Source organism: Tamandua tetradactyla, chromosome 21 (genome assembly GCF_023851605.1).
Source record: "Tamandua tetradactyla isolate mTamTet1 chromosome 21, mTamTet1.pri, whole genome shotgun sequence".
NCBI lineage: Eukaryota > Metazoa > Chordata > Mammalia > Pilosa > Myrmecophagidae > Tamandua > Tamandua tetradactyla.
Genome location: NC_135347.1, coordinates 31,074,240 through 31,146,328, shown reverse-complemented (window position 1 = coordinate 31,146,328; position 72,089 = coordinate 31,074,240). Strand labels below are relative to the sequence as shown.

The window sequence follows — 72,089 nt, the reverse complement described above, 5'->3', positions numbered from 1 at the left end:
GTAATAGACTTCTTTTTCACTATAATTAATAAGTCAGGCAGACATAAGTAAAATATATTTTCATAATCAAGTTATCGGCATGCATTTTCTTTAAAGCTCATGTAGACTTTTACATGGATTTATCATTCATTGTCCTCCAAAGATGAAATATATTAATATTTCCCCATATAGATATTCTCCCCTAAGAATACAGACTCTCTGAGTGAGGGATATATGACTGCACTAAGCATCAGATAGAAATATTAGTATTTTTTTCAGGAATATAGTTTTTAGACAAATGTATAGCATTGTATTTTTTAAAACTCTATGATATTTTAAAATCATTGATGCAAATTTCCGCATTGGCTATCATTAAATACATCAACTAATTAAGCATTGGCTAATCAATTATTAATAAAGAAAAGATGTTATTATCAATACAATATCCTAAGTTGCTCATAGCAACAGTATATGAAATTAATAGAAATATCATTCTTCTTTTTCAAGAACACCTTTAAAACATTAAAATAAAAACATTTCAATAAGTGCACTTGAAGCCAACAAAAAAATAAACAAACAAATGAACTTTTGTACTGTTTTCCCCCTATCCCAACTATTAAAAATTTTTGCTTGCTGTTCTGTCATCCATCTCACTGTGGCTAAGCCACTTGTCTAAACACTGACCTTTGACCTAGTTGATAAACAGTTTTTAACTGTTGGGGCCTAGATTCTGCAGAGCTTATACCCACATCTGAGGCCACCACCCACATCCCTCAACCAGAACCAACAGCTGGCCCCAATGACAAGCTAATCATCCCTACCACCCTAGGGCCCCCAATCTCTTATCTTTTCCCCATGCATTTGCATTAAATTAATCAATCCTTTGACTTTCACAGGAAACCTACTAAGCTCCACTCCTGGACCACAATAACAGCACAAACCCATAGGCCACTCTTGCTCTACCTGTGTGCTCCCCACTCACCACAGCCAATTTTCTTTGCTGCCTGTCAACCCCTCTTGGCACCTCTCTCTGGGACTTGTGGTCTCTTTTCTTACTCTCGTGGTCTCAGTTTCCCAGTGTGTTGCCCATGAACTCCACCTGGACCAAAATTTAAAACCCAACTTAACTACGTTGAAACATATCCCATCCATAAATTTAAAAAAATAAAAATGAAAATCTTGCAAAGCAGAGTTCTTTGGGTCACACAAACCTCCATTTCCTCTCAGCATTCTTGTAATAATTTTGACCTTCATTTAAACTGTGCAACCTGAAGCCACATGTGAATCAACATTATATGAAAGATTTGGTTAAATGTCTTTTATTCTAGAGTGTAAGTTTATTTAAGTTCTCCAAGTGTCAGTTTTATCATCTGTAATATGGTGAGGATAGCATTACAGCATGAGTAGTTACAGGGATTATATGAGCTGAAGATCGAAAGCATTTTATAAGCTTTCACCAATTGAGAGGTATTATGGTTATTCTGTTCTTATTTTTATTCTTACTTATCATTAGCCTATATTCATCATTCTGGGTTTCTCAGGTTGTTTGATAGTGTGTTAAGAAATAAAAAGGTTTGAAACAAATGTAAGACTTCAATCTCAACTCTCATTCACATATTTAAAAATAAAATTTCCATCAGATGAAATGAAAAGGGGTAAAACAGTAGTCTTTAAAATGTATCTTTACTTTTAATGTAAATGTAAATGTAGTCTTTTAAAATGTATGTATTTTATATGTTTTATTTTTATTTTCAAGTGCAGGATTTTAATTGATAATTCTCAGTAGTTTGCTTCTTTTTACTTTTCAGATTGGTGCAAATAGATCTAAGGCATTGTTTAAAGTAATTCCATAACATTCTAGAGACTAGATGTATCAATATTTATTTCACAGGTCCTTATTAATGGATATCAGATTGTTTCTAGAATTTTTATTTTGCATTTGGATATTTTTGGCCCCAGAGTACCTAATACCAAATTAAAAGTGGCTTAAACGATAGGGATTCCTTTACCTCACCTTACCAGAAATCACAGGTGACTTTGGTTCAGTAGTAAAGTTAGGTTAGTATTTGTGGTAGGAGGGATTTGGCTCTCATGATCTTTTCCCCTGATTTTGCATCTTTGAGTATATTACGCACTCCATAGCAAAATGAACTTTGCAGGTGACATTGAGATTGCCAACCAGTTAACCTTAAAATAGAGCTTACCTTGATTACCATCCTGATTACCTGATGGGCCCAATATAATGACATGAGCCCTTAAAAACAGAAGAGAAAAAAACAGAAGAGAAGATCAGAAAAGTCAGTGAGAGAATAGCAGCAGGGGGTGGTGAGACATCTGAAAAACTCATCCACAGTTGCTGGGCTTTGAGAACAAAAGGGACTATAAATTAGGGAATGTGGTGGGCTGCCTCTAGAAGCTGAGAGCAATCTGCAGCCTATAGTCAGGGAGAGAAAATGTGAATTCTACAAAGAGCCCGAATGAGCAAGGAAGCAGATTGTCCCATTGAACTTTCACAAAGTAACAATGGCTCCTTATCTAGCACCTTGATTTCAGCTTTTTGAGACGCAGAACAGAGAAAACACCTGAGTTTACTAGACTTCTAACCTACAGAACTGTAAAATAAAGCATTGGTATTACTTTTAGCTGCCAAGTCTCTGGTGGCAGCAACAGAAATCTAGTACAATGCCCTAGGTCTGACTTCAGTGGTCTTTTTGATCTTCTCTTAGTAATTGCAGTAATCTACAAACAGAACATTTAATAAATTTGCTTCATCATTTCTGTTTTTGGAGTTGTTTACGAATGCTTTCATTTACCCAAAATAATCTCTTCAGTGTACTACTGATATTTTACAGTTTTTAAATTGCATACACTAGGACTTTACTATCTGGAATAACTGGGGTTCATATATGTGTGCATGGTTCTCTAATTTCATTTTTCTTGAGAGCCAATTATGACAATATCATTTGTTAAACAAAGCACTCATTCCATTATAAAAATGCCACCTATATGACAATAATTTCTCATATATTCTTACATCTCTCTTAGCCTTTTTATTGTCTCACTGAACTATCTGCCTATTCCTATTGCATATGATTTCTTTTGCATTAAAATGGCTTTGTTGTTTTTATAGTTTCCTCTAAAACTTTCTTAGAAATTTACTTTCATAAGGGACTTTAAAAACATTCTTATTTCCCAAAGTACCAAGTAGATTCTTCCTGGAATCATATTTTGTTTTATTAAACTTGAAAGGATTGAGATATTATAATATGAAGTCATTTCTTTTAGGACATTATATGTCCTTTCATTTATTTTGTTCTTGTTTCCTCTCCAATAAAATTATAGGATTTTCTTCATATAACACCTGCTCCCTTAGTATCATATTTACTTCTACAGAATGAATATTGTTGTCACTATGAGATGTTTTTCCTACTCCTGATTTTCACTGCTGATTACCAGGGAAAAAAAAGAAAACACTTATTTAAGCCTGCACATTAAAAGAAGTTTGTTTGTATTTTGGCAAGGAATAGAAATATTATTGCTGCAGGTTTTATGATCTCTGGGAAATGAAATGAAACTTTTCATGTATTTGTTAGAACAAATTGGGGGGTTCGGTCCAACACTCATAACCACGCAGTGAGCTGAGGTTGAAAGGGGTTTATTGTAGAAGAGGGAGGGGGAGGAGGAGGAGCGGTGGGGGAGAGGCAGGGGAGATGTGGGGAAGGGGAAAGGAACACCTTCAAGAGCCTGAAGGAAATGTCCACCCGCATTGTAATATGTTTCTCCTTTTATACTCTTCAGTTTGCCCTCCCTTATTGGTCCTGAACTCTGCATTGGGTGACTCATCTGATTGCCTTTGGCTAGTATGTTTGCTTCCTTCTTTTTGTGACTGTTCTGACCTGTTTGCTCCTTATCGATGGAGCCATACCGTTCTTTGATGTGGCTTCTTGCCCCGGGCAGCGTTTGGCAAGAGGCCTTGAGAGTTGTGGAAGGAGGAGAGGGAAGGAAAGGGTCACGAGTCAGTGAACCACAAGTTTCAGTCATTGTTGTGTGTGTGTGTGGTGGTGGTGGGGGGTGGTGGTGAGTTTCATCCCCTGCAACATTTCATCCCTGCCTTTTGAAGGATTTAGGAGAGGAGGCGGGGGCGTCGTTTATCATTCTTAACTCTTCCTGCTGGAAGCGTGTGGGGCATTGAGGGCTTTGGGGATGGAGGCAGGATCTACAATGTGATGGTAGTTAGGCGCAGCTTTTTCCGGTTTTTGCCTTGCAAGTCTTTGGTAACGTAGCGTATCGTTCCTGAAAGAGGTTAAGAGTAATATGTTATGAACTGTCTTTTAGGAGTTATTGAAGTGACTGTGCGATATAAGAATTAACAAGTTTACGGAACAAGGGTACTAGGGTAAGTAGGTTATTAACATAGACGCAGCATTTCCTCATTAAGGATAAGGCAAAGTCACCTCCTTTGGCCGTTAGCAGGTCTAGCCTGCTCGAGTTTTGCAGTATTACTGCTGCAGGCGAGCGAATTTTGGTTTTTGCACATTAATTAAAGAGGCAGGAAGTTTTTTTAAATACTATTTTGTAGTTCTTTTGAGAGCATCTATGATATTACTATACCACTGACTGCAGTGCCTATTGCTGTTAGGACACCTAGAGTAGCTAAGAGAGGCGAAAGGATGACATCACATTTTGGTCTTAGGTTAAGGTTAAGGGAAATGGGGAAGGACTGCTTAGTAGGAGCTGTTGAGATTTTGGGTGATAGATCAGAGTGCAGGTTCCTGCCCAGTAGGTAATTAGACAAGACTTTTATGACTTTTATTAAAATAGATAAATAAGCCCAGAAAACTTCGTTATTTTAACAGAGAGAAAACTAAATTTTAATTTTGTATTAATATATGATTTGACATTAAGGCTTTATCCATCAGATTTTCCCAACTTTGATTTTAATTTTCCTTTCCACTCACATTTTATGACTTACTATATCCATACAGATTTTGTCTAATTTTTCCTCATTCTGTAAGAGCCATTTATTTTATCTTAAGACAAAACTATCTTTTTTTTCCTTTTAATAGAATCACGCCCTTTATATCCTTTATAATTAAGTTTGTAAGCAAACATCTCATCACATACAATGACCATTAAACTTGTCAGAATAGTGTCACATATTTATAACACATTAGTGAATTATTTCTGAAACAGGAATTTTGCATTTTTTTATGAAGAATTTAAGATTGGGGTTGGGTAAAGATTGTGGCTGAGGATAAGTAACAGGACTGCAGGTGGCATGAGGCTTAGCTTTAAGTAAGGGAAGTATGAACACTGTGCTTAGTTTGGTGAGAATGTCTCATTTTAGGAGGGGGACTGTGTATATAGGCACTACCAAGAATGTGGGAAAAGGAAATGTTTTGAACAGTGTAGACTATCAGTGAGGTTTGTAGTGGGTGTGTGCCTTTTCCATTACTTTCAACTATAGACATGAGGGAAGGGGTTAGAGGTCCTGAAAACTCAGGTAAGATAAATGTGGCTCCTGCACTAACTACCAAAGAGATTGGCTTACCTGCCATGAGGATGCTCACCCTTGGCTCAGCCATGTAGATGGGAAGAGTTGGGGCTGAAGAGCCCAGGTCCAGTCAGTCTTCTGTGGTTGGGCCAGGGAGGTCTGAGGCATTAAATCCCATAGAAGGGCCACTTGCTAAGGATGGCTGTTTATTCTGACAGTGAGAAGCTGAAGGACAGTCAGCTTTCCGGTGTCCTGCCTTGTGGAAAAGAGGGCAAGGCCACGGGGTCACTTTGGAATTAGGGAGGATGTTACCCAGTGGCCCTCCTGGCCACAGAGAAAACAAAGGCCCTGCAGTAGCCAGTTTATTGGTTTTATTTCACTTTGCCAGGCCAGGGTGGATTTGATCCCCTCTTGCCAGGCCAGGGTGGATCCTTGCAGGGCATTGGCAAACAGTAGGTAGTGGATATTTTCTCACTCCTGTTTTCACTTTTCTTGAACTGAATTTTTTGTTTTCCTTTCCTCCTGTCTATAAAGCAACCTGGATAGGTTCATCTTGCAGGCTTTGGGGTCCTTACTCCATCTTTTGAAGTTTTTTACGAATGTCTGGAGCTGATTGTGTAATGAATGTGTGTGTGTGTAGGAAATGGCACCCTTCAGGTGAGGCTGGATCTAGAGCAGTGCATTTGAGAATTGAATCTGATAAAAGCTGCAGGATTTCCATTCAGTCCTTGGGAGAGTTCTAAAAGTTTATAATAATTGACTGCCTTAAATCCTGCTTTTTTCGTTCTTTCCAATAGACAAGTGAGGATGTGGCACAACTTGAGTAAGTCAGGGGAGTTGGGTTGGTAATTTTAATTAGAGGGAACTGCAGTGGAGCCCTTTGAGTAAGTTTCAGGGTCAGTGGCAAAAAAATTGGTCTGCATGAGCAGTAACCGCTGCCTAAATGCGGGGGGTTTTTGGAGTGGTAGAGGAAGTAAGGATTATAACCATATCTTGGTAGGTGAGATTACAGGTTTGAGTTAGACATTTAAATTCACATCCTGTTACTTCCCTAACAGTGAAAATACTGGCAGAGGGGTGGCAGTTGAGGATGAGGCAGTGGGGAATTTGTCAGCAAGGGGGTGAGGGGGAAGGAGAGGTAAGGCAGTGGGGTGACAGGGGTTAGGACAGGCCTGTGCGACTGGGTAGGGGGTAGGGAGAAGGGGAAGGGAGAGAAAGAAGGGTGGGGAGGAGCAGAGGGCTGGGGGGAAGGGTAAGGTGATGGAGGAGGGGTGGAGGGTTAAGGAAGTATCATAGGGAGGAGGGCGGTCAGCCAGGTTGAAGGAGTCAGTGGGAAAAGAGAGGAAGTAGGGAGGTTTGGCTTTTCCAAAGAGGGAGAAGGAGTGGGAGGTTTTGGTCTTCCATTGAGGACAAGGATTTGGTACGTAGTTAGAGAAGAACAGAGCAATGGCTTAGTACTCAGTGTCCAGAAAGCTTGGGCATAGAGTACTTCATTCCACATTGCAGATCACTGCAGGGAATTATTAATGTCAGTAAGAATTTTAAGATCAAAAGTACCATTTTTTAGGCCAACAGTTTTGGTTGTCAGAGGGTACTGGGGTCAAGCCATTGTACAGTAAAATAAAAGTTTCTTTGATTTGATGTTGCCTTGCAAATCTAGTTTTTTTAGGTGGCATAACAGGCAGCCCAAGGGAGTGTCTTTAGGGGGAATAGATTGTGATGCCCCCATGGCCAGGGAAGGGAGAGAGTGAGAAACTGGGAAAGAATAAGAACACTTGGTGGGGACACTCTTTGGGGTCACAGTTCAGGGGCATATACCATGTCTTTGAAGAACAGAGGTGGGTGTCCCTATGTCTGTGCAATAGAGAGAGTGTGTGTGTGTTTCTAAATAGAGTCTGTGCATCCCCAGAATCCACTGGGACTAGGACCAGGCATGAGGCAACAGCGTGTGGGAGGTTCCAACTAAGCACTTAGATTTGTGAGAGGAAAGCCTTGACTGCAGCATCCCAGATGGGGTGGAATGTTTCTGGAACACCAAACAATACTCTCCAGAGAGTGGGGTCCCCGGGACCCAAAATGGAACCTCTGTGCTGTGTACGCCTGAGCCCAAATTGCTGTGGACCCTGTCGAGATGTCCCATAAGATTACTCCAGCACAGCCTAATTCTTCAATCTTACCATATAGTAGGAGAGGACCGTTGTTGGGCACTGGATGTGGTGAAGTGAAAAGAAGGATACTCAAGCTACATTGGAGAGAGTGAGGGCATTCCTGGGTTTTGGCACCAGATGTTAGAACAAAATCGGGGGGTTTAGTCCAACACTCATAACCACGCAGCAAGCTGCAGTTGAAAGGGATTATTGCAAAAGAGGGAGGAGGAGGAGGAAGGGGAGAAGGTAGAGTTAGGAGGAAGGGTGAAGGAGGAAAGGGTAAAGGAACACCTTCTTTAAGAGCCTGAAGAAAATGTCCACTTGCATTATGATGTGTTTCTCCTTTTGTACTCTGAAGTTTGCTGTCCCTTATTGGTCCTGAATTCTGTGTTTGGTGACTTGTCTGATTGTCTTTGGCTAGTAATTTTGCTTCCTTCTTTGTGTGCCTCTTCTGACCTGTTTGCTCCTTACTGATGGAGCCATACCATCCTTTGATGTGGATTCTTGCCCTGGGCAGCATTTGGCAAGAGGCGCTATGAGTTGTAGCAAGGAGGAGGGGGAAGGGAAAGGGTCACGAGTCAGTGGGCCATGAGTTTCAGCCCTTGCTGCGGGGTCGGGGCCTGAGTTTCATCCCCTGCAAACTTTCAGTATTTACAGCTAAGGCAAAATATAAGAAAAAAATTAGTGAGAGTAAGACTCAAGTTTTAGAAGTTTTTACTTTCCTTGAAGCATCATAGTTCCAGAAAATATTTTGGGAATGACAGTTTTCCTTCTGTTTTACCATTTTGTTGGCAGTGCTATGTATTTGTGCTTCCTTAGAGTGGTTTACTCACTTAATATATCAGGGGGGGTGTAATTAACAGTTTTTAAGTCCAGGTGCAGAATGATCCAGCTAGATATCTTAGGATTCTATAAATCTGTTAGAAAATTTCCCTTAATCTAAGTGGCTCCTGCACAAATGCTCAAGTGTTTAGGATTGTTACCTTTGAAAGTAAGAGAAACTTATTGCAAAGGAACTTGAGATAAATCAATCAATATTTTAGTTATTTGTATATTTGAAATGATATGCTGGCAGTATGATATCAAAGACCAGATCTTTGGAACTGGAAAAGGAAACCAATGTCACCATTCTCATCTCTCTCCATTGTCTTATTTGATTTCATTCTATAGAACTTAGGAGGAGAACATTGCTCTAGATCACACATGTACGTCCTCAGCAGGAACATTTTCACTCTTCCACACCCAAATATAATTCCAGGAAAATATTCAGATCGATCTTACTTGAGTCTCAGTGTTAGATGATGGACCAGATTAATACGTACAGAGATGGGTCTGCAATGTTGTCTTGAGTTTTCCTGTTCATGACATTATTCTATTTCAAATATGTATTTTGGAGTTAAGTAAAGATGTTAACTGCTAAAACTCTATTCTCAGGGCAGCATCAAAAAATATACAATAACTTTCTTTAGTTTTCTGAAAATCAGTGAAATCGCCTACTTTTGAATTTACACCAGTTCCCACATGGTAGCAGTTTACAAGAAAAGCAAACTTGGAACTTAACAAATTAAATAAATAAATTGATGCATAGATAGCAGCATTCTATTTATTCATTTATTTTTGCATGGGCCAGCACCAGGAATCGAACCCAGGTCTCCAGCATGGCCAGCAAGAATTCTGCCACTGAGCCACAGTTGTACCACCCAGCATTTTATTTTATTTTATTTTATTTTTTATTATTGTTTATTTTTTACATGGACAGGCTCCGGGTATTGAACCTGGGTCTCAGGCATGGCAGGCGAGAACTCTGCCACTAAGCCACTGTTGCCAGCCAACATTTTATTTTTATTTGTAAAAGAATTGAGACCAATATACATTTACTCCAGTACTTTTCATGACATTATCATGAACCATACCTAGAATTCCTCATTTTTATATGGTAAAAGCTGAAAAAGTAAACTAAAGAGAGAGAGAAGAGGGAGGAAGTACAGAAATTGATAATAGAGCTATAATAAATGAAAATCTTTCATATGTTTTTACTTAGAGAGTTTTCACATTCTTCTAAGATTTAAAATGCAAAAAAAAAGAAATTATACATTTTTCATCCTAGATATCTTTGCTAGCCAGCAGAACCAAAATTTGAGATCAATTTATCTGTTTATTATTTCCAGATAGATTATAATTTGTGAAACTCATTTACATAAGTAAAGAATATGGTTTTGAACAGGCAAAATAAAATATTTTTGGCACAGGATTAGAATGTTGTTTGAAAATCTGTATTAACATCTTTTATGGCCAAAGCTTCTCTTTTTAATGCAAGCATCATGAAGAGGACATGAAAAAGTAAATCCTTTATATGAAAAATTGTAGCAATCTTTTGTTCCCTAAAAGTCTACTAAAGAATAGAATAGAAATTAATGAAAATAAAAATGTGTAAACAGATTTGTAATAAATGTAATTTACTTCCTATAAAGTCATAACTCAAAAACAATAAAAGTTAAAAGGTAGTCTGGAATAGCTGTAGTGGCACTGTTAATATGAATTTTAGGGGCTGGTAGAAACAAAAAACAATTTAAAATAATACCTCCTTGGAACTAGATTTAAAATAAAATTGTTTTTTTGCTATGCTTAAATCCATTTTTATTATTTCTTTAATCTTATAATTTTAGAATTATAAATAATTAACAAGAAAGGGATGGAAAAGGGCCAATATTATACATAGTTTATTTATATGTGTGCATATGTGTGTGTCTTATCAATTAATAGCTAACAATATAAACTGGAAACTACTTTAGAAGAATATTAATGGGGATTATGAATAACAAACTCTACTCTACACATATTATTAAAGTGTGTTATGTCATTCACAGATTCTCATGGAAGGCCAGATGGTAGAACAATGCCCAACCATATACTTGAGCCCTAATGACACCTGGTTCTGAGTGCCAGCATTTCATTGATTTCTTCTAAACCCAGATCCGTGTGCATACCTCTGATGTAAGAAATCTAGGTCATGAACTTGCAGTTCAGATACAAATGATGATGCAATTGTAGGTTTTCTGGCTTCTATAATGGAAAGACAAGGCACAAAATACAAGGAATTACCATAGAACTCAAAATGTTAGCCGTCCACAAATAACAAGCATATACTGTCTGATCACCTTAAAGTTCATGAACAAAAGCTGCCACTGATAAAAGATAATTGTGACTTAGCTTTAAGAATGTAGGTTTCCAAAATTGAATTCAATTTTTTGTGCAAATATGATGTATAGACTGGCCCTAATTATCAGAATGGGAATTAAGTGGTTGTACAAGGCTAGATTTCTTTTTCTTCTTAAACCATGAGTGCATCAGTTTCCTAGAGTAATTTCAACTTCCCAAAGGAGTCCCTAAAAGCTTGAGCATTTATTTTTTCATTTATTCCTTCACTTATTTATTCAATATATACTTATGGAGAACTGTTATGTTACAGGCTTTATCCAGGTCAACTGAAAATAAATTATAAATGAAAATTACATCTTCTCTCTAGAAGTTAAATAAATTATAAATGAAAATTACATCTTCTCTCTAGAAGTTAACAGTCTAGTAATGGATTTGATAAATAAAAAGATGTAGTAAAATATATATCATAATAAAACAAAGTGCACATTGATTTTAAAGTATATTGACTGAACTACCCAATAAGTAAGGTTAGAAATATTATAGGAGATGTGACCATTGAGTTTTAAAAGGTAGAGAATAAAAGTAAATACAGACCAGGCATAGTAAAAGAGGAAAAAAATGCTTATATAGATATTGTGGGCCTGTGTAAAGTGAATAAAAATGATAGACAGTGGCTTAAAAATAAATCCAAAAGAGTAGGTCAGTACTAGATCATAAAAGATTGAGCAGGGATAGACAATTAGTCTTTCGTTTTTTGGACTGTGTGAAGCCATTGACAGCTTGAGAAAGTGATATGATTTGAAATTGCCTGACTCTTAGAAAGTTAAATTTGGTAAGAGTGAAAGATAAATAATTTTTAGACTAAGTTTAAATATGTAGGCGCAAGAAAACAAAACAATAGACAGTACGATTCCATTCATATAAATTCTAGAAAATGCTATTTGCATTTTCAGTATTATCAGTAACTGAAAGATTAGTAGTTTCCTAGGCATTTGATGGGGTTTAGGGAGTGGGGGAGAGACAGGAAGAAGGAGTAACAAAGATTGAAACTTTAAGTGGTTATGGATATATTTAGTATCTCGATCTATGATTTTATAGATAGGATAATAAGTAAAACTCATCAAACTGTATGGTTTAAGCACATACAGTTTCTTGTGTGTCGACTATACCTTGATAAAGCTGGTAAAAATAGAAATAAGGTAAAAGCAAAAAAAGAAGATTTTTAAAAAAAGGAAAGAAGGAATTTGAGACATAACATACACAAATGAAGAGACAAAATGTTAGAAAACAAGCTAAAATAAGTAACAGAATTATTTTCTTTTCTAGAGTGGAGGACTATAATAATAAATATTTATAAAAAGACAGGGAAAACTTCGGAAGATTATTAATCAGAGTTTTATCCCCAAACCGCTTCTTCAGTAAAGCTACTAAAACCAGTGGGATTAGTTTGTTCATTTGATTAATTCCCAATTTCAAATGTTCGTGATCATGGTAAGTGCTTAACATGTGAGTTAAGTGAAAAAAGGTTTACTTAAGGTGAAAAGGAAAGACTGCACATTAACATAAACATGTTGATAAAGAAAATATCACCATTATGTGTTTTATAAATATGTTACAACCTAAAGAGAATGAAAAAACTAAGATGACAATCAAAATACTAGCAAGGACCAAGTTTAGAGATAAAATCCTTAAAGGCAGGGGCTTGATAAGATTTAGAGAATTAGATACAAGATGGTAGATACAGAAATGAGAAAATGTTGTTAGGAAATGAAGAAATAAACTGACTCTGCAGATGATGAGTCACATTGTATAACAAGAAAAATTGATATTAAAAATCAATTTGGGGGATGGTATAAACTAGATTATTACTCCACAAATCATTTCCTCCCCTGCTATGTCCATCAGAGAACCTCTTCTTACTCCATTGATGCTGAGTGTGAAGGTTAATTTTATGGATCAACCTGGCTAAGTTATAATGCCCAGTTATTTAATAAGCTTTAATGCTGCTGTGACGGTATTTTGTTAATACTGCTAACACCTACAATCAGTTGAAAGAGATTACCCTAAAAACATGAATGGGCCTCATCCAATTAAGTTGAAGGCCTTAAGGGCAAAAAATGAGATTTCCCAGAAAAAAATCAATACTGCCTGAATATTGTTGCATAAAACTCCTGCTTGAATTTCTAGCCTGCCCACCTGCCCTACAAATTTTAATCTTGCCAGTCTCCACTGGCAATTTCTTACAATAAATTTCTCTCTTTCTCTCTCTCTCTCTCTCCCTATTTCTCTCTCATACCTATAAGCTATCTCCATCCTATTGGTTCCGTTTCTCTAGAGAACTGAGTGAGTCATTGGGCTTGGCCAAGTGACTTCTTTATGGGTGAACTTGCAGTGGATCTGCTCAGAGCCTAAATTTAAAGAGATTTGAGGTGTCCTGCCTGTCCTCCATGAGCACCTTATTTTCACCTTTAGAGCAAAGTCCTGTAGTCACTGGCCCTCCAGCCTGTACCCCAAAATAAGATGTACCAAGCAGAGCCTCCTCAGCTGTTATCAAATGTATTCTATTCCCTGGTATGCTAGAACTAACTTCCACTGGCTTATGGGAGCAGTTTATGCACTTCTGTTCCTAACTCCACACTCACTCCTGTTAAATCAGTAGCCTGAATCCTGTGGTGGTGGAGATATTTACACAGCAAAAAATAACAAAAATTCTCAAATGCTACAAATCTGTGCCTCTCTTCTTTCCTTCTTCCTCCTTTCCCTGTTACTTCTTTCTTCTTTGCTTTCCTTCTCTTTCTTCCTTTTCTTCTTTGATCTGGTTGTTAAACACTTACCAGAAAAACACTGTTTCCATTCTTCAAGAGTAGGCATATTTTGCCTCATAGATAGAATATTGAAATTTCACAGATGGCAAAGATTTTTAAAAGTTAGATTGGGACATGTGTATACCATATATCAGTTATATCACTTCGTCTGGCAATGCAATTTACTGTCAGAGAGTTTGGCTGTGATTTTTGAAGCCCTGCCTAGCATTTGCCAACACCCTGTTGGATTTTTGATTGCAAATAAATTGAAATTGTACAAATAAGTTGTAGCTTATACAGCCAAAACCTTGACTTTTTTTAAAGGATCTAATGATCACTCTAGGAACAAGGCTGGCAAAACCTGACCATGGAGCAGCAGATATAGCTGACATGCTATACCCAACTGTAAATCCAAGTGAATTTGGAGAAATTATTGGAGCAGCTGTAGTAAATTCATTTCCAAGTTACATTCAAGAAGCAGAGCCTGGGAACATAGTTTACGTGAATCACCTTGAGGGAAAGTAATCTTCCTTTTATAAGAGCTCCTCCATGAAGGCAGAGCTATCAAGACATGTCTCCCTTGAAATGTGGTGAGAAGTTAATAGGGGGAAGGCAAGGCGGCAGTGTGTATTAGTTTTGTATTGTGAGGGAGGAAGTGATGGATGGCTTTCATCTAAGACACATGTGCCCCGGTGATTTTATCATAGTACCACAGTTCATTCAAGCTATGATTCTGATATTGAAAAGCTAGAAACTGAATTTCATTAAAGCAAGAATGGACTGTTTGTCAGAGGGATGGTATATAAACAAATTTGAAAATTAGCATATGAAAATAGTATGCCGATCTATCATTTACCATAGTACATGGACCAGACTATAGAGATAAGCAGACCCATGTGAAGGCTGAATCCTAATCAGAAGGTTGTTGATAAATATTGAATCAGCAAATGTACAATGGCACAGTTCTAAGAGAGCCTGATTTGTTCATCTCTACTTTAGAATTTATATAACCATTGAAACTATACGTATTTAAATCATTGACTGAGACAATTTGTACATGTCTGCATGATAAGAATGAGCTTAAGTTTGGGGACACTCAACCCAAAATCCATTGGTTCAGACTGCTGGTGTGACTCATCTGGGTTTGACGACTCTATGTCTTATTTTCAGATCTATGCATGCTTTGCAGTACTTTAAAAAATAATGCTATTTGAATTTATCCAGGTCAAAAAAAGAGTAATTTCTCCCCCTGAAGTCTAAATTCTTGGGGAGAAGTAGCAAGCCTGTTTACCTAGATGACTCTTTCTGATTATTTTTCTCTATACTATTCATGTCAAAATATAAGCAGGACACTGCTCTAAGAGTCTGTGACTAGGAGAAGGAAGATACTGTATTATACTTATTTATATTTGTTTCCCTCACCCTTACTTTCAAAAGCATTTGATGCAGTTAAAGATTGAAATACACAGGAAGGGAAGACTCAACAAGTAAAATAATCTGGCAACATTACTGCTCCTTTAGTGTAGACTCTCATCTGATTCTGAATGTAGAAATATAATGTGATTTTTTTAATTCAGAAATAATCTCAAAAGAACATATACAAGTGCCAGGAATTAACTCCACCAAATAACCACTACTCACTAATCAAGGAAAAAAAAAAGTAAGCTTGATTTCTGGCTGGTACTGAAGTAGAAGGAAAAAAGTTCTTTCACAGAAACTACTAGCTATTCACCACAATTTTATCTGGCTTTGTTCTGTACTCATCAGGTTTGCCTGTGATGTAGCAACCTATCTAGGGACCACACAGCACAGCTCTCATTGCAACTAGGAGTGTTCATGGGACTAATTTTCAGTTTTAAAATGTTAGTGAAAGTAAAACATGCCGCATCAGGCATTGTCAGAAGGTCTTAAAAGTGTTATGTCAACCTGACTGCTGGTTCCTTATCTTTTATGGTGTTTTTCATCTCTCTGCATTTAATAACACTAACTTATATTGGGGACAAAGGATTTGGCTTTTCCAAGAGAACATTGCTCAGCTTCCAACCTCAACTCAGCCAGTTTCAGATTTTGGATCCTTCACTTAAAACGTTTTATTTTCGGATGTCAAATCAAGATAGTTTAAACTCAAGTCAAACTAGTTTAACCAAGAAATGTGAATACTTGCCTCCCATGACTGGGAATTGGGAAGTCAGTAGCTGTAGGTACCTTCAGCCATGAAAGGACCCGTGGACTTAAATGATATTCTCTGAACTTTATCTCTCTCTCTATTTCTTGCCTCTGATAGTCTCTGCTTAGCTTGACTCTTAAAGGATGATCTCATTGCATATCGAGCAATCTGGCTGACTTCTCTCACTCAAATTATCAGTCTAGCCTCCCTTTCAAGAAAATATAATTCTTGATAGCTCAAGCAAAAATATTTGATTCTTATTTTCTCAGCTTGAGAATTCACATTAATCTCCAAATTAATCATGTGGCCAGGATGATGATGTTCTCTAGTGACTCTAGCTTGCATCACATGAATGCCTCACTTTTCAGGGTGTGGGTTTGCTTCATCTAAACTGTAGGGATTTGTCTCAGAAAAGAGAGTTAAGGTATGCTGAACAAATAAATCATCTGACGTCCATATAGCGTCCTTTTCAGAGGCATTTTCCATTTGTTTCACTAAATTCATGCTCTACTTTTTCCTACTCTTCTCTCTACACTGAAAAGTGGGCCTGGATGGACTGAATCAGTGAACACTCTTTCCTGTCTCCTAGTAGTACTCAGGAAACAGAATCCTTGGGCCAGGATATGAAGGAAGATGGAGAATGAGGTTGAGTACTCTACCAAACCTTCCTTGTTGGGTCACTTCAGACTGACTGCTTCCATCAGCTCATGGATATGGAATCTTTCAAGTCATACTTTTGTTCACCACGCTCCCTTTTCCCCTTCAATAATCCAAAATTTGTCAGGGCTGTTTTTACACCTTGGAAATCTCACTGATACTATATGTCCATCTCCTTGATTTTTACTGTTTTTATGATTTTCTATATTTCTAATTTTATTAATTTCAGCCATTCATATTTTTCCTCCTTTTTACTTTTACTTAATTGTATTGTTAAGTTTCTAGCTTGAATGGCTACTTTATATATATATGTATTTATCTTTCCATATGTCTGAATTCTGTTTTCTAACCTCAGATTTACAATTTATTACATACTTTTGATTAATGCATTTTCTGAGAAACAGTAGCAATTATCTTCAAATTCTCACCTTTTCCAATCATTCTGTTCTTTTATCTATGTAAATATAAGTGATATAGTTTTACAAAGCTAGTGACTAAATTATACAGTGATTAAAGACAGCAACTCATTCACTGGCTTTGGATAGAATCTGCTCTGATACACGGCCATACCTATATTTCCAAACCACACACAATCCTGTTTACAGAAACACCATATTCCCTTATTTTTCCAAAGTATTATTTATATTATTTTCTCAGTTTGTAATTGTTCTCCTTATCAATAACACCCATTTCTTAAGAAAATTCAAGCTTTTCTTGCTTTGGAAAATTTTTTCTCACTCCCTGATGCACATATTTCTCTTCATTATTAAAATGCTTACTGTCATAGCAATCATCTATCATTTGACATTTGCAGTACTATGCTGTGATGTTTATTTTTCTTTATTTATCATCATTAGTAAAAGAGTCACTTAATATATATGTTTCAAGACTCTTCTTTTCCCATCCATATTTTTATTCTCTCAGGAGCTTTATACGTGACCGGTAAATCTCTTTTCTCTTAAAGTATTTCATACTTCTATTTTAGGATGTTTATAATTATATAAGCTAATACAATGATTTACTTATAAGATCATCAGGATAATTTTCTCTGCAGTGTCTTTCATTTTCTCTCAACTATTTTATTTTGCTTTATCTTTCTAAATGGATTTCCAATAGATTGGATCATTGTTGCCAATTCCTTATGTCCTCCCTCTGTAGCAAATAGACAGCCATCGCTTTAGACATGTAGCTTTCTAGGTCTTCCCAACGAGGTGCATTGTCTCCGGCCTCATTGATGTTGGGCTTGGTCATGTAATATGCTTTGGCCAATGGACTGTAAGTGGGAATGACAGTGTGTCAGTTCTAGGGCAAAACATCAAGAGGCAACACCTGTTTCTGCTCTTCTTCTTATGCTCCAGTATGTGATATGGGAAGGACAACTGCTTGGGAAGTAATTCAGCTAAGGACAATGAGAGACATTTGCAGTAACTGCATTTATTTTTTGTTGTTGCCATAAAAGATGACCACAAATTTAGCATTTAAAAAAAATACGATATATTATCTTACAGTTCTATAATCAGAAGTCTAACATCGATCTCACTGGGATAAAGGCAAGATACCAGCAAGGCTGTATTCCTCTCAGGAGGCTCCATGGCAGGATCTGTTTCCTTGCATATTTGGGTTACTGACAGAATTTATTTCCTTGTGATTGTAGGTCTATGATCTCCCATTCTTTGCTGATTGTCAGTTAAGAACCTAGAAGAAAACATAGGGAAATATCTTTAGCACCTTGTGTTCCTTACACATTACATCAAAAGAACAAGCAACAAAAGAAAAATAATAATAATAATTGGGACTTATATCAAGATTAAAAACTTTTGTTATCAAAGGATTTTATCAAAAAAGTAAAACAAAGCCTCCAGAATGGGAGAAAATATTTGGAAATCAATATCTGATAAGGGTTTAATATCCAGAATATATAAAGAAATTATACAACCTGACAAATAAAAACAACATCCCAATTAAGAAATGTCAAAAGATGCGAATAGATATTTCTCCAAGGAAAATGTACAAATGACTAAAAGGCACATGAAAAGATTCTTGACATCATTAGCCATTATGGAAATGCAAATCAAAACCCAGTAAGCTATTGTTTCACACCACCAGAACGGCTACTGTTAAAAAAAAACACATGCAGAAAATATCAAGTATTGAGGAGGATGTGGAGAAATAGGTACACTCATTCATTGTTAGTGGTAATATAAAATGGTCTAGCCACCATGGACAACACTTTTGCCATTCCTCAGAAAGTTAAGGCATAGAATTAACATCTGACCAGGCAGTCCCTCTTCTAGGTATTTACTGGAAATAATTGAAAGCAGGGACTCAAAGAGATATTGGCACACTTATGTTCATAGTGACATTGTTAACAATTGCTAAATGATGGAAACAACCCAAGTATCTACCAACAGATAAATGGTTAAACAAAATGTGGTAGATACATACAATGGAATAGTACTCAGCCATAAAAAGTAAGGAAGTTGATACATTTTACAACCTGGATGATCCTTGAAGACATCATGCCATATGAAATAATCCAGACACAAAGGGGGAAACATTGTGTGATTCACTTATATGAATTAATTAGAATAAGCAAATTCACAGAGCTAGAAACTAGAAAGCATTTTACCATTAGCAAGGATTGGTTATGGAATGAGAAGTTAATGCTTAATTGGTACAGAGTCGTGGATGGTGGTGATGGTAGCACAATATTGTGATTGTAATTAATGCCACTGAATTGCATATTTGAAATTGGATAAAATGGGAAATTTTAGGTTGTATATACTTCACCCAAAAATAAACATTTAAGAAAATTGATGAAAAGAGTTTGGAGGAGGAAATAAATAAATGTTTTTTTTCAGTTTGGATTTTGTATTAAAAGTATAACCACAAGACAGAAAGCTCTCAACATTTAGGTATGCAAGATGACCAATTTTCTAAATGCCTCTCACTCTTTTCTCAGTAACCCCTTCTCTTCCTCCATGGTTCACTTATAAAGTGGCCATTGCAGCAGGAGTAGACTAGTTGTGGACTCTAAAATATGTGCTTCCTCTATCCAATATCTGATTTAGCAACAACCCACTTCTAACCACAGAGATAAGCAATGAGCTCATGACACCTCACTAGTTGGACAAACATGCCTTCTGATACCAGGCTGCCTATCTTGTATATCTTCCGAATCAAAGAAGCAGCATTTGTGTTCACTTAGGATAAATATTTATTTGGATATGAACTTGTCCTTTATTCATCATGGAATGCCTTATTCCTAATCACAGACCATCATTCACCATACAGCATTTTCATCCATCATCTGAAAGCTGTTTGATAGAAAATGGAATGTAGAATGACATTTGAAGGCAGCACCTACTATGTTTAATATATGTTTTTAAGTGATTTATTATAAAAATTGGCTCATACAACAGTGTGTTCTGTTCTCTTAGGATCCCTGACTGATTCGACACATATACTTGTACATACTAAGAAATCATTTTTTTCATTTTTCCCTGTATTATTTCTTTATTATCTAATATAAATTGTGTCACTAGAGGTTGAACTTCTATTTTAGCCTTTAAATTTCAAGTTACCAAAGAGAGATTGTGACTGAAGTGAACAACCTCTAGAGATCAATAGAATGGCTTATGGGATTTTGTATCTGCCCTTTTTGGGGAAAGATAATTATTCCTTTGACTGTACAAGGAGAGTTGTGAGAAGTTCAGCAAAGCACACTGCTATTGCCTTTGTTTAGAACTTAAATATGAATAAAAGACATCTGTACAACTGTCAAGTTAACAGATAAATGCACTGTGTGGGACTGTCTGAGACCACTTAGGCATTACCATCACCCATGAAATGTGAGCTTCATTTCTCAGAGTCTCCTTTATGGTTCTTGAGAAGGTTTCCCTATGCTCTCATCTCATCTCAGTAGGCTTGGAAAGCTGGGTTGAAGAGGAAGCCATTATTTATTCCATGGGTACAGGCAATGTTTACAGCAACATCCTTGCAAGTGCTCTTGAGGACCACCCACTTCACAGTTCCAAACTGGACTATTTGGGAGCTTTTCAGATGATCTTGAAGAATACAGCAGCCTCCAGGCAAACACTTGGAGGGCCTGGTACAGTTCTTCAAGTGAGAACTCCAACTTCTGGGACCTCTGATGACAGCTCTTTGAACCATTGGTAGAAAGTTCCTTCAAATTTCTCTCCCCCAGCAATTGCAATGCTAGGTAAGCTCCTAATTGTATTTAATGAAGAATGGCTCTGTTTCAGTGCAGACTGATTTTGCACTGATATGAATTGTAGCTCCTGGAAGATTACAGATAATATATATATTTTCTGTATCTACTCAGTGTTTAGTGCTAAATAATTTTCCATCATTTATTTTAACCAGTTCAAATCTGTTCAGACTTCCTTTTATTTCATCACTTTATATATAAAAATGCTGGAAGAAAGGGTAAGGAAGTTTAGGAAGAGATAAATATGTGCTTCCCATGTCATCACCTTTTTAGGCTATGTAATTATTAGCAAATAATCTTCTCTTGACTCTTCAAAGGTTATGAATTATTTACCTAGGTCATTGTAGCTTTTTTTTCCCCCTACTTTTCCCAAGTAGACTATATTTTGTTAGTTTAGAGCAGCGAAAGATAAATCAGTCTCCACTGGGACTTTTGGATATTAGGTACATCAGTTATGGAGTGAAATACAAAAATAACTAAATGCCAACAACAAAACATCTTCTCACTGTACAATTAAACAAACTAGGACAGGCTTCTAGGTAACCAGGGACTTTAATATTTTTTTTTACTTCTCCAGTTCTGAAACTATCTGAGGCATGATTTCATGAATTTTATATGAACTGCTTCCATTACTAAAAAAAATACCTTTCTTTATTCATGGGCACTTTTCCTTTAAGAATCGATCTTCGTTGGTACTTTCTTTCCTGCAATGCACATTCTTTGACAAATTTAAAATTATGTCTTCGTAGATGTTTCCATTTAACCTGTAGACTAACTCAGAGTCACATGCATGCATAATAGTCCTTTGATAGTATGGCTCTTAAGTTATACCTACTTGTGTCATTTTTATTTTTATTTATTTTTTCCCTCATAAGGCGGACTTTGAGTAAAGGAAAACATTTCTGGTTGAGAAAATTGAGATTTCTGTGCTCGAAGTAGCTAATCAAATATAATAGGACCTGGGATCAGACTCAAGGTTTTGTAATGTAATATCAGCAATACCAACTGGAAAGCAAGTCAACAGGAAATTTAAAGTTTCACTGACAGCATTTTGAGAAGGATGCATTCAATTCACTTAATGTTTTCTACAACTGACCACTTACTTGCGAGAACTGGTGAGAAACACATTCTTCTGACAGTAATCCTTGCTATTGATTTCAAAAGTCTGCTTCAGCTAAAGTAAATTGACAGTTATATCACTAACTTAGCAGGAACGAAATTTTAAGGAGTTTATTGCTGTGCCCTAGAGACAACAACATCACATAACATAAAAAGCTTTGATCTTTCTTCTAAGAAAGAAGGAAAGAAAATGGGTATGAGAATAACAGTTATTTTTCCACGTGCCACTTTAACTGCACAATAGACTGTGCTGTTACTATTGGAATAACTGCAGAGAAAGATGAATTTTGGTGAATGGATTTATAAACATATGTCTTCTGGTTGGATTCAGCACTAATAAAGGTAATGGAAAAGTATTGAATTGTGATTAAACTGAGAAAATAAATGTTTTTTATAATTTTAAATGCTTTCTTTAGGAACTAGATAAAACACAACATCCCTGAATTCACAACACATTATGGATATCAATAAAAAAAGGGAAAAAAAGCTAGCACAATTCAGGGTTGTCACATTAAGAACACTATTAGTGTTACTAAATTTGGATGGCCAACCTACATTTCAATGCTGCACTGATAGTGCTCTCATATTGGAAAATAACCTTCCTATTTAATATTGCTGCAGACCTATTTTACGGTATTTTACAGTATATGTGATTCTAAATTTTTGACAGAATCTGTTTCTTTTTTCTTTAATTCTGAGTACATGTATGTCAGTGCCCTCTATTTTACTCTTTTCAGTCTGCGTGGTTCCAATGATTTCATCATTTATTCATAGATTCAACCCCAGTGCTAAGTAGATTTCCATTTTAACTCTCATCTCTGTTTATATTTGTTCTGAATGTTTAAAATTCATTCTATTGAGGTCTCTATATTCATGTTGGTATTTTTTAATTCTTTCATTTTTATAGACTCTTATGTAAGCAACTCCTTTTGAACTATTTTGTATTCATTAGGTTTAAGGTTGTAATTATGCTGTTGATATGAATTTTTTAAATTAATAATTCAGGAAATATTTGTTGATATCTATACATTCCTGAATAAACTGAGAATAAGTCTACTATATGCAAATATCTGTTTTGTTTCCTCAGCTATTTATTCACCTGTTTGAAAAATTGTTTGAGATGTCATGAATATTATGAGATTTTATTTTCTTTACAATATCCATTTATATTATCTTTCAGTGGAGGTAACCCAAAATAGTCTGGGATATATAGGAATAAGTTTAAACTCACATTAGAAATCTATTTTGCTCTGTGTAATAAAAACCTTTCCAATATAATCTTAAATTCTGCATTATCAGGTAATTAGATTTAAAAATTTCATCGAATTTAAAAACCATGACACTGGAAAATATGTCTTTTCTACTCTATAAGCTAATATGAAGCAGATAGCATTGGATTTTGCTACAGGTAAGGAAATATAACTTGAATCTCTACATGCAATGATCCTCTTTTGTATGATGCAAAGAAATAAAGGGGTATGTATTTTTAAGGAGATTAAAAGACAAATCATGAGAGTATTAATAAAGTGGAAACATTATTAATTTTAATGAAAAAATCATTTTATATAATTATTTTTGTCATTAAAGTTTCATAATATAAAATTAAAAGTGAAAATAATTTTCTATGATACCACTCTCCAGAAAAACAGCATTGATGTTTTTGAAAATATAGGTAAATGAGTATGTATTTTTCAAAAGAATAAAAATATGTAAAAGAAAAATTCCATGTCTTTTTCCATGTTTATCCATTTCTTTTTCCAAATGTAACTTTTTTCATCCTATTTAAATAAGTGCATATCAGTTCATATCATTTTGATATGAATATACAGATTTCACACAAATTATTCTTTCACTAATAAACACCAGCTTATCTTTTGCTTCTTTTTGAAAAAATGCATCTTAACGTATTTTCATATCAGCACAAAAAAGCTTTTAGTTGTTCTTTGTAAATAGCTGTATTATATTTGCATCTATATATTCATATTTATACTCCCCAGAATTTATTTAAATATTGCCAATTTATTTTTTTTAGATTGTTATACTTATCTTGCTGTTATCTGCAATATTGCAAACCATATCCTTGTCCATACAGGCATTTTGTGTGTAAGTAAACAGCCCATGAAAAATTGCCAGATATGGAATGAAGTGTATATAATGTATGTACAATTTTAGTTTCTAGAGATTTGGCTAATTTTGTCCCTAAAGGGGTTGCAATTAATTTTTCTGGACCTGGTGTGATCCATTTAGGCTTCTTGTTTTCATGTAAAAAACTTTATTTTAGTTGTTTACTAAAGTGTTCTCAAGAAAGGGAACCCTTTCTCATGTTGGCAGACATTTAAATTTTTTTACTATCAGACATTGTTTCACATTGTTTCTTTTTATTTTCCCAGAGATTTGTGACTTTATTTCTTTATCCTGCTCCTTTTAAGCTATTTATTTTTTCTCATTTACAGAAATCAGGTTTATTCTTAAGTTCTCCATTGGTCGAGAAGGCTGAATTTGAGTCATTTTTCCTCTCCGAATCACCATCTGATAAGCTTTCGCTAAGCTTCTCTGTTGTGCTGCAGTCTAAATATTGTTTTAGTTTGCCCTTCTTTACCCTAGCTTTATAAGTAAAATGATGGTGGTGAAGAAAAATGTATTCATCATTCTCTTTGATAGGTCCCCAACTGGAGTCATTTTAGCAGCCTTTAGATTCCACTCATGTATGAATCCCACCAGGGTGTCGGCTGCCGCACGGACAGCTCTCTGACTCCAAGGCACTTGCTAATATCTTTGAGGTAGTGGGAGCTATAATTCTTCAATATAGCTTTATTTGTATAACATAACTTTTCTGGTCTTCTTGTTCTCTCCTTAGGGCCCATCTTAACATTCTGTCACATTTAAGGTAGCATAAATCCAACTCCAAAAGGCAAGAAAAGTAATGTAAGTTTTATTCAAGTTCCTTGAATAGAAACCCAGGAAAACAATGGACTCGCATCTTGATGTGCGGCAACGATGTTATAAAATTAGTCTCTGGATAGCTTTCTTCTCAAAGTTCCTCTCATACCAAGGTAGTCTTAATTCATTGTCCACTCCAAATTCCATTCTGTCCTTAATTCCTTTTTTTTTTCTTTACTTTGCAGTATCCTGTATTCTTTGATGAATAGTTTGTTTTTAATATAAACCAATTTTTTTAGTGTGTATTCCTCTTTTCTCTACTCATCCCCTATAATAACATGACTAAGGGGCAGGAACCAAGTAGAAAGGAGAGGAGGAAAGAATTATCTGAATATATGTATTTATTACAAATATTTTTATTATATTTATGAATAAACAGTTGATGTGGATATTTTTTTTAAAACACTGTCACGTAGAATATTATCAAAAATTCCTCCTAAGAAATTATATGCACTTATTGATTGACATTGGACCCATTTACCTTTATAAACACCAGTGATATCTTCTAAAACCTTAAAAACATTTTTCTCACCCCAAATCCGTATTAACAGCCACATTTTAAATGGGCATAGCCCTTCCAGCACTAAGTACTCAGATAAGCTATGTGACATAAGAGCACCAAAGCAATCCATGATATGCAAGCTGTTCTATTTAGTAATGGGATTTTGATTTATTTTGTGGGAAGTTGTAAAAATTATGTATCTACTCTTGACACCTTATGGACAATCCTTGATCATGCATGTATATTTGTTATAAAATACGGCTACTTCTGCAAATTAAAAGGAAAACAAACAATCAACCAAATATATTTCAGGACACCAACAGTAAAATCTATGTGCGAAATGGAAGAGTCAATAATTATAGACAAGTTGAAATGTTAGGTAGACATAAGATATTAAGATAAATATCTGAAAATCTAAGAGAAACAGGATATAGCACAATGGTGGCACTAAATGTGGCAAGTGCTCTGAACATGAGAAATGACACTTACTGCCACTAGATCTCCAGACAATTGAAGTGACTGTTATGCCAGAATAATACTAAGTTCTCAATTATGCAAACCCCAATACCATTGGCTCCATGCAAAAGAAATGCATTTTTCTGTAGATAGGGGAAGTCTTATTTTTTTTTTTTTATTCATTTGGCCAGCGTAGGGTGGGGAGACAGCTAGGGATCTTTGCACAATTATGAGAAAGTTTTACAATCTAGCCTACTTTCACATTCCAGACAGATTTTTTAAAAATCTGATTGTGTGAAATAAGTCAGCCTTAAATATAGTATCCCTGAGAAAGGACCATGATAAAGCATTTAATGGAAAGCAATAATGCAAGTTGAACATTATTATGATGAATATAAATCTTTCTTCTGGCCAGATACAGAGATTAACATTTCATGGTCAGACAACTGACTGAGACTTCCCGTGCTTGTAGAGCAACCCGAACTGCAAATAACCCCAACTGCAACTTGTTCAGTCCTCCCTATAAAAGTGCCTAAGGCAAAACCACTGGGCTGCCACACTTTGTGCTTCAGATTTGAGGTGCTCACCCTATTGCAATAGCCAAAATAACATCTCCTTAATTATCTAGTGCATTTGTTTTAGACAATACCATATAGCTCCTCAATAATTCTAAACTGATCAAAGAATAGGTAAGTTAATTTAAATTGAGGAATATAACTTAAAGGATGAAATCAATATGGAGGAAACAAAAGAATCTAACACACATTTTTCATTGTCTATCAGTCCTTGACAGATAGAAATATAAAATTCTGGATTAAAAGCATTTATGCATAAAATCGCACTATTGCAGAAGATCAATTTCAATAAATGGTGCCTAGAAGAATTATCCCTGGAAGGAAAGGGATGATGTTGGGATTTTTTTCATACAGGAATATTTCCTTTTTCTTGACTCCTATATACTCTTAGATTTTCTTCTCTAAACAAGTTTGTTCTCTCCACCATTTGCTCTATTTTATTTTGACCATCTTTTTAAAATATCTAATCAGTGAAAGATAAACAGAATTTGCTAAATCTCTCAATATGAATCAAAATCAAAGAAAATACAGAAAGGACATAACTAATAACTAATTTACAATGACAAAAGATACCAAAAATATTTCTGGTATTACATCATTTACAACTGGAAAAAATATTTAGGAAATTACTCTCTACTGCTTTTTTTGGCTCCTACAATTGTTTCTATTCTGTTTAGCCTCATGATTTGTCTTTTTTTCCCTCTTATTCTTTTAGCATCTTCCTTAGATTTCCTTCTTTCTTGAGTCCTTTTTCTGTATGCATTGCCCATGGTTTGTCTCTACTTTTAAAGTATATTCTTGTACTATTGACATCTACAAAAGCAAGCAGGCTGCTAGTCATAAAAACTTCAATACTGCCAGACTTCCCCCAATGATTCTCTTTCTTAAACATAGTTTATTGGACAAAATGGAAGGATAGGCCATGATTTTATCTTCTATTTCCTGACTATGTGTAAAATACAATAAACCTTAAATTTTTAAAGGTTCTTCACATCTGTCAAGGTTTAAAAAAGCAAAGAAGGATTTTGTCAATATTAAAGACTGAAAGAGACTAAGAAGACAGAACAATTAAATGCAATGTGATTTTTTGAAAGGGATCCTGGAACAGAAAAAGGACACTAATGGGGAAAAACACACAGGTGAAAAAAAAAAAAAAGTGGAGAGACTAATGAATAAAATTTGGGGTTTAGAATAGTAATATCCAATGTCTGTTTCTTGGTTTTGAGAAATCTACCCTTGTTATGCAAGATGTCAATCCTGGGTAATCTGAATGATTGGGTGTATAGCTATTCCCTGTACTTTAAACTTTTCTATAAATCTAAAATTATTAAAAAATACAAAATCAAAAAAGCAATACTATGACTAGAAGAGTATCAGCCTAAGCCAGGTCTCTATCAAGTTAATCATATGAGCGAGCATGGTGATGTGGATTGGGGAGCATTCTGATAGAGATTCACTGGTGTTACTCATCACTCCCCAAGCTTCCACAGTTTGAGGTCAAGGAGATGCTGTGTGTCCATCTCCCCCATCCTGATTGTTACTGTGGTCAAATATGATGCCGTTTGCTCATCTCCCCCTCTTTGATCTATCATTATGGTCCAGGTTGAGGCAGTGAGCTGAACCCCCCCCCCAACTCCGTAACACTTAGGTTGAGGGTGAGGCTGTTCCTGCCACCCCCATCTCATCTCCACTCCACCCGGGTGGTTTTCAGTCACTGAGCTTCACCACCTGTGCCACATAAAGCTCTGCAGGAAAAAGATGCCTGTGGCCCCTCATTCCATAGGGTTCACATGTTTGCCATGAAAACCCTCCTGTCAGTCATTCCCATTTGCCGCAGGAAGCCCTACTACTCCACACACGTACTACTTTTAGCCAAAAGCAAATGGAAAGATGTGAAAAGTGATCTTTTCCTGCCTGCTCAGCTATTAATCAGATGTCACAAACAAATCTTACTTCCCTTTAAGCTCGCACATACTTTTGCTCCATTATAATTACAGATCATGGTCCTCCCTGACAGATTCAAGGCTTCTATAATAATAATTTTAAAAAGACTGCTGAATAATAATGAAAATGAAGATTACTAATTGGTTACCCCAGTGGCATCAGTATTCAGCACTTTCCTTAATTAATGCTGAATCTGCATTTTACAACCATCCGTTGAAACAATAATTCGTGCTATAAAATCTAACAAATAAATACCTGGGTTTTAGTGAAAACAGTTCTCTATAAATAAATTTGAACCTGAAATATATATATATAATTTTTGACAATATAGTGCAATAGTTTCATTTCCACCATTCCCTGTCTCCATCCTTTACCTATCCTCCTCCCACATTCTTTTGTGATTAACCCCTCAGCCTCTGGAGAACATACCCCTTCTCAGAAGAATTCATGCTGTTAAAAAAAACCAGTCATTTCCCCACATATTCAGCGGATAGCAGTACGGGAGACAGTAGTGATTGAAAATCCTTTGAAACACTTGAAAATCCATTTATAGTGTTGCCTGTTTCATAGACCATGAAAATTAATATGTTATTTATGTCCTATATAGGTGCTCTTTAGTGCTGGAAGTTAAAGGGTCTGAAGAGGGAGGACATTTATAGGATCTTTTTTCAAGTTAGAAGAAAGATGGCATGCTACAGAGCATTAAAAATTCATAGATATACAAAGTGCTTTTAGAATTGCTAATTGTTTTCAAAGATTTACACAGCATATAGAGAAATTTAAAGTTATGAGTAATAATAAATTTTTATGCAGTTTAAAAAAATTGATTCGGATCAGTGGCATTTAACCACCAGTATGGATGTTATTGACTTTATATAAGAGCAATAAATATTTTATATTCAAATTAAAATTGTGCCTCATATTACTTGTATCTGTAATTTAGCCACAATGTTGCAGATGCATAATTTTATGCCTGTAAGTAGAAAAAAGGAGGAGAATGACAATATCTGAAGCTGTAATTTTTTGCCTTATTTTTAAAACATGAAAATTATTTCAAAATATTCTTAAGGCATATAATCATTTCATTCAAAGAAAATTGCAAAGGAAGAGAATGAATAATCTTTTAAATCTTTTTCAGAAACCATAAAATTTATTTTTATTCCATGCGTCTAATTTATTCGATTACTATCCCCACCACAACTGCTGGTATTTTTTTCCACGAATCATGGACTCTCCTAAAAAAAGGATGAATACATGTAATATATATTAGAATATAAATAATAATGTATTATTCATGTATTAGAATACAAAGTTTGCATAAGTCCTTCAGATTTCAAAATTTATATATACTTTCTTTTTTACTGCTTGTTTATTAATTGCTGAACAACAATATGCTTTTATAACTGATTACAGTGCAAAAGGCTGAGAATTGGAAGGACACTATAGATACTAACAGCTTGCAGGGATACTCTGACGAAAGTGATCCGATTTTGCTTTCATAAAATAATAGGTCAGTTTCATCTTTGGACAAATCTAACTCTTAGAATATTTTTTATATACTTAACCAAGAGGTGATTCTTTAAAGCATTTGATTCTTTTTTTTTCCTCTATGAAACAACATATAGTGAGAGAAAAACTTTCATTCGCTCATAAAACATTTGAAAATAGGTATAACCTTTGCTTGGTTGATTAAGCAATTAAGTCTCGTTTATCTAGGACTTACCCATCTGGTTTGCTTTCCATCAGGTGTTCTGACGATTGCCCCTTAAAAAGCTCTGGCTTTCTGAACTAAATACAACGTAGGGCCTGAACAAGGCTATGAAATGGAGCAATCCTTTATTTTGGATTATGATAACACAGACAAAACTTTAGTAGCCTTTCTCTATCCATATATCAGGACATTTTTTACTATTTGAGAGTGAATCATCATTTCACCAACTTCCTCCAACCTAATTGTCTGGATAATTGTTCTCAAATTTTCTCCTCCTCTTGCCCAAATTCAAATAAACAGTCCCATGTTTTCCCAGCACAGGGAAATTGTTAAAAGGAGATTGTTATAAAGGTTGGTACTTGTGTGCCTAAAGATGCTTGTCAATCAACTATTCCATGCAAGTAGAACTGAAGACCAGTTTGAAAATCATTTGCATTACTCACTTCCTGCAAATTACAGCAGATGTGCATTGATTGCCTACCATGTGTCAGACTTTGAGCTAGGCACTGAAGATATAAGGGTGAATAAAGCTAAGCATGATTCTTGCTTTACTAGGATTCACAGTCAAGTGGTAAGAAATAGCATTATGAAATTAATCACAAATATCACAACCACTAAAATTGCACGATAAGAGTGGTAAATTATTCCCAACAATTTAATTATGGAAATTTTCAAAAAATTGCATAACTTTAAAAAAAAAAGCAACAGAATATCATATATATAGAAATAAACCCAGCCAAATATGTTCAGAACTTATACACAGATCTCTATAAAAGTAAGTGTTAATCTGTGGGACCAGGTTCAGAGACCTATTTGGCAAAATTGGCTAGAGTGATACGCATACAAAATCCATGATTTTGGAACTCTATGTCTAAAAAGAGTGCTAACTTAGCAACTAAAACATATGACACCCAGTAAAATTTCACTTTCAGGTAATCAATGAATTTTTTGCACATAAATTCATTCCTTGGAATATATTAAAATTTATTCATTATTTATCTGAAATTTAAATTTAACTGAGTGTCCTGTATTTTACCTGGCAACCCTATTTCTAGATTACTTTGTAACAGAAAAAGTTAATATGTACACCAAAATAAAAGTACAATAATGTACATAGCAGTATTATTTGTAAGAGTACCAAACTTGATATAACTTAAATATCTCTTGTAAGTAGTGACTATTTTCTGAAGACTGAAAAATAATTGCATTCTCCAGTTTTTGAGTGCAAACTTCTATATGTGTCCAACAGATCAATATAAGCCATGTCTTAATAAAGTTTAAGGAATAGATCAATTTAAGCCAATTATCTCTGCTTATAAAAATTTAAAATGAAAATGCAATTAAAGCCCTATATATTTAAAAATAAAAAATACACTTCTAATTGAGTCATAGGGCAGAGAACAATAAATTAAAATAACAATCAGAAAATGCTATTTAGAACTGAAAAAAAAATCATTTACACACCAAAGTACTGGATTGAATTTAAGTGATAAATAGAGGGATTCTTACAGCCTAAAAACTGATAGGAAAAAAGAACAAAGGCTGAGATTTATTGACATATTCATTTCATTGTAAAGGTTATAAAAAGAACAAGAAAGCAATCCTTAAAATATAAATTGTGTTCTGTTCCTACAATAGAATATGGTTGTAATCGACCGGAATATAAATGAACCACAGCTCCATGCAGCTGTATGGATTTCTCTCATTAATATAATGGAAGGGAAAAAAAGTAAATCACAGAAGAATAAATAAAATATGATTTCATTCATATAGTGTACAGCATATGTAAAACGCATGTTTAGGATTACATATATATGTAATATATGTACACATATATGCAATATTATGTTGAAAAACAACAGCAATGGATTGATAAATACAAAGCCTAGATTATGGTTACCTTTGGGCGAGGGTATGCAGAAGTTAAAGATATACTTAATACTCTGCTTCCTATATAAACATGACATACACGCATCATCTTTGTAATATGAACCAGAAATACATTGGGACATAGAATAAAGAGTGTAAATCTCTTCTTAAGTTCCCTCTCACTACTAGTCTTTACAGAAATAATCACTGTTTACAGTTTGAGTGCATCCCACTTAAAAATGAATTTAAATTATTACAGCACACATATTAATGTGTAGCTGTTTTATCACATAAGTGATATGGTATTTTATATATTGTTCTATGAATTATTTTCAATTAGCTATATGCTTTGGAGATCTTTTAATATCAGCATATAAAATCCTGGTTCCTTTTTTAAAAATAGTCATCTAGCATTCCAATGTATGGATTACCCACATTTTTAAAAATAATTCCATCTTGAAAGATATATTGTTCAAATTTTCATTTTTATGAATAATGAAGCAAAGACGATTGCTTTATATACGTTTTTATAATTGCATGCAGGTGGTATTTTTAGGATAGATTTCCAGAATTAGATTTACAACTTACTGCATATTCTTATAGTGATGCTGCAGAATGATTCCTTATGGGAGCCCATCCTCTCCTTCAATCATTGAGCTCTTGTCTGATGACACAGATCTGCAAACTGGAAAAAGGCTCACTGCTTTTTTTTGCAGAGCTAATTTTAGCCTTCTGCCCACCAGGTTTTGTAGGCTTGTAAAACATGGCTATTAGCCACCACCACAGATGACTGCACATCTAGGTAATATGCTCTGTGGTCATGATATCAATTATGGTAACTGTATAAACTTTGCCTCTTTTGCATTAGTACCTGTCTTCCACGTACATCTCCACTAACCCATGAAATCCTATCATCTTCATTAACTCTAGAATCGAGAACCCAGCTCAATGGCAGCATCTCTTACTGCCAACCCTTCTCTACAGCAGAAGGGCACATCTAAGCTTCTAAAAAATGATGGTTATCCCTTCACTAGTGTATTTCCTATTGTCAGTGGGAAGAGCATGTCCTTAGGCACTTATCATAGAAGATAGTTTGTGGGTTCTCTGGTTTCATGTAACAAATCTAAAATTCCCTGTTCCCTGAACTTTCTGAGTCATTCCTCAAGACTCTGCCAAAGCTGTTCTGCCATCTCACCGTTTTTATTCTAAACCACCATTTTTTTCTGAAGTTTTAAGAATTTATTCCAAATGTGTAGTGTTGTCTCCAGAAATTCATGCTGGGATGTTAGCCTACAGTGATAACAGAATTCTTCATATCAATAAACTTTTCTAAAACCAGTCTTATATTTTACAACCCAGGCAATTCCTATACCCTCAAGAACCTCTTTCACACATATGCCCCAACTACTGCCATTCCTGAAATACTTTTGAAGGGTAAGCTACTTTCTCCTGGCACAGTGCATATATTTCTATAGTACCTCACTTAGGCTGTAGTGAGACCTGGATTTCCAGGTTGAAGGAAAGAAGAGAGGAAGCAGTAAGCACTGAAGAAGATACTCATCATCTTGAGAGTCTCCCTGCTCAGGTCTGTACGTTGTATTCAAGCAATGAAAGATGGATTTCTTCCAGCAAAGAGAAGGAAGCTCCTCCTGGCAGCCCAGTATATTCTGGAGATGTGAGGGAAGGAGGCCAAGACACTCAAGTGCATCTACCTAAATTCCCCCTCTGCAGATATCAGGGCTTCATTACCACTCTTTCAGGGCCCTGACTTTGACATGGGAGACCTACTGAGCTGATCATTAAGCCTACTTCATCACACTTATAAATGAAGGTTTAGGTGGATTTGTATCAATGTCTGCCCTATAGTGGCAAAAGATAAGAGTCACTTTAAATGCAGCCATAGATTTTATAGGACTCAGTATTGTTTGCTGGCTTGAGCCTTTCACTGTCTTTATGTCCTCTAAAGCAGTTAAATAGCAACCAAGTTCCCATATCTTACAGCTACAATTGGTCTTATGCTATTTAACTACTAGAGTTATTGCATTCCTCAATGCTTCTGCTTCTATCTATCCCGATGTAACCCAAGAGAAAATCTTATTAATGCTGATGCTATAGCATTAAGCTAACACCAACAGGAAAGTAGTCCCGTTCCAGTGTCCTACACTGAGCGTCTGTTTTCTTGGATAGACTACCATTGTTTCACTGCAAGCAGAGCATGAAATAGGACTTCCATAAAGATGGGTTATTGTGAAGTGATACTAGGAAGCAGGAGTGAAAAAATGGGAAGAGTAAGAGTCAGAGAAGATGGAAAATCAATATAAGGGTTCATTATCAAGCCACAGGGGATTGAGTTAGCTGAGACCTCTAAAAAGTATATAGAATTTCTCTCATAAATGTTGACCTGAAAGAAGGAAAACCATTGTATTTATCCAGGGGCCCGATCATCATCCATTGTTTTAAGTATTGCTTCTAAAGTGTCATAAGAAACTGAATCACTGAGAATAATCAATATAATGTGTTTATTGAAAGAGAAACTGCTTGAGCAGGAAGAGCTTAAATTGAAGAGTCTCAAAATACTTAACAAATTATGTTAGCCTATAAAGATAACTAAGAGACATCAAAGAGGGAAGTAAGAACGGATGGTTGCATTTAGTTTCCTTATTACAAAAAAAGGGTCTTACAAAATAGGGAATGATCATAGATTGGTTATTATTGTATACTGGTCTATTTTTTGATAGGATAAGTCACTGGGCTGAAAGTTGCTTAATTTAGTAGCTTAATTCCAAGTTTTGCAGAGTACATTCCACTTTTGTTCTGTTCTGTTTTGTTTTGTTTTTTTATCAGAAAGCTTCCTGTTTTATTTTTACTCTTAGAGAGTCCCTGTTACTTTTGGGAAAAGACATTGCTTACAGCAACCCCAGTGTATGTAGACAATTTGTGTTACTTAACAAAAGACATTGCAACTTCACAAGTGTAATCATTTGAATTTGGGATGAGATCTTTCTACATAAATGGTTAGTACAATATAACAGTTTTACATATCATCATGGGTGTCCCATTGTAAATTCGGAACAGTGAGTCAAACCTTAGTCTGTCACTAAGATAGACTGGAAAATTCACCTTATTGGGATTTGATTGACATTGGCCCTTGAGCCCTGGAATTGCAATCAAACTTTTTTGTAAATAATTTCTGACTTAAAAAATATAAATAAATCTGTTGCAGTCATGAACAAACTATATAAGATATAAGTTATCCTGTATCTGAGGTTTGCTCATTACCAACTTTTTATTCTTATTGGAAATCGAACCCTGGTCTCCGCCATGGCAGGTGAGAACTCTGTCTGCTGAGCCATCATGGTCTGCCTCAAATTTTAATCTTAACCTCAGTCATGATGAATTATCAATCTATCAGTTCATAGTGATAGTGGGAAGTCTAGTTTGAACTCTCAACATCATTTCCCTTAGAAAGTTTTATGAACAAAGCAACAACCTGACCATAATGCAATAATTGTTTTATTTATGCTTTTTAAAATATTCTGAATTTTATCAGTAATTCCAAATATTATCTAGAGTGAAGAATATTATATTTTTACAAGATCAGCCCCTTCATCTGACAATGGAAATTATTGAATAGATCATTTGAAATATATTAGTTTTCAGTATTAAATGTGAATCACAGTAAAGCCTATTCAATGTTATAATTTCAATTCTTCTTAATTGTCATTCTTAAAGACCAATTTGAAAAATAACTATTGAAAATAATATTGGTGATGAAATTATGCTAGACAAATGAATGGCTCTCCTTGGAAATGAATAAACAGCTCAAGAGCTCAGCAATCAATCACTACAACAGCAATACTATATAAATATAATTTTCTGTGTTCTGTTAGCATTCTGATTACTTGTTACATTTTTCTTTAACTTTGTTACTTAATACATTGATTTATTTAAATCCATATCATGAGCAGCAATTTTATACTTTTATTCATTTCCTTATAATATGTACTCTGTATGTATATTTCTGTTATTAATCCAGTAACCCTCTTTTTAGGAGATCTAGTCAATTACCAATTACTAATTGTGGAACCATAGAGATTAAGACTTTTTTAGATTTGCTTCCTGCAGTTTTATTCACTAAGAGGAAGAAAGAAGGAAGTGCACATAACTCTATAGAGATTTTATTTTCAAATATCTTTAGGTCTTTTAGCCTAGAAGAAACCTAGAAGAAAGAATAGCAAAAAAATATTTTGCTATTGTATTAAAAAGACCTGTAAGGGACATTTATCTAATCTCATAGGCATTCTCTATTTAAAAAGGGTCTTGATTTATGCTGTGAGTTATACAGAAATACATTTTCTTAGATTATTTCATATCAATTATGAACACCTAGAATTGTTTCAATCTGCTTAAAATAGAACGAAGATTTGATAGTTTGCAATAGTGCATTTGTAAATGTTTAACCATAGGCTCTCCAAGGTGCATAAAGTTCTGATTTGTAGCATTTGCCAATTTCTCTGATGTAAATCCTCCCACTGTGGCCAGCTTCAAGCCACCAATGTGATATTGCTGAATGGAGTTGGGAAGCACTCCTGAGCATGTATTAGCCAGCTCTAGCACATCACGGAATATGATAACTACTTTTACTTGGAGTTTATAATAAGGTAAATAGATTGAAATCTCTTAACTATCAAAAAATATATAGGATTACATGATTCAGATTGAAAAGTTATTTTGTAGCAACTTATGTTCAATGAGTTCAAAGTCTAGATGAATAAATGTGACCTGATAAAAATTTCACTAGAGGTCTTAGTTCCTCCTCCAAAGCAACTACTAGGTGAACTGAAACAGTGCAGAACAGCTCGCGGGGCCATGGCAGGGAATGGACACACAGCGTACCCCAGTCTGGACTGGCTGGTCTGACTGCGAGACTCGGCTGCAGTGAGATCCCCGAACGGCGTGCGATTTCCCAAGCAGTGGCAGCTGTGGCGGCCGGAGCTCCTCCCTCCCTCCTTCCCGGGCCGGCTGAGAGTCTCGGAGAGGCAAGTTTCCCAGGCCGCGGCGGCCGGCGCCCCTCTTTTGCAGGCAGCTTCCTGGTCCGGCTACGAGTCTCGGATCAGAGGGCTACCCAAGCCACAGTGGCCCTCCCCCGCGGGCGGCTTCCTGGTCTGGTGGGGAATTCCCCAGGCTGCAGCGGCCGGTGACCGACGCCCCTCCCCCGCGGGCAACTTCCTGGTCTGGTGGCAAATTCCCCGGGTCCTGTGCGGCCGGCGACCAGCCACAGGGTCCCCTCAAGCCACGGTGGCTGATGCCCCCACCACGCGCAGCCCTCTGGACCAACTGAGAGAATTGGATCAGAAATCCCCAGGCCGCGGAGAACAGTGATGGGGGGATCCCTTCCAAACACGTGAGACAAACGTGTGCCACGAGCGCCACCTACTGGGCAGGATAAGAAAAACAGAGCCCAGAGATTTCACAGAAAAATCTTACAACCTTGTTGGGTCCGACACCCAGGGAAATCTGACTAAATGCCCAGACGCCAGCAGCAGAAGATAACGGTCCACGCTCAGAAGATTGAGAATATGGCCCAGTCAAAGGAACAAACCAATAGTTCAAATGAGAAACAAGAGCTGAGACAACTAATGCTGAATATACGAACAGAAATGGAAAACCTCTTCAAAAATGAAATCGATAAATTGAGGGAGGACATGAAGGAGACATGGGCTGAACATAAAGAAGAAATAGAAAAACTGAAAAAACAGATCACAGAACTTATGGAAGTGAAGGATAAAGTAGAAAAGATGGAAAAAAACAATGGATACCTACAATGATAGATTTAAAGAGACAGAAGATAGAATAAGTGATTTGGAGGATGGAACATCTGAATTCCAAAAAGAAACAGAAACTATAGGGAAAAGAATGGAAAAATTTGAACAGGGTATCAGGGAACACAAGGACAATATGAACCACACAAATATACGTGTTGTGGGTGTCCCAGAAGGAGAAGAGAAGGGAAAAGGAGGAGAAAAACTAATGGAAGAAATTTTCACTGAAAATTTCCCAACTCTTATGAAAGACCTAAAATTAAAGATCCAAGAAGTGCAGCGTACCCCAAAGAGATTAGACCCAAATAGGCGTTCTCCAAGACACTTACTAGTTAGAATGTCAGAGGTCAAAGAGAAAGAGAGGATCTTAAAAGCAGCAAGAGAAAAACAATCCATCACATACAAGGGAAACCCAATAAGACTATCTGTAGATTTCTCAGCAGAAACCATGGAAGCTAGAAGACAGTGGGGTGATATATTTAAATTACTAAAAGAGAAAAACTGCCAACCAAGACTCCTATATCCAGCAAAATTGTCCTTCAAAAATGAGGGAGAAATTAAAACATTCTCAGACAAAATGTCACTGAGAGAATTTGTGACCAAGAGACCAGCTCTGCAAGAAATACTAAAGGGAGCACTAGAGTCAGAACAGAAAAGACAGAAGAGAGAGGTATGGAGAAGAGTGTAGAAAGAAGGAAAGTCAGATATCATATATATAATACAAAAGGCAAAATGGTAGAGGAAAATATTATCCAAACAGTAATAACATAAATGTTAATGGACTGAATTCCCCAATCAAAAGACATAGATTGGCAGAATGGATTAAAAAACAGGATCCTTCTATATGCTGTCTACAGGAAACACATCTTAGACCCAAAGATAAACATAGGTTGAAAGTGAAAGGTTGGGAAAAGATATTTCGTGCAAACAACAACCAGAAAAGAGCAGGAGTGGCTATACTAATATCCAACAAATTAGACTTCAAATGTAAAACAGTTAAAAGAGACAAAGAAGGACACTATATACTAATAAAAGGAACAATTAAACAAGAAGACATAACAATCATAAATATTTACGCACCGAACCAGAATGCCCCAAAATACATGAGGAATACACTGCAAACACTGAAAAGGGAAATAGACTCATATTCCATAATAGTTGGAGACTTCAATTCACCACTCTCATCAATGGACAGAACAGAGGATCAATGAAGAAATAGAGAAATAGAGAATCTGAATATCACTATAAATGAGCTACACTTAACAGACATTTATAGGACATTACATCCCACAACAGCAGGATACACCTTTTTCTCAAGTGCTCATGGATCATTCTCAAAGATAGACCATATGCTGGGTCACAAAGCAAGTCTTAACAAATTTAAAAAGATTGAAATCATACACAACACTTTCTCGGATCATAAAGGAATGAAGTTGGAAATCAATAATAAGCGGAGTGCCAGAAAATTCACAAATACGTGGAGGCTCAACAACACACTCCTAAACAACGAGTGGGTCAAAGAAGAAATTGCTAGAGAAATTAGCAAATACCTCGAGGCTAATGAAAATGAAAACACAACATATCAAAACTTATGGGATGCAGCAAAGGCAGCGCTAAGAGGGAAATTTATTGCCCTAAATGCCTATATCAGAAAAGAAGAAAAGGCAAAAATGCAGGAATTAACTGTCCACTTGGAAGAACTGGAGAAAGAACAGCAAACTAATCCCAAAGCAAGGAAAAGGAAAGAAATAACAAAGATTAGAGCAGAAATAAATGAAATTGAAAACATGAAAACAATAGAGAAAATCAATAAGACCAGAAGTTGGTTCTATGAGAAAATCAATGATTGATGGGCCCCTAGCAAGATTGACAAAAAGAAGAAGAGAGAGGATGCAAATAAATAAGATCAGAAATGGAAGAGGAGACATAACTACTGACCTCACAGAAAAAAAGGAGGTAATAACAGGATACTATGAACAACTTTACGCTAATAAATACAACAATTTAGAGGAAATGGATGGGTTCCTGGAAAGACATGAACAACCAACTTTGACTCAAGAAGACATAGATGACCTCAACAAACCAATCACAAGTAAAGAAATTGAATTAGTCATTCAAAAGCTTCCTAAAAAGAAAAGTTCAGGACCAGACGGCTTCACATGTGAATTCTATCAAACATTCCAGAAAGAATTAGTACCAACTCTCCTCAAACTCTTCAAAAAAATCGAAGTGGAGGGAAAACTACCTAATTCATTCTATGAAGCCAACATCACCCTCATACCAAAACCAGGCAAAGATATTACAAAAAAAGAAAACTACAGGCCAATCTCTCTAATGAATATAGATGCAAAAATCCTCAATAAAATTCTAGCAAATCGTATCCAACAACACATTAAAGGAATTATACATCATGACCAAGTAGGATTCATCCCAGGTATGCAAGGATGGCTCAACATAAGAAAATCAATTAATGTAATACATCATATCAACAAATCAAAGCAGAAAAATCACATGATCATCTCAATTGATGCAGAGAAGGCATTTGACAAGATTCAACATCTTTCCTGTTGAAAACACTTCAAAAGATAGGAATACAAGGGAACTTCCTTAAAATGATAGAGGGAATATATGAAAAACCCACAGCTAATATCATCCTCAATGGGGAAAAATTGAAAACTTTCCCCTAAGATCAGGAACAAGACAAGGATGTCCACTATCACCACTATTATTCAACATTGTGTTGGAGGTTCTAGCCAGAGCAATTAGACAAGAAAAAGAAATACAAGGCATCAAAATAGGAAAGGAAGAAGTAAAACTATCACTGTTTGCAGACGATATGATACTATACGTCGAAAACCCGGAAAAATCCACAACAAAACTACTAGAGCTAATAAATGAGTACAGCAAAGTAGCAGGTTACAAGATCAACATTCAAAAATCTGTAGCATTTCTATACACTAGCAATGAACAAGCTGAGGGGGAAATCAAGAAACGAATCCCATTTACAATTGCAACTAAAAGAATAAAATACCTAGGAATAAATTTAACTAAAGAGACAAAAAACCTATATAAAGAAAACTACAAAAAACTGCTAAAAGAAATCACGAAGACCTAAATAGATGGAAGGGCATACCGTGTTCATGGATTGGAAGACTAAATATAGTTAAGATGTCAATCCTACCTAAATTGATTTACAGATTCAATGCAATACCAATCAAAATCCCAACAACTTATTTTTCAGAAATAGAAAAACCAATAAGCAAATTTATCTGGAAGGGCAGGGTGCCCCGAATTGCTAAAAACATCTTGAGGAAAAAAACGAAGCTGGAGGTCTTGCACTGCCTGACTTTAAGGCATATTACGAAGCCACAGTGGTCAAAACAGCATGGTATTGGCATAAAGATAGATATATCAACCAATGGAATTGAATAGAGTGCTCAGATATAGACCCTCTCATCTATGGACATTTGATCTTTGATAAGGCAGTCAAGCCAACTCACCTGGGACAGAACAGTCTCTTCAATAAATGGTGCCTAGAGAACTGGATATCCATATGCAAAAGAATGAAAGAAGACCCATATCTCACACCCTACACAAAAGTTAACTCAAAATGGATCAAAGATCTAAACATTAGGTCTAAGACCATAGAACAGTTAGAGGAAAATGTAGGGAGATATCTTATGAAACTTACAATTGGAGGCAGTTTTATGGACCTTAAACCTAAAGCAAGAGCACTGAAGAAGGAAATAAATAAATGGAAACTGCTCAAAATTAAACACTTTTGTGCATCAAAGAACTTCATCAAGAAAGTAGAAAGACAGCCTACACAATGGGAAACAATATTTGGAAACGACATATCAGATAAAGGTCTAGTATCCAGAATTTATAAAGAGATTGTTCAACTCAACAACAAAAAGACAGCCAACCCAATTACAAAATGGGAAAAAGACTTGAATAGACACCTCTCAGAGGAAGAAATACAAATGGCCAAAAAGCACATGAAGAGATGCTCAATGTCCCTGGCCATTAGAGAAATGCAAATCAAAACCACAATGAGATATCATCTCACACCCACCAGAATGGCCATTATCAACAAAACAGAAAATGACAACTGCTGGAGAGGATGCAGTGAAAGAGGCACACTTATCCACTGTTGGTGGGAACGTCAAATGGTGCAACCACTGTGGAAGGCAGTTTGGCAGTTCCTCAAAAAGCTGAATATAGAATTGCCATTCGACCCAGCAATACCATTGCTGGGAATCTACTCAAAGGAATTAAGGGCAAAAACTCAAACGGAAATTTGCACACCAATGTTTACAGCAGCGTTATTTACAATTGCAAAGAGATGGAAACAGCCAAAATGTCCATCAACAGACGAGTGGCTAAACAAACTGTGGTATATACATACGATGGAATATTATGCAGCTTTAAGACAGGATAAAATTATGAAGCATGTAATGACATGGATGGACCTAGAGAACGTTATGCTGAGTGAGTCTAGCCAAAAACTAAAAGACAAATACTGTATGGTCCCAATGATGTGAATCGACATTCGAGAATAAACTTGGAATATGTCATTGGTAACAGAGTTCAACAGGAGTTAGAAACAGGGTAAGATAATGGGTAATTGGAGCTGATGGGATACAGACTGTGCAACAGGACTAGATGCAAAAACTCAAAAATGGACAGCACAATAATACCTAATTGTAAAGTAATCATGTTAAAACACTGAATGAAGCTGCATCCGAGCTATAGGTTTTTGTTTTGTTTTGTTTTGTTTTGTTTTGTTCTTACTATTATTACTTTTATTTTTTTTCTCTATATTAACATTCTATATCTTTTTCAGTTGTGTTGCTAGTTCTTCTAAACCGATGCAAATGTACTAAGAAACGATGATCATGCATCTATGTGATGATGTTAAGAATTACTGATTGCATATGTAGAATGGTATGATTTCTAAATGTTGGGTTAATTTCTTTTTTCTGTTAATTAATAAAAATAAAAAAATAATAAAAACATTTCACTAGAACAGAGATTCTTTGCTATTAAATAATTTGAAATGCGATTCACTAGAAAGACAGATTTTGTTGGACTTTGGCATTACCAATTTAAACTGTCAGACAGATTGTACATATAACCATTGTCCTATAAAATTTGTTCAAATGTATATGACTAACATCTGACAGCATTATTTAAAAAGTTACTAAATATTTCTGAATTTTTGCCCTGCACCATCTTATGACTAAATCACACTGAACTATTTGCTTAGTTCATTCATTTTTTATTTAGCATGACTGAAGCATTCTGATAGGTACAAGGAGTAGATGTCAAAATTCCATACACTTTTGCATTTTAGGAGCCCTATACACCTTGAAAATTATGGAGGACCTCAAAGAGATTTTGATTATGTGTTTATATCTATTATTTACAAGAGTAGAAATTAAAACTGAAAGACTGGAAATATTTATTTAGTTGAGAAAAGTTATAACAAAAACATTACCTGTCAATGTAAATGACGAGGTTGATGAAAAATCACTACTTTCCAAAAGAAACAAAAAGACGGTGAGAACAATGACATTGTTTCCCCATGAATAATTGTATTAGCAGGATACATTTGTTATTTGAACAATAATTCTCCACTAGTTTAAGCTGATCTCACAAATAACAAAGTTTTACATTGTAAAATATCTAGAAAACTGTACCTCATTTGTCAATACACCATGATGTGTCAGAAATGCCTTTAACATTTAGGAAGCTGTCAAACACATAGTAGCAGACACAAATGTTAAAAATTATAATTTTTGCTTGTAAGCGATCATTGGCAAAAAACACCTACAGCTATTTTTCTAAAATAACTTTTTTGGAGCTAACTGCTAATTTAGCTTTCAATTCAAACAGATACACAAGTAGTTGTCCTTGAGACAATCATTTTGTGTCAATTTTCAGAAGAGCTTTTTATGAACTTTACATGCACCATACCAAATACTAAAAATATTTGCACAAACTTAGTGATGTTTACTGCTTCATCAGGAGTACTCAAGTGAAATTGACTTTTTCTTTCTGTTTTTAAAAAAAAGTTAATGTTTTTACTAAATGAAGAATGCAATGACTACTAGCCCAGTTTGGTTAGATGCCTTGATTTGTGCTAAATTGCCAGAAGTTTTATCAACTACTATTTTTGCACCATTAATACAAATGTTAACAGAGTAGAAAAGACAAGTAATATGTCAGTATTACCTGAAAATAGTTTTGATCATATGAGTTCCCCTTAAAGGATCTCAGGGAACTCAAATGGTCCTTAGATTACTGTTTGAAACCTACTGAAAAACTTTTAGACTACTTACTTATTGATTTAAAAGGAACAATACACACATTCATGTGCTTGCACTCTAGAAACATACTGAATAGTAGGAGGCTTAGTTGAAATTATCCATGAACTAGTTCTCCTATCTGTGCATTTTCTGTCTTAGATTCAGCAAACAGTTCACTCAAACAGTTCCCTCATATCTCACCCATTTTCAGATGCCCCCCCACTTCATTCCCAGGCAACCACTGATATGTTCTCTGTCATACTAATCTTTGCCTTTTCTATACCTTGATTGAGATGGAGACACAACTGTATATATTTTTCAAAATTCCTCAAACCTTACACTTAAAAATGAATTTTACTGTTTATAAATTAAATTCTAATTAAAAAAATGTTTGACTGTGGTAGTGTTTTAGTTTGTAAGCTGCTGTAATGCAATATACCAGAAATGGAATCGCTATTAAAAAAGGAATTTATTAAGTTATAAGTTTACAGTTCTAAAGCCACGAAAATATCAAATTAAGGCATCAACAAGAGATTATGTGTACTCAAGAAAGGTGATGCTGTCTGGAACCTGTCTGTCAGCTGGGAAAGCACCTGGCTGGCATTTGTTGGGTCTTTGGCTTCTGGACACCTCTGTCAGCTGGCAGGGCACATGGCCACATCTGCTAGCTTTCTCTCCTCATTTCATAAAGCTTTCCTGGGAGCATTTTCTGCATCTCCAAAGATCTCTGGCTGTGTGTGCTCTGTTGGCGCTAGAGCGTTTTCCAATATGGTTCCCTCTTAAAAGATTCCAGTAAGCAGCGCCCCCTTGAACAGGCAGAGACACATCTCCATGGAAACCATCAAATGCTACCACCCACAATTGTATCCATCACATCTCCATGGAAACAATTTTAAAAATCCCACCCAGCAATATTGAATGAAGATTAGAGAGCATGTTTTTTATGGGGTTCATGACAGTTTCAAACCAGCACAACTAGGTTGAGTTGTTATCTGTGCAAGGACATGTTCTTGATCTTAATTTATTCCTGCAGGTGTGGAACCATTTGTGAATAGTATAGGAGCGAGAAGCTGCTAATCAGTGGAAACTACAAGAGCAGAGACAAGGAAAGAGAGATCACCAGGTGATAGGAGATAAAGATACAGGCCAAGGAACCCAAGGATTGCAGTAAACCACCATCAAAAGACTACAGATTTTGGTGACGAAAGGATTGCTTTGTTCATCCTTTGATTTTTGGACTTCTTGTCTCTGAAACTGTGAACCAATAAATGCTTGTTGTTTAAGCTAACCAATGGTGTAGTATTTGTCATAGCAGCCTGGCAAACTAAGACACTGAGTTTCAGTCTTTGTGATAATTGTTTTAATTGTGGATTCCTATTTCATCTAAGACATAGCCTGCCAGAGATATATACTAAAAGTTTTGAGATTTAACAGAGCCCTTCTTCAATGTTTGGTTCTGAAATTTTATTTTAGTCTTGTTATCTGTGTGCCTGCTAAAACTTCTTAGTCTCCCAATGCTTCTTAGAAGCAGCTTCCTGCTTGGTTTCTTACCCTCCTGACAACTGCTTCTAACCCACCACATTCTTGTAATGAAATGTGGCACTACATATTGAGCTCACTTCAGTGTTTTTTCTTTTCTTTTCTTTTTTTTTTTACTTCTCTTTGTGGTAATGTCCCCTCAAATCCTAAATATCAGGCTCATATCAACAAGTGATATTGAGCTGTCAAGACTTTCATAGACTTGAACTCACTTTTTCCCACAGCTGCATAAGATTGCTGAAATCTCTACTCAGCTCATTCCTTATTGGCTATTAGTTCCTTCTTGCCTTCTTGGCCTCCTGGCCCCATATCATTTAGGCTGACAAATTACCTAAAAACAATGAGGGTGCAGAGTGTCATGTTTTTCTTTAACTTCAGAAGGTCATACTCAAGTCAATGTGCTTCAAATCTATAGGATTTCCTCCCCTCAAAGCCTGACTTCCTTGGTGGCTCTTCTCTGCTTCCACACAAATTTTAAAAATTATTTTAGCTTGTCTTGTTTTTTGCATCAAGATTGGCCTGATAAAGATACTTCACCTTTGCTGAAATTGAGATCTTGGTCTGTCTAGAGAGATATTTTAAAATTGTAATATATACTGGGAAAGCCTAGTTAAATAGTAAACAAACTTTATATAAATCAGACTTTTGCAATGTCTTATACCAGATAATATGTGTGGCGATATCTAAGAAAGACAAAATATTTATGATAAACTAACGTGAAGAGATATAGCATATGTTTTAAGATAACGTAAACAAATCCAGAAAATTCTGTAGGTTGGAACAGATCGACTTGATCTCTATTTTCTACATCCACTCTAGGTTAGAGGTTGACAATTATGAGATTGCCCCATGTTACTGGCATAAATAATCAAAGTATTATAATAATAAACACAAATTTTGGAAGACAAATTCTACTCATATCACTACAAGATAAGTTTTTTGGGGAGGTGGTTCTGACATTTAGCATTCATTTTAGAAGACAGTATGAAGATTATTGCACTGCTTTCTGAATCAATGAGATAAAAACCTCATTGATTTTTTTCAATTGTTTTGTTCTAAAAGAAAATTATTCTCCTCTAATAAAACAGTTGGAAAAAAGAAAGAAGAAATCATACTACATTTTATATTTTGTCAGTGCTCCATCCAAATCTAGACAGTTCGATGGCAAGCAGATAACTTTGCTTTTTGGTATGCAATTCATTTTTTATCATTTTATTTTGTTATAATTAGAAGAGAGGGAATATTAGGAGCCTGATTAGGCTTCCAATTTCATTGCTCTATTCCCTTTTTCATCTCCTTCTAGTATTCATATGTTATGCCACTTCTAATTATCTCACAGTTCTTCATCTGCTACTGTTTTTTTCTTCCTTCCTTTTATTTTTTTTATTCTTTTATAGATTTGCATTTCAGTTTTGAAAGCTTCAGTTAATATATCTTCCAGCTCACAGATTTTTTGCTCCATCAAATTTAGTTTACTCATGAGTAATCAAGGTATTCATTCCTGTTATGGTGTTTTTTTGTTTTATTTTCATCTCTTTCTTAAGAATATTTCCAACTTTCTTCTTTCATTTACTATCTGTTCTTCCATGTTATCTACCTTTATCATTATCTTAATACATTAATCATAGCTATTTTAAACTCCTTACTGTTAATTCCAAAACTGTGTCATATCTGAATCTGGTTCTGATACTTACTTTGTCTTTTTCAAACTGTGTATTTTCATGCCATTAACTGGTAGGAGCAACTAAATGGTAATTTTAACAAACTGTTAGAGTCTAAGAGTTTAGCATGCTTGGTCATTATTTTGTTAAAAGCCAGACCTGATAAGCCCCTAAAAAAACTGAGGTAAATCAACCTTTACTATTAGGTTTGATGTTTATCTAGTTAGGAATGGGCTATGTTTAATATCTGTTGTTGCTTTAGAAGCCAGAAACTTCAATGCTGATGGTGTCCTTGCTTTTACTCCTTGATTTTAAGTTTCCCAAAGAAATTCTCTTTAAATAAAGTTGTGCCCTTGATGCTCGTTCATGGTAATCCACCATTATTATACTAGTTCCCTGTTGATGAGGTGGTAAGGTGTAGGGTAGAAGTTTTCTATAATCTTATGATTAAATATCAATCTTTCATATGGCTTATGTCATTAGGCTGTGACCTACAAAAGTGTTTCTGAGATTGCCCACCCTCTTAGGTAAGACATAAGGTTATATGGGGGTGGAGTTGGGTAAATTCCCTTCCCTCTAGGTGGACTAGACACTGGTAAAGTCCTGTTCAGTATAGGATAGGCTTTTGTTATGGAAAATAATCTGGCCATATTTAAAATTGGTTGTCCTTTCTCCTTCTATTGTGAGAACTACAGGGCATCTTACTTGGTTCTTTACCTTTAGAACCTGGTGGGGTTCCTGGAGGCAAAACCTATGAAAATGTGGGATCCTCTAAGGCTGTAGATCCCAGAGTTTCTCACCTCACACTAATGAACTCTTAGACTCTGACAGTTTTTTAAAATTACCATTTAGTTGCTCCTACCAGTTAATGGCTCCAGAGATTTCAAGTAAGTAGATCCCTTGGCTATGAATCTGTATTGACCTCTGTCTTAGATTTTGAAGTGATGGTGTGCCCTGTGACTTAATTCTCTCACAGGTCCAAGAAAAGTTGTTGATTTTCAATTTATTCCACACTTTTCTTCTTGTAAGTCTGGAAGTGACAACTTCCAATTCTTTATATGATGAAGCAAAACCGGAACCCCCACTGTCTTCCTATTTCAATTCTCTGCTTTTTCTTCGGACATGTATTCCCTCTATTTCAGCTCCATTCTTTTCTCTATCATTTTCTACATAAATATATTCCTTCTTGAGTTTGTCACACTGGGTGTGCCTGCTGTTATGTTCTGTATGTAATTGTTCTCCTGAATTTTATCTAATACTTCTTGTTTCATGCCTAAGTAGTTCACTTTCTTGTTCCTATAATACACAGATACTATAGATGATAATGAGTGCTACACCCCAGAAAATATGCATGTACCATTCAGGATGAAAGAAATAACACTGAAGTAGACTGAGGTAAAAACAATACTTAGAAAAGTCCCAAATTACAATAATAACAAAAAGAGCTATAGTGTACTTTTGAATTATACACATTTGAAGCACTTTAGTAGGAAAAGTTCAAAATTAATCATTACATTTGAAATTGTATTACCTTTTCATTAAATAAGGATTGGTTACAGAGGTGGAATATGTCATGATCATAAGAAAGAATGATCTTGAAGTTCCTAAAGCTATCAAAATAACAACTTGAAACTTCACAAAAAAGGTATATAGATCTGGTCTGTTTTTGTAGTTCCGTAACCCATGTTCACATTTTATAATTGTTAGGCACAGAGTTGTTAAGGAATCCACACTGAATGGCAAGTCAAAGCTTAACAGATTTATTAAGGGGAGAAAGCAGGTAAGAGCCAGCACAATCTGCCAGCGGAAAGAAAAAAATGGCTTCAGCTCTCTTTCTAAGAGCTATGGTTTTAAAGGAAAAACTGCACTGGGAGAGGAGGGTTATCAACAGGAACAGGACTTGATTGCATGCCTATTTATCATCTTCTGATGGGTGTGGTGCCTTGTGATGGGTGCAGCATCAGTATGCCTGGGGATCTTGCTGCCACATCTGATTCAGCAAAAGAAGTTGAGGGGCCTCCTGGCTAAAAAGTCCCTTTTATATGTGAAGTCCTTTTTCTGAGACCTGGCAAAAATGACATATTTGTGAAATAAAGTACTAATAAATTGTGGAAGAATATGCTTAGTTATACTTTTAAAAAGGGCATGATAGAAAATTAAACAAATACTATTACCACTTATCTCAATTAATCTCTGAATATAAGAAACACCTGTGTAGTATCCATCAGTATAGTGGATTGTAGGCATTGTTTAAGGAGGAAACAGAAGCATTGATAAAATATCTGAATGTATTAACTATATATCAATCACAATGGATTTTTTTTTAAGTTTTGAGATTTAAAATGCTGAAAATAATTAAGTTTAAATAATTAGTTATTTATACTTTTACAACTGTCTAGAAAATTAATAATGATGAGTGCATATTTTATCAATATTTAACCTTTCCTGAAATAAATTATCTGCTTAATTGATTGTTATACTCTTTAACAGTGATTTATCGCAGTTAAAATGTATTTTAGTAGTGGATTTATTTTTAATAAATTGAACCACTTTCATATGTCTCAAAAATTCTGGCAATATCTGATACCAAGGAATCTCTGGATTAAAAAGAATTTTATATGATGAAATAAAATTTGATTTTGAGTGGGAAGTAAGTAATTAAGCAAAATTTTAGGCACCATTTAACCACAAATTATATAATAGCAAGGGTTAAAGCTCTTACTTCACATTTGATTTTTTTAGGCCATCAGAATCACAATGATGTTTTAAAAACTATTAGAAGTTCTCCTAAATTTTCTCAGTATATACTAATATTTTGTGATGTATTTTATAATTGTCATTAATTTCTTCTCTCTCAGTATCCATGTCCTTCTTGCAATGTGATTTTGCAGATTCTCCCATCATGAGATAGTCTCCATTGAATGGCATTGGCAGTGGGTTATTTTGGAACTCTCAATTCTTACTGTACTGATCTACACGTATATCTTTATGCCAATACCACATGGTGTTGATTATTTTAGGTTGTGGTCATACTGAGATCAGGAAGTCTCCCAACTTTGTTTCTTCTTAGGATTATTCTGGCTATTTTGATTGTCCTCTATTTCCATATAAATTTTAACATGAGCTCTTCAATTTCTCAAAAAAAAAGGGGGGCATCAGAGTTTTTGTTAGGGGTTATCTTAAATCTGTTGATCAATTTGTAGATTATTAACATCTTTAAAATAGTAAGATTCCCAATCCATGGACTTTCCCTTCATTTAGGTCTTTGCTAACTTATTGCAACATAGAACGACTTTCCAAATTCATTTAGGTCTTTGTTAAATTATTGCAACAAGGTTTTGTAGTTTTCACCATATTTTTTTCTTTTTTATACCTTATAATCTTGTACTTATTTTTTTATTATTATTAAACCTAAGTACTTAATTTCTTGATGCTACAGTACATGGATTTTTTTGTTTTGTTTTACTTTCTTTTCAGATTATTAATGGATAGTGTATGGAAAAATATTTTTGTAGATTGATCTTTAATCTGAAAATTTGCTGAATTCATTCGTTAATTCTAATGATATTTTAGTAGATGTAATGCTTAGGGTTCTCTAGAGAAACAGAATCAACAGGCAATATTCATAAATATAAAATTTATAAAAGTGTCTCATGTAACCATGGAAACATAGAGTCCAAAATCTGTAGGGCAGGCTGTGAAGCTGATGATTCCAATGGTGGTCTGGATGACCTCCACAGGGGAGGCTCACTGGCCAAAGCAGGAAGAGAACTTGTTTCTTCTGGATCCTCTTTAAAAAGCTTCCAATGACTAGAATAAGCATGACTCATTGAAGAAGGCACTCCCCTTGACTGATTACAAACAGAATCAGCTGTGGATGTTGCCAACGTGATCATGATTTAATTCTTTGAAATGTCCTCATAGCAAAAGACAGGCCAGCACATGCCCAACCAGACAAACAGGTACCACCACTTGGCCAAGTTGAAACATGAACCTGACCATGACAGTCCACTCCTTGTCATCTTGGTAGCTATACTCATCACCTTAAACAATACCTAATTTCTAAATAGAAAACAATGACACATTTTTTTTTGCTCACCTAACAGTACCCAACTGGCCTGCATATAACTGGAAACACATTAAATCTCTCCAGAATAGGGTGCAAGTTCTTAGGTAATATTAATTCTTTAACTTGTTATCTTACAACTTAAATAGTATAACTCTTAAAAGTATAACTATGAACAAAACAACATTACAGTCCTCATTTCTGTAACTGATCATGTGGTCGTAGTTCATATTTATCACTACTTTCTTCCAATACCCATTCCATGTTCCCTTTACCCTCAGCAAGCACTTCAGCTGGCCATGGTTCTTTGCCTGGGGGGGTTGACCCAAGCCTTCATTCCTGAAGTTTCAGAGTCATCGGCAGCCCTGTGTGGATTGGGTTGTTGCAGTTTTCCATTGATTTTAATCACAGGGCATGGTGGTACTAAAAGATGCCCTAGGAGATCCCCTATATTCCAGGAAAACTCTTCTTTACCTCCATTGTGTAGTTGCTGTCCTGTTTTCCCCTAATAGTCAGGGTCAATCACCCAAGCCAGTAATGTAATCATCTTCTTGGCTTGTTGATCCATGGGCATAAGTAGCCCAAAGTGACCAGGTGGCAGCCTTAGATTCCAGTTCAATGGAATCGGTGTTTCTCCTGGTGGAAGCACTCCCCCTTTTGGAACTAAAACGTGTAGACCAGCAGAGCTCAGGGTCACAAGGACAAAAAACAAAAATTTCCCTAGTGGATCACTAGGGGTAATAGTGAGTGGTGCCACTCCCATTTCCACCCCTTGGTTCCTTAACCCATGGAACCTCCTATGGGAGAAACAGCATCATTCAGCAGATACTGATTCAGAGCATACACAGCTTCCTGGAGAACATTACCCCAGCCCTTCAAGGTATTGCACCTAGTTGGCACTGTAATTAAGTTTTCAAAAGGCCATTCCACCATTCTATCAATCCAGCTGCTTCTGGATGACGGAGAGCATGGTAAGACCAGAGAATTCCATGAGCATGTGTGCATTCCCGCACTTCATTTGCTGTGAAGTGCGTTCCCTGATCAGAAGCAATGCTTGTGGAATACCATGATGATGGATAAAGCATTCTGTAAGCCTATGGATGGTAGTTTTGGCAGGAGTATTGTGTGCAGGGAAAGCAAACCCATATCCAGAGTATGTGTCTAGTCCAGTTAGAAAAAATCACTGCCCTTTCCATGAAGGGAGTGGTCCAGTGTAATCAACCTGCCATCATGTAGCCAGCTGGTCACCTCAGGGAATGGTGCCATATTGGGGGCTGAGTGTGGGTCTTTGCTGCTGGCAGATTGGGCAATCAGCAGTGGCTGTAGCCAAGTCAACCTTGGTGAGTGGAAGTCCATGTTGCTGAGCCCATGCATAACCTCCATCCCTACCAACATGACCACTTTGTTCATGAGCCCATTGGGTAATGACAGGAGTTGCTGGGGAAAGAGGTTGATTAGTATCCACAGAACAGGTCATTTTATCCACTTGATTATTAAAACCTTCCCCTGCTGAAGTCATCCTCTGGTGTGCATTCACATGAGAAACAAATATCTTCATGTTTTTAGCCCACTCAGAAAGGTCTATCCACATACCTCTTCCCCAGGCCTCTTTGACACCAATTTTCCAATTATGCTTTTTCCAAGTCCCTGACCATCCAGTCAAACCATTAGCAACACCCCAAGAGTCACTATAAGATGCACATCTAGCCAATTCTCTTTCAAAGCAAAATGAACAACCAGGTACACTGCTCAAAGTTCTGCCCACTGGGAGGACTTTCCCTCACTACTGTCCTTCAAGGACACCCCAGAGAGGGGTTGTAATGCTGCAGCTGTCCATTTTCTGGTGGTACCTGCATATCATGCTGAACCATCTGTAAACCAAGCCTGAGTTTTCTCTCCCTCAGTCAATTCACTCTTAGGAACTCCCCAAGAGACCATAGCTCTGGTTTGGGAAAGGGAAGGTAATGTGACAGAAGTGGAGACCATGGGCATTTGGGCCACTTCTTCATGTAACTTACTTGTGCCTTCAGAACCTGCTCTGGCCCTATCTTGTATATACCATTTCCATTTTATGATGGAGTGCTGCTGTGCAGGCCCAACTTTATGGCTTGGTGGATCAACAAACACCCAGCTTATGATAGGCAACTCAGGTCTCATGGTAACTTGGTAGCCCAAGGTTAAGAATTCAGTCTCTACTAAGGCCTAGTAGCAGGTCAAAAGCTGTTTCTCAAAAGTAAAGAAGTTATCTGCAGCAGATGGTAAGACTTTGTTCCCAAATCCTAAGGGTCTGCATTGTGATTCTCCTATAGGTGCCTGCTAAAGGCTCCAGATAGTATCTCTATTTGCCACTGACACTTCCAGCACCACTGAATCTGCTGGATCATATGGTCCAAGTGGTTGAGCAGCTTGTACAGCAGCCTGGACCTGTCGTAGAGCCTCCTCTTGTTCAGGCCTCTACTGAAAATTAGCAGCTTTTCTGGTCACTCAATAAATGGGCTGCAGTAGCATGCCCAAGTGAGGAATACATCATCACCAAAATCCAAAGAGATCAACTAGGCGTTGTGCTTCTTTTTTGGTTGTAGGAGGGGCCAGATGCAGCAACTTATCCTTCACCTTAGAAGGGATATCTCCACATGCACCACACCACTGGATGCCTAGAAATTTCACTGAGGTCAAAGGCCTCTGTATTTTTATTGGATTTATGTCCCAACCTCTGACATGCAAATGCCTTACCAGTAAGTTTAGAGTAGCTGCTACTTCTTGCTCACTAGATCCAATGAACATTATATCATCAATATAATGAACCAGTGTCATGTCTTGTGGGAGGAAATAACAATTAAGGCCCCTGTAGAGAAGATTATGATATAGGACTGAAGAGTTGATATACCCCTGAGGTAGGACAGTGAAGGTATATTGCCGACCTTGCCAGCTAAAAGGAAACTGTTTCTGGTGTTCCTTACTAACAGCTATTGAGAAAAAAGCATTTACCAGATCAATAGCTGCATACCAGGTACCAGGGGATGTATGGATTTGTTCAATCAATGATACCACATCTGGAACAGCAGCTGCAATTGGAGTTACCACCTGGTTGAGCTTACAGTAATCCACTGTTATCCTCCAAGACCCACCTGTTTTCTGCACAGGCCAAATAGAATTGAATGGAGATGTGGTAGGAATCACCACCCCTGTATCATTCAAGTCCTTAAGAGTGGCAGTAATCTCTGCAATCCCTCCAGGAATAAAGCATTGATTCTGTGTTACTATTTTGCTAGGTAGGGGCAGTTCTAGTGACTTCCACTTGGCTTTTCCCATCATAATAGCCCTCACTGCATGAGTCAGAGAGCCAATGTGAGGATTCTGCTAATTGCTCAGTATGTCATTTCCAATTATGCATTCTGGAACTGGGGAAATAACTAAAGAATGGGTCCAGGGCCCCACTGGATCCACTGTGAGATGGACCTGAACTAAAACTCCATTGATCACCTGACTTCCACAAGTCCTCACTCCAACTGGTAGACTAGAGTGATGTTTTGGGTTCCCTGGAATTAATGTCATTCCTGAACCAATGTCTAATAATCCCCCAAATATCTGATCATTTCCTTTTCCCCAATGCACAGTTACTCTGGTAAAAGGCCATCGGTCTCATTGGGGAAGGCTTGGAGGAAGATCAACAGTATATATTTGTGGTGGTATAACAGGGTTCTCCCCCAAAGGGACCTGGCCTCCCCTTCATTCAAGGGGTTCTGTGTCTGTAAACTGTCTCAAGTCTGGAAATTGATTAAGCAGCCATGATTCTATGTTTTTGTAATTCAAGTTAGACTTTTGCTCACTTGATCTAGAGCTCTTTTGCTTATACAGCTCAAACAAGAATTTAGTAGACTGCCCATCTATTGTATTTTTAGGTACCCCATGATTTACTAGACAATGCCACAAATTTCTGTGAGTCAGATTATTTTGACTCCTGCTTTGGGTTTGTTCTCTCTTATAATAGCCATGTTCACTCTGTCTTTGGCAATTAAGTGCTGCCACCTGACTTCTGCCAACTCAGGATCCTGTCATCCCCAATGTGTTTAAGGATTCCAGCTTAGTGACAGAAATTCCCACAGTAATTTTTGACCTACAGAGATGTGCAACTACAGAGCTCTTCAGGGATGATGACACTAGTCTCACAAATTTATTTCTCACTGTTCTAGTAAAAGGTGCATCCTCTGGACATTCCTGGGATGTAAGAGCAGGCTTTGCATGATAAATTCACTCTAACATTCCAATCTCTCTAAGCCTCTGGATTCCCTCATCTACACTATACCAGGGCAGTTCTGGCATTTCAACCTCAGGTAATGTTACCACCTTTTGATCTATGTTTCAGCCAACAACCTAAACAAACTGTTAATGTCCTTTCTAACACTTTGAGTTATAACATTGAATGCAGAATCTCTGCTTAGAGGGCCCAGATCAATAAATTCACCCTGATCCAGCTTTATATTCCTCCCATCATTATCCCACACCCTTAAAATCCATTGCCACACATATCCCCTTGATTTCTGTCTATATAAATTGGAAAACTCACACAGTTCTTTTAGAGTATAACATACCTCCTCATGTGTGATACTTTGTACCTCATCTTTAGGGGCCTTATGGGTCTTTAGTCTAGTTATAGTTCTGGAAGAAATGAGGGGTGGTGAGGGTGGGTCATGAAAATAATTAAAAGTCTCTTCCAAGCCACTTGCTTCAGGGCCTTCATTTGCAGTTTCATCTGGTGAAACAGGATTAATCACTCTAGGGCTAATCACTTCAGGTGGAGTTTGGGTGGCTAACTCCTCAAGGCAGGCTGGAGGTGAGGCAGGCTATTACAGGGTTATCTAGAGAAGACTCAGCATGACCTAGGGTTTCAGCCTCACCATGGATATCATTATCTATCCGTATGTCACCATCCCATTTTTCAGGGTCCCACTCCTTTCCAATCAATGCCCTCACTTTAATGGCAGACACCATCCAAGATAGAGATTTCAATTTATGTTGTAAAGTTGCTACTCTAACAATAAAATTCTGAGTCTTATATTTGGAGATCTCAAGTCTACAGCTACAGGAAAAAAGATTTTCCTTCAGGATGCTCATAGAAATTTGTATGTCAGATGGAGCTTAAGCTTCTCATTTGAAGCCTTAAGCCCATCCCTTTCACTCCTTCATGTATCCAGTGTATCTAACAACAATCAGCCAACATCTCTATACCTCTTATTCCCATAAAACTTTGTAAAGGTGTCAAAAACATTATCCCCCAGAGCCTGCTTTCATACAAGCAAAGCATTAGGAGAATTGAGTGGTGATCTCTTTTGCCAACTCACTCCATGGATTGGCAATGTCATTCTGATTATGGGAATCAGAATCCTTAGTGCCTTTGAGTCCAGTCAGAGTAGAAAACCATTCATAAAAACCCATTTTTATGATTCTGTTTCTTAGGAACCACTCTTGGTACCAAGTTGTATTAGTTAGGGTTCTCTAGAGAAACAGAATCAATGGGCAATATTCGTAAATATAAAATTTATAAAAGTATAACCATGGGAATGTAGAGTCCAAAATCTGTAGGGCAGGCTGTGAAGCTAATGATTCTGATGGAGGGTCTGGATGAACTCCACAGGAGAGGCTCACTGGCTGAAGGAGGAAGAGAACCTGAATCTTCTGAATCTTACTTAAAAGGCTTCTAGTGAAGCATCACTCATTAAAGAAGGTACTCCCCTTGGCTGATTACAAATGGAGTCAGCTGTGGATGTAGCCAATGTGATCATGATTTAATTCTATGAAATGTCTCATCGCAACAGACAGGCCAGCACTTGCCCAACCAGACAAACAGGTACCACCACTTGGCCAAGTTGACACATGAACCTGACCATGACAGTAAATTCCCAAGAATTATCTATGTATGAGATAGTGTTATCTACAGATACAGTTTTACTTCTTCATTTCTAATTTGATTGTCCCTTTCATTTCTGTTACATGACTAAATGCCCTGACTAAAACTTCCAGTAAATGGTTGAGTAGAAATGGTGAGCAGTTACAATTTTACTTTTGTTTAAATTAAAGAGGCAAGTTTTTACCATTAAATATGATATTACTTATAGTTTTTTTGCAGTTCCTTTTTATTAGGTTGAGTCTTTTCTCTTCTGTTCCTAGTTTGTTAAATGCTTTCATTGTGAAAGTGTGCTTGATTTTTCAAATGTTTTACCTGCACCTTTTGAGAGGATCATACATGTTTGTTATTTACTCTATTAATATTGTGTATTACATTGATTGATTTTCATGTGTTAAACCAATCTTGAATTCCTATGATAAATACCACTTGGCCCTAGTGTAGAATATTTTTATTTGTTGCTAGATTCAGTTTTTTGATATTTTATTGAAGTTTTTATATCTATGCTTATAAAGAATATTTGCCTATAACTTTCTTTTTATTTGATATATTTGTCTCATTTTGGTATCAGTATAATACAAAGTTCAAAGAATAAGTTTGTAAGTGCCCCTTCAATTTTATTTTTTAGGAGAGTTTGAGAAGTATTGAGGTGAATTCTTCAAAAGCAGTGTAGAATTTGCTAGTGAAATCATTTAGACCCTGATTTTTCTTTGTAGGAAGTGATTTGATCATTAGCTCAATCTCTTTATTTGTATGGGTTTATTGAAATATTTGTTTTTCTTCTTCAGTCAGTTTTGATAGTTTGCGTCTATCTAGTCATTTTATAGCCTTTTAGATTATTTAATTTTTGGCATGCAGTTGTTCATAGTATTTCTTTATAATTCACTCTATGTCTGTAAGCTTGATAGTAATATCCCCTCTTTCCTTCCTGAGTTAAGTGATTTGAGTTTTCTCCCTCATGTTCTTGGTAAATATATCTAAAAATTTGTCAGTTTTGAAGATCTACTAGCTCTCGCTTTTTTTGGGTTCTCTCTCTCTTTTCCTCAATTCACTATTTCATTTTATTTCCTTCCTTCCAATTCCCCTGAGTTGAGGTTTGCTCCCTCATATGTAATGCATCTCTTTTCTCTTGCTGCTTTCATGACTTTTTGGTTCTCTCAAGATTTGACATCCTGAAAGGTGTATCTTTTTTATGTAAGCCCATTTGCATTTATTCTATTTGGGATTCATTGGGGCTATTTGGTTTGAATATTTATGTCTTTTATAAGGGTTAGGAGGTTTTCCCTCATTATAACTCAACTAGCCTTATTATCCCTTTACTATTCTCTTCTCTCTCTGAGAAACCAATAATTATTGTATTTGTTTGCTACATGTTGTCTGTCATTGCCCTGAAATCAAGTTGCATTTTTACCATCTTTTTTGCCATTTTTTCTTTTGAAAATTCAAGTTCATTTGTCCTGTCTTCTAATTTGCTTATTCTTCCTTCTGGCTCTTGAAATCTATGGTTGTGAGTTTCTAATATATTTTTAATTTGGTCTACAGTTTCTTTCATTTCTGGAATGTCTGATATTTTTCTTTTTATTCTTTCAAATTCTTCTTTATGCTCCTCAAGCCACTTCTTGATATCCTTCATATCATTATGTACAACCTTAATTAGTAGTTCTAAATTCTGAGTCCCCTCAGACGATTTAATCTGATCATTTGGCTGAGCCATATATGCCTCTTCTTTATTCTCCCCCAGGGTTTTCTTTAATATCTTTTACTTTGTTCTAAACAAGCTTAAGCAGCTGTTCCAAATTCTGTGACCTCACAATGATTTAATTTCGTCATTCGGCTAAGCCATATTTGCCTGGTCCTTGACATGCTTTATAATCTTCTTTTGTGGATGGGGCATTTTAATGACTTAATATGGTTATTTTGAAGATTTATTTCTTTCCCATGTCTAAAATTTGGAATTGGAACTCCAGTCAGGGCAGCCGACCCAGCACATGATGAGCTCTGGGATGGGGGAATGAGTGGCACACACCCCAACAGAAACTTCTCCTGTGTGACCAATGGTCCTAGTGGCCCCCAGACTCCTCCCTGGGATGGCATCAAGCTGCAGGACTGAGTATTTCAGCTTCACCCACCTACAGCCAGTCTGGGGATGTCTGGAGGCCAGTCAGCGCTCAGCTCACAGGCTTCCTTCGTCTCATCTCTTCATCCGCACACACCTGTGGTCTTCAGGCCACTATGGGAGGAAAGGACTGGCACCAGGACCTAAAGAGGTTTCATTTGCTGGTTGGATTTTGACTCAGCACATGCCACATCTCCCCCTCTTCCCCAGGGAAGGGTGCCCCCATTCCTTGCAAAAAAAAAAAAAAGAAGAAAGGAAGAAAGAAAAACAAAGCCAGGCACTTACATCCACATCAGAGTTTCACAAGGGCAGGGAGTAGACACCTTACCTTGACCAGGTGGTTTCTGTGCATACGAACAGACTGTGCACACATCTGTTATCTTCCAAGTTTACCTGGGGCACTTCCAATTATGAAGCCAAAAGGAAAATCATCCAATCCAGCTGCAGGGTTAGGCAGAGTCATTACCAAGCCCATTCATCCCATTCTCTCCATCCCAATTTTTCTCAGTATTCATCCAGGGCCTCCCTACGTAGGGTAGAAGACTGTCCATGATCACTCCCACCCTGGAACTACTCTCCCAGTTAATTTTCTATTGTGTCTCTCATTGTATGGAAATGGGGCGACTTCAGCCCCTCTTACTCTGCCATCTTACCAGAAGTCATGAGAGATGGTTACTTTTATAAGTGGTTTGTTCATTAGAGCATATTATTGCATTTTTATGTTTTCCTTATACAATATTCATACTATAAAGATAAACATAAATTATTGCATAACGAGAAATCTCTATATTGTTAAATCTGTTTTTGACTTCATTAAATATTTAACAAATATTTCCCAAACAAATTTCTGGGTACTAGCATACACAGAAAGGAAGAATCTTATATGCAGTATAAGCAAATGGATTTTAATTGCATATTTGATTAACATGAGAATTTCGCTAAGTTTTTACCCGAACTTTTCCTTTTGATTTTGTGATATGTCCTGAGTTAACACAATATAGCAATAAGATGTGTGTAGCTCTTTAACATATTCATTATATTAAAACAATCCCAATTCTTACACAGAGAGGAGTAAGAACTTCAGATTTAAAGTTAAATTATATATCACTCATGGTGCCTTGTCTTTTCTTGTATTTTCTGAAAGTGCCAGTTTATTAAGGAAAAAAGCCACAATATTGGGTTTTTTTTGTTCTTCCTACAGTACTTAACAGACATTTTGGAAAGTATATACCCCATATTTTTACAGCACCCTTCCTTCATTTTCCAACTATTTTCAGTAGCTCCCAGCATTTCATTGAATTATGCATCTTGTGCTTTACCTAAATTCCTAGCAGAAGACACTCTTTTACATCAGAGGGCAATTTTAATGGTTCAGCTAATTATGTGTTATAGCAATACAGTACATTATAATAATTAATTTGAAACATTTGGCAAGCCAGTGCATGACATCCCTGCCCTAAGGGGCATAAATCTTTTGCAAACTTTTGTTTTTGTTTTCAGTCCTTTTCTTCAGATGTATACCTAAATGTATGTGCTCAGAAACTTGGAAAAGGAAAGTTTATGGCACCATTGTGAATCAGGTATAGAAAGAGAAAAATGGAAGGTGGTAGAGAGTTCAGCTGCCATTTCTAAGAATATGACGAAACTGGAAACATTTTGAAACCTGAAATAATGTGGAGAAAGAGATTATTTGAAAGATTCTTACGATGCAGTAGTATAGTGAAATTAAAAAGTTTAAGCTAAGATTGGTCAAGAAACATACTCTGCTCCCTTAGAAGTAAATATGATCTGGAATTTAAAATGCTTAAATATCCTTCCTTAAATAGCCACTCATTCTGGTGGCCCTCTTTTTTGTTCCATTCAGCAGTATCTTCAAGTTTCTAATAACTGAATTTGCATCAGCCATGTCCATTTGGATTAGGTATCTATTGCTACATAACCAATTGTCAACAATTTAGTGACTTAAAACAACACCTACTTTTTACTTCACAGTTCTGTAGGCCAGAAGATCAGACACAGCATGGTTAGGTTCTTTGTGCATGGTCTTACATGGCTAAAATCAAAGCGTCAGCTGGGATGGGTTCTCATTTGGAGACTCTGGGGAAGAATTCCCTTCCAAGCCCATTAAGGGCTTTGTCAGAATTCAATCCCTTATGGTTGTAGGACAGAGGTTCCCATTTCATTCCTGGCTGTCAGACAGAAGCTGCTCTAGTTACTGGAGGCTACCCACGTTCTTTGACATGTTGTCCCCTCCATCTTCAGGAAGCTTTCTTTGAAAATTTACTGAAACTGCTAATTTTGGAGACCACAATATCACATCTAATCATATCCAGGCCATACATGGGATGTGCAGGTCCTGATGCAAATGATTTTTGAATAGGTAGGGCCCCTACCTATATAAGCAATTGGATTTTTTAAACTTTTTTTTTAGTGCATAATATAACATATGTACAAATCAAAGAGGGAAAAAAAGCACCATAGTTTTCAAAGTAATCTTCAACAAGTACTTACAGGACAGATCCCAGTGTCTTGTCATAGGCTACCATGTTATCCTCTCAGATATTTCCTTCTAGCTGCCTCAGAACATAGGAGGCTAGAAAGAATAAACATTTTTCTTTCATCATCACAAGCAACTTTTTTGTGTGTGAAAAATAAAATATATACAAAAAACTAATAAATTTCAAAGCACAGCCCAACCATTAGTTGTAGAACAGATTTCAGAGTTTGGTATGGGTTGCAATTCCACAATTTTAGGTTTTTACTTCTAGCTGCTCTAAAATACTGGAGACTAAAAGAAATATCGATTAAGTGATTCAGCAATCATTCATTCATTAAACCCTACCTTCCTGTATGACTCTTAAAGAACACCTAGGGCAATATATAAGATTCTACAAAAGGTTTCATGCACTAGGGTAACTTTCTTGAAGCCTACAACTTCCAGATGGGTTCCTGGTCCAGATAAGTCCTGAAACCTAGAGGGCCCAGCCTCTCCAGAACATCAACTAGTTACATCTCCCTTCCTCATACTACTAACAGCACCTTCCAACATGAAAAAGTTAGAATGGTCATGGCCCAAATACCCCTAAAGAGTGGTATAGAAAGACCAAAGGTGATGGTGGAGTTATAAAGAGAAGCAATTGGATTTTAAAGTGTTTTATAAAATTCATGGGCCCATGTGAGGCTTAGTGATTTATTGATGAAATTTCACAATAATGTATAGAGAAGAGATATTTACATATGTGATTATTGTCCAATCAGTGCATGTGAAGATTATAGTTCATAAAACACCTCACTCTTCTTTTCAGGGCTAAGAACAATTTCTTTTTCTTTGTCATCAAGTATATCAATCCAGGCTAACTTTGTATCTCCCACTTCAAGAATAAAGTAACAACATTGCTATTCACAATGGTATGGCTGCTTGGAATTTGACTGTATTAAACAATACAGATCCCCTTACTTCTGCAGTTTCCTAATCTTATTCATTTAATCTGGTTATAACATCACTTATGAAGCTGTACACATCCATCATGCTTCTCAAGATTATTGTCCTGCAATGATTCTTTTACATGTTATTTGTGCTTCATAAAAATAACAGCAATTACAAGTGTTATGTGAGACTTGCAGGAAAAAAATGAGCAATGGGTTTTGTTTTTCTGGTCATGATTAATTTTCTGTTTGAAATTTGGAAGTATAAAGATATAACAATAGATCTTCTACAATGTTTTCTCTTGACCACAATGAGCAGACACTAACTTTAAGCAGGGCTGCTCGGCGAGGTGCCTGTGGGTGGAGAACAAAGAACAGTTACACTTGCACCCGGCATGTCTGTTCCTACTTAAAAACAACCTGAGAAAGCACAATGCCAGCACATGGGTTGAAGGCAAGAGAGGATATTAATGAGAAGGGTCAGTTGGCTTTGAACAACAATGGGCTTAAAAGGTGTGGACCTCTCCAGAGGGTTGCATGGCACATGGCATGGAGTCTTCAGAGAGAGTGGGTTGACTACCTTGGTTATCAGTGTCAGTGTTCACACAGGATAAGATACACATGCCACCACCTGCTTTACCATCAGTGTGTAGACAAGAGTGGAGGCATGGATGTTACACAGACTGTTGAAACCTACACATGCTCACAAATACAGCTCAAGCTTAAGCGTCAATAATGGAGAAATCTGTATGATATAAATGAAAATTAATCAAAATCAGTATGCCCTAACACTGTCTTGCCAATCTCTTACCATCTCAAAAGTGAATAACACTTTGACTTAATAAGACTAATTCCCTCACCAGGCTGCCTCCCTGGAACCAAGGCCTGGCTATGGGAACCCAGGTCCTGGAGTTCTTTGGAGCGCCCACTTGGTCTTAAACAGAGTTAGAAGGTTAGAGAACACACTGATGTGGAGAAATAAGGATTGACAGCCATGCAGATACTGGTCTTGGCACGAGGTACCCCACTCAGAGATACTGCAGGCCCAGCTATTCCTAGGCATTGTAGAAGGACTTAGTCATTTCAAGGAAAGGACTTCAAAGAATGGCACCTACTGAAGCAAAGGACCTTGAGCAGAAGTTCTCCTTGTACAGATCTAAGGACAATACTGACCCCATCAACCATTTTCTACAGCTTCAACTTCCTTACCACTTTGCTCTATAGCTAAGCATCTGCATTCCTGTTACTTTAGTACATTTACTCGGATTACTGTAATATTTTCCCAAATCTTCTCATTCAGTCTTTCTACCCAACCTACTTTCTGCAGTGTTGGCAGAGCCTAAAATTTGCCAATGGTCTTATTTATTTTCAGGATACAGTTCGCATCTTATCACCATAAACATATGATCTGCACCTGTTTGTGTCAATTCTAATTATTTACCCAATGTCATCATGCACTCCATATTTTCTGAATGACATGAATTTTCCTGATTATGGTAGTCAACTTCTCAGATTTATGGCTTTCTCACATGTTAGCCCATATATCTAAAATATATTTCTTCTTCTGGCTACTATTCTGCCAATTAGAAAATACCACTAATTTTACCTTGAAAATCCATCCTTAGACTGCCATTGCTTTAGCCTCCTTAAAAGAAAACCTTCATTGCATGTATCACTCTCTAATGTGATTTTTAACTGAATTGCTTATTTTCCCAATAAAACCATAATCATAAAATAACTCCAAATTAATCACGATTCCATAAATATAAGCATAACTTTATGTCTCTGTGAATATGCGTATTTTGAGAGACTTTCCAGAGCTTCTCAAAGCTCTTTGTGACCCCTCAGCAAGTTTATAAATCACAGACTTTGCAAACACCATGATGCATCATGTGATATTTATAGCACTTAGCACTGTCTCTGATTATAGAAAAGCAAAGATTTACAAGAAATAATTTTTGCAGAAATTGAAAGTCATGGTCCAGGGGTGAGGATTCTAACAAAAGCATGAAATTTTCAGTTGGTGCAAAACTGTCTAGAACATTAATCTAAATATCAAATTATCACCCTCACATACACAAATAAAAGCCTATAATTTACATTTAAAACTGTACTGAAGAAGCCATTGTATCCATAAAACAAAACAGGCTTTTATGCAAAGTAAAAATAGGAATAAGAAATCACTATTTTAAAATACAAGATTGCTACCATAAAAACATAGAGCAGAAAAGTTGGAAAATAAGTTGAAGGAAGCTGCAATAAATTAGAGCAAAATATCAGAGAAGTTTATGATGAAAGAGAAAATTTAATACTTAGATAATCAACCCAGTCATTTCAGAATCTGTTTAATACTAATCCCATAATGATATAAAAGAGGAAATGAAGGATATGGCATTTAAAAAACAGAAAGAAAGAAATACTACAGAACTTGCGATCTCTTTGCTTTATCTTTTAGTTTTAAGTTTTATACTTCTGAACTTTTATTTCAGGAGGAGATAAAATTTTTTCAGTCAATCCACCATCTTTTAGAAGAAATCCATTGTGAACTTTTTTGTGTGGATAGATTCTTTTGGGTAGGATCCATAAATTACATGCATTATCAAAGTTGTGTGGTAGCTATTTTGCAATTATTATTAAGCCAGACATTTTACCAGTTTTTAAAGCAATCATAATCCCTTTTTTTATTATGTGAGAACTACTTTTATTGTTACTTTGATAAGGGAATTGATTTTTCCTGTCAATAATTACATGAAAAAAAGTATTGAAATCTTTCTAGTCATTCATATGATTTTCCATTGCAGACTGAGGCAATGTTACATGGATAATTGATAACCATATTAGAAAAGGTGAAAGAGATATTTAAAATATATTAAAATAATCTCATTTTTGAAATATTTGTTCATATCAGAGAAATTTTAAGTAAACAGTGATATATTCTGAAGAAAAATACTTCCAAATAAAAATAGATTGATTTTCTTAGCAAACTGTTTTTTTCTTATAATGCTCATCAAAATTGATATGGAATGTTTTCCAAAATAGAACATGAGCTGAAAAATAAACATGTAGCCTTTTCTAGGACATAATGCTTTTGAGATGCAACCATGTAGATATATGCATCAGTCGTCTGTTCATTTTTGTTATTATAAGAGAATATCAAAATTTGTTTATTTTATTATCAGTTGTGGAGATTTTTATTTTTTTGCCATTATTAGACAGCCCCTGAAAATACTTGTAAACAGGTCTTAGTACGAATATATATTCTCATTTTTTTTTTGAGTAAATACCTAGCATGGGATTAGTGGGTCATACAGTAAATATACGTTTCAATTCATAAGAAACTGCCAAGTTAGTCCGAAGTGGCTGTATAATTTTACGTTTGTCCAGCTTTCTATTTGACTCCTCAGCTACTTGAAAGTCCCAGTTTCTCTGCATCTTCTCAGTCACCTGGTATTCTCAGTCTAATTTTAGCCATTGTAGTAAGCATGCCCTAGAATCGATTGTGATTTACATGTGCATTTCCCTAATGGCTACTAAAATTAAGCATTTCTCACAGGGTCATTTGCCATCCATATATAAGCTTTGGTGAAGAATCTGTTTGCTTTTAGATAGAAAAATTTGCCCAATTTCTTAATTGGGCTTTTTGTCATCATATTACTGAGTTGTAAGACAATTTTGTACAGTTTTAGTTCAAGTCCCTTATCAGGTTTAAGTTTTGCAAATATTTTCTCTCATTCTTTTGCATTTTCATTTTCTTAATAGCATCTTTCAAAGAGAATTTTTAAATGTGATGAATTTAATTTTATGGATATTCTCCCTTAACATTTGTGCTTTTATCAGTATAATTAAAAAATCTGCCTAGCCAAACCCAATTTTTTCCTATGCTTTCTCCTAAAAATGTTAAAATTTTAGCTCTTACATAAAAGTGTGATTCATTTTGAGTTAATTTTTTATGCAATTTGAGGCAATAATGGCAGTTCATTTGTTTGTATATGGATGCCCACTTGCTCTTGCACCCTTTGTTGTTATGATTTTCTTTCTTATATTAAGTTGCATTCACTTATTTGTTTAAAATCAGTTGACCATATATATGAGGGTTTATTGCTAAGCTCTATTCTGATATATTGATCTATAGCTATCCATACAATGCAGCACTGTCTTGATTACTATAGCTTTATAATAAGATTTGAAATCAGGTAGTTTTAGTCCTCTCACTATTGTAGTTTGGTAGTTTTATGGACCCTAAAAGATCATGGTCTTAAAGGTAATCCACCCCTGTAGGTGTCCTGTTGTGGGTGGGACCTTTCAATTAGGCTATTTCAGTTGACGAATGCCTCAAGTGGCTCTTAATCCTCTTATTGGAGTCCTTTATAAGATTATGCCATTCAGAGAGAAAGACACAGAAGCTAAAAGAGAAAGACACAGAAACAGATTGGAAACCACTGAAGCCAGAAGCTGGAAGAAGCAAAACCCAGAAGAGAAGAGAGAGACCAGCAAACACTGCCATGTGCCTTGCCATAACAGAGGAGTTCAGGTATTCATCTGCATGATGTCTTGAGTTGTACATTTTCATGGCTTCAAAACTGTAAGCTGGCAAGCTAATAAATCCTCATTGTTGAAAGCAAGGCCACTTCTGGTATATTGCAATTTGGTAGCTTTAGCAAACTAAAACCGATTTTGGTACCAGAAGAATGGGATGGTGAGACTGCAAATACCAAGCATGCTGCGACTTTAAAAATAGTAAGAGGAAGATTCTGAAAGAAATGTGTGGTGCTTCACAGAAAAGGCTTAGATTACTTCAAAGAAATTGTTGGTAGTATATGAATGCTAAAGGTGCTTCTAATGAGGCCTTAGACAGAAATGATAAATGTGTCCTTGCCAACTGGGAGAAAGGTAATCATCCTTTTTTGCATTGGCGGTCACCAAGAATTGAACCTAGGTCCTGGGCATGGCAGGTGAGTACTCTGCTTGCTGAACCACTGTGGCCCACCTGTAATCCTTATCTTAAAATGGAAGTGAATTTGGCAAAATTGAGTCCTGATGTCAGATGAAAGGTACAATTTGTAAGTGACAAGCTTGGATATTTAGCTGAGGAAATTTTCATACTAAATGTGGAAAGTTCAGCCTGGCTTCTCTGTGTAGCTTATAATAAAAAGCAAGAGAAAAGGATAAGCTGAGAACTGAACTCATGAGTACAAAGAAACAAGAAATTGATGGTTTGGAAAATTCTGAGCTTCCAGAGAGCAAGTCCCAGAGAGTAGAGTCCTATATGAGGATTTAACTGATTATTTCAGTACAAGTTAGGATGAGAACTGCAGTTATCCAGGAATTATCTGTGGAAGGTCCTACTGTCTGACCATTGGGACCCCTGTATACTGCATGTGAAACTGACAAGTTTTTTGTGAGATCTGGATAACTGGAACCACTGCCAAGTCTGGACTGAAAGGGACAGAAAAAGGACATATTTAGGGAAAAATTACTTCAAAGACAGAACCATGGAAACTGAGGTCTCATGTGAAGTCACCACTGGCCAGGAAAGTGGATCCACCCACTTATGTGGAAAGGGTGAGAATGCCCCAGAGTTTGGAGAGAGTGGAACTTCTGCCCCATTGCTCAGAAAGAGAGCTGCCTCAGAATGTGAAGCACATTCCCTCGAGATTGGGGAGAGTCTGGCCACCACCCTGATACTTGATGAGTGTGGAACCAAGAGCTTAGTTGTGGTGCAAGCCCTTGGAAAAGGTGGGCTTGCTACTCTGTCAGGCCCCAAGGACAAGATATTATTCCACAGATGACTCTCAGACCTGGAAATATAATAGAGTATGTCTTACAGGATTTCAGAATTCTTTGGGAGTAGCAATCCCTGTTTTCCTTCAATTTCCCTTTATGGCAGTGGGAATGTTTATTCTATGACTGACTGTTCTAGTTTGCTAGCTGCCGGAATGCAATATACCAGAAATGGAATGGTTTTTTGAAAGGGGAATTTAATGAGTTGCTAGTTTACAGTTCTAAGGCCGAGAAAATATCCCAATTAAAACAAGTCTATAAAAATATCCAATCAAAGGCATCCAGGGAAAGATATCTGGGTTGAAGAAGGCCGATGAAGTTCAGGGTTTCTCTCTCAAGTGAGAAGGCATGTGGAGAACACAGTCAGGGCTTCTCTCTCGGCTGGAAGGGCACATGGCGAATACGGTGTCATCATCTGCTAGTTTTGTCTCCTGACTTCTGGTTTCATAAAGCTCCCCGGGAGGCATTTTCCTTCTTCATCTCCAAAGGTTGCTGGCTCGTGGACCCTCTGCATCTCATGGCTACAACGTTCTGCTCTCTCTGAATCTCTCATTCTCCAAAATATTTCCTCTTTTATAGGGCTTCAGAAACTAATCAAGACCCACCCAAATGGGTGGAGACATGTCGTCCCTTAATCCAGTTTAACAACCACCCTTGACTAAATCACATCAACCAGGGAGATGATCTCATTACAGTTTCAAATATATAGTATTGAATAAGGATTATTCTACCTTTAAGAAATGGGTTTATTTATATTTGATATAAAATGATTTATATCAAAACATGGCTTTTCTTAGGGGGCATAATTCCTTTCAAACCAGCACACTGACCCTCCCTTATATATTAGAAACAGACAACTTATTCTAAGTTTCACAGGTCCACAGCTGGAGGGGAATTGTGTCTTAGGACAGACTATGACGGTAACTTATGTTGATGATACTTTTTACTTAATATTTTGCTGAAATTATTTAAGCATTTTGAGATGTTATGATGGAATGAATATATTTTGCATATGGAAGGAATGTGTCTTTCTTGGGTCCACACGATGGAGTGTGATGACGTGGAGGCTTTATGAACCCCTGAAGATCATGCTCATAAAACCAATCCATTCCTGTGGCTGTCCTATTGTGAATGGAACCTCTTGATGTTGTTATTTCAGATGAGCCTGTCTGAAATGGGACTTAATCCTCTTACTGGAGTCCTTTATACGAGGCTGAAAATCAGAGGGTAAGGCACAGCAGCCAGCAGAGAAAGCTACAGAAACAGACAGGGAGTCATTGAAGCCTGAATATGGAAGCAATGAAACCTGGGAGAGAGCAGCAGACACAGCAATTTTCCTTGCCCTCTGACAGTATCTTCTTGATTGTGCCTTGATTAGGATATTTTCATAGCCTCATATAAGCACGTAAGCTCATAAATTCCCCTTATCCCATTTCTAGTATATTACAATTCAGCCACTTTGGCAAAATAAAACACCCACCACATGATCTGTTAGATGACTATACATTAAAACCACAAGTTGATTCCACTACATATCAACCTAAATAGTTGTTTGGTTTTTTTTGTTTGTTTGTTTTAAGAATTGTCAAAGAATGAGAATTGAATCCTCATTTCAAAGAATGAGAATCTGAAGCAACTGGAACTCTCATAAATTGTTAGTAGCACCATAAATTTGTCCAAACACTTAGGAAAACTGCATGGAATTAGCTCCTAAAGAGAAACATTCTATGGTCTAGCAATTCTATTTCCATATAATAAAGATAACTTTCAGCTGTATACAAAACAAAATTTCTATGAGCAGTAGATCATAAGTGGTGATGCATATTCTTACATACATACTTACAATAGAATAATATAGAGTAATTTAAGTATATAAGCTAAAACTATGTGCAACATATAAATCTCACAAATGTAGTGTTGAATGAAAGAAGTAAGAAGCTAAACAAAACATATAAGGTACAAAACTTTACATAAAGTACAAAATCTTGCCTTTGTTGGTAGATGCCAGCGTAGGATGTCCTTTAGAAGGAGGGGGTTAACTGTGGCTAAAGGAAGTAAGGGACTTCTGGGTTGATGCCATATTTCTAGATTTTATGATAGTTTACTGACTGTAGTTACTTTGCAAAAATTCATTGTTATAACCTTTTGATTTGTACACTTTCTGTATAATATTACTTCAGTGTTTTTTTATAAAAAAAAATAAGCTCATACTTCGGTTAGTAGAAAACATCCACATAGAGCCCTCATAATGTATGTAGTGAAACACATATGTAAATACAGGAACTTTCTAAGATAAAAGTAATTTTTTGTACTCCCCCCAAAATAATGAATTCAGAGGTTCTCTGCTCCCATATGAAGAGGAGATTGTTCATAGTATTTGTTTTTCTTAGAGCTTCAGGAGAGAAATAAGGTGAACATTCCACATGCTTAAAGGACAGGTAGGATTGAAAATAAAAGCAATTTTTTATCATGGATTGCATGGAGGCCTACAGTCCTATTTCAGCTGCTGCTACTCTTTAATTGTCCAATACTATGAATCAGTACTTGGTAAAATTTTGGTATAAAAAGCCAGATAATAATTTTAGGCTTTGTAGACCACATGGTCTCTGCCACAACTACTCAAGTCAGTCATTTTAGAGTAATAGCATTCACAGCCATAGACAATACATACATGGATAAGCTTGGCTGTGTTTCGATAAAATCTTGTTATGGACAAGAAATTTGAATTTCATGTAATGAAATACTATTCTTCTTTTGATGTTTTAAAATCATTTAAAAATTCCCAAAACATTTGTGGCTTCTGGGTCATATGAAAACATACAATAAGTTGTATATGCTCTTTAAGTTTTAATTTGCTGACCCCCTGATCTAAATTATCATTATAGGCCCCTTATCCTTTGATTCTTCAGTGCTCTAGTATCAGGGCACAATGTTTTGAATACTGCTTGATTTTCTCTTCTCTGAAATCTTGAGTTCTTTTCACTTGTGGCCGGATAACAAAAGCCAAAGGAAAAAAAATCCATCCATTATTCGGTTTGAGTCACTCCTATTTGATGGCTTCCTTCCAATCATGAAACTGCACATGTACTATTCATTGTTCACTCAATCATTAACTGGTCAACTCTGCTGTGGTTTATGTGATCTCAATCCCTGAAATAGCAAGGAACTCTTTAAATATATCTTCTCCAGAGCATGGATTTTAAACTTTGACTGCAAGGGGTCCATAAATGCCCTGAAATTGTTTGCATTTTTTCCTATGCATGAAGGTACAATTTTTATGGGGAGTCAATTCATCATGTTCATCAGATTTTTAAGGGGTCTATGGCTCAGTAGATGTTAGGCAGCATTACATAAAAGCCTTGCAATAGCTCTAGGATCCTAGTGCCTGCAATATAGGAAATAACCACAGTGAGAGCTAATGCTCATTGAAACTGAATGATAGAAGCCAAATTTGTACCCTCTTTCAAAGGAAAAATGTTATGTATGCCACAACAATATGCATTTTAATGAAATTTTACTACTTGAGAATATTGGAGGATATGAAATAATATTTAATGTCTATGCAGGTGTTAGCATTAAAACAATTGTGTTCTAAGACTTAACTAGGGATATGCTTTTCCTTTTGGTAAAACCTCTGCATTTTTCTCCAAATATTCTGCCATGTTATTAAGATGAAAATCTTTACTAGACCTTTTCTTTGTAAAGTTA

The 72,089-nt window shown here is 36.1% G+C and overlaps 1 long non-coding RNA gene across 1 annotated transcript; it reads right to left on the bottom strand.

The window, feature by feature from the left end:
• Positions 1-17,903: 17,903 nt before the first annotated feature.
• Positions 17,904-59,541, bottom strand: LOC143665324 (uncharacterized). Its single transcript, XR_013166875.1, has 3 exons — positions 59,503-59,541; positions 59,188-59,317; positions 17,904-18,102 (listed from the first exon to the last, which is right to left on the bottom strand). It is a non-coding gene; the product is annotated as an uncharacterized LOC143665324 (long non-coding RNA).
• Positions 59,542-72,089: the final 12,548 nt, after the last annotated feature.